We start from the raw sequence: 72,089 nt of genomic DNA, 5'->3' as shown, positions 1-72,089 counted from the left end.
GCTAGACCTTTGGTGACCAAATGCAGTGTTGATTCTAAACACATTGTTACAGCCCATCACCTCTCTTAGAAATGCAGAGAAAGAAGCAATATCTGAATTTAAACAACCAAATCAAGCCAATTGGCTTAGAATTATGATGGTTGGCTTTCTAATGCATATTCAGAGTGGTAGAAAAGAAAGTATGAAATTTAATTGTACCATAAAACTGTCAGGAGAAAATATATACTGAATATCAAGCAGCATTGTATTTCTTCAGTAGTGATAATCTGGAAAACTTTTTATTTAAGGAGCTGCTACATTTTTTAATGTTATATTTCTGGATGAGGGGCAGTTCTAAGAGTGTCGTCCCTATAAAAAAGTAAAAAAAACAAAATATAATGCATTTTGTACATTCTGTAGAGCAAGACACAGAACATTTCCATGTACACTCTGGGTTACTACTATCTGTTGGGTGCAAAAGACAAAACAGCCAAAGGGTAAAGTATCTCATGCTGCATTTTCTGTTTTTACAATACTATCACAAAACCTATAGCAGCCTGCTAGCCACAAAAACACAGAAGTGTCAACTGATATCTGCAAAGCCCTTTAGAGAATTTGTATTATTTACGTTCCAGAGAGCATAATCATAAAATTTACACTATCCTCCATTACATAACTTATCACAACTTCTATTACACTGCCACCAATTTGTTTTGTGTACACATATGAACTCATCCACAGAAACTACTTTTTACCTCCATACCGCCTTTAGAAAGGAAAAATAATGGCTGATGCATACACAATATGATTTCTGTATATACACCAAGACAAGTATAAACGAATATTTCCACCAAGATATCTCTGAGAAATGAGTTTTCATGTTTTAGTTAAATGTTTTTACATTCGTATAGGGAAATCCTGCATGGATCTGACTGAAAATTTCTGCAGACCAAGGAAATGATCCTGAGTGGATTCGGATGGGCTTTCAATGGAGTCTTGCCTGCTGCTGCTGATTTTACAAAGCTAAAGGCGTAAGTGAACCCATTAGAGAATCAGTAAGTTAAATTTACTGATCGTGCTTCTAGTCACATATATTTAAGTGCATAGCTAGTTACTGTAATCAACTATGATGACAACTAATGATCCAAAACCATTAAAGGGAAATAATAATGATATTGTGTCTTGTCACTGCACCAGCACTAAGTCTAAAGGAAAGAAAATATTGTACTCCTCACCACTCTCAATGGCATTTTTTTCAAAAGAGGCTCTATTGTCAGCATTTCTAGGATACCTGCATTTTTTTTTCTTAAGAGACAGGTGCCATTCATGTACCATTTATGTGGATGGAGATATTAAAACAGGTTCTTTCCAACCAGCTCCTTAATCTCAACAGCATGGGATTCAGTTTGAAAATCTGTCCATATTAATTCTGGTTGTAATTATGTGAAGCCTTTCTCCTTTTTCCTGTATGGAGGAGTGTCTGCAGAGGAGCTGTGTCCATTCTGTTCACATCTCCTTCTAGTGCTGATTGAAAGTGGGATGCGCAGGGGTACACGGAAGCAAATGGTATCCTGAGGTCCATCAGAAGAGGGGTGGCCAGCAGGGAGAGGGAAGTGATTGTCCTTCTCTACTCTGCCCTTGTGAGGCTCCATCTGGAGAACTGCGTCCAGGCCTGGGGCCCCCAGTACAAGAAAGACAGGGAGCTGTTGGAGAGGGTCCAGAGGAGGGCCACAAAGATGATCAGAGGGCTGGAGCACCTCCCCTACTAAGACAGGCTGAGAGAACTGGGCTTGTTTAGCCTAGAGAAGAGAAGGCTGCGGGGTGACCTCATTGCAGCCTTCCAGTACCTAAAGGGAGCCTACAAACAGGAGGGGAGTCAACTCTTCACAGGGGTACATAATGGCAGGACAACAGGAAATGGTTTTAAGTTGAAGGAGGGAAGATTTATGTTGGATATCAGGCGGAATTTCTTTACAGAGAGAGTGGTGAGATGCTGGAATGGACCCAGAGGCTGTGGATGCCCCATCCCTGGAGGTGTTCAAGGCCAGGTTGGATGGGGCCCTGGGCAGCCTGGTCTAGTATTAGATATGGAGGTTGGTGGCCCTGCCTGTGGCAGGGGGGTTGAAGCTTGATGATCCTTGAGGTCCCTCCCAACCCAAGCCATTCTATGATTCTGTGAAGCAGCCAGCCCATTGTGGTCACAAAGAAGAAAACCTCCCAGTGGAAGTCTTTGGTACTGGTGGTGCTGACTTGGTGTGGTTTTCCTCAGGTATAAAGAAAAGTCGCTTACAGAATGCCCAAATTTAGAGGAAGAGGCTTATGAGGCTCTCTGGGATCTGTGCCTAGCTGCTTATCTTCTAGCTGAGAAGTCTTCCCCATTGCCTGACAGTAATGTCATGGATGGCCCCTGTGATCTGTGGGAGATGTAGTGGATGTACCTGAAGAAGAAAAACCTGCTGTCAAAACCAGAATAATGTAGTCAGTGATGATGATCTGGAGCTCTGACAGAGATCGGTATTTTCAGAATAAGGGACGTACTAGGCTGCATAATTTTCTCCTTGTAAAGATTCGTATTATTTGGACTGGCTTACTAGCCATTCCCAAATCTTGGCTGCTTATGCTACTGTGGGATGTATTCAGGGGTTAAACTTATAGTGTGGTCTTTTGCTTTTTAGTATGCCAGAACAGTCTCCCTGTCAAATCAATGAGAAATCATACAGAAAGCTGGGATGCACAGGTGCTTCCACCCTCAGGCCACTGGTCCAAATCCGGCACAGCATCCTGTCCTGCTCTGCTCTGAAGGCTGTTACTAAGTGACAGGTGTCTGCTGCCCCAGGCTTATGAGTAAGTTGCATCATCCCTTTTGTACTGGAAAGGGGCAAATGTGGCTAATGTGGCTACCGACTGATGAAACCTTTCTCACAGCAGAAATATGGAGTGCTTAAACACATCCAGAGATTAAAATCCTGTTTTATACTCAAAGCAAGTCCTTTCATAGCATTTATTGATCTAACATTTTTACTGAAGGATAACAGGATTATCTACTAGGCTGTTCATGAGATCACTGAACATATTCGAAATAAAGTACTTACATTTTTCCAACACGTACTAAGAAAATAATATATTATTTTACTTGTTATATTTTTTATATATCTGATAAGCAGTCTCTGGGTTTTGGAAATGGCCATGTTTGTTTATTAACTCTTCTTGGTCCTCCAAGGAGGTGAGTGTCAGAGAGATGCAAAAGGCACCATGGGAGAGATGGAAGGACAGGAGAACTGGGTGAAATAATCAGGACATGTCGATCCATGTTCTGATAATAAATCCTGTTTCCTAATGTGCAAAAGTCTTAGAGTTTCATATTTTTTCTTTTTTAAAAAAACATAGATCATAAAAAAAATCCCTGTCCTTCATATGAGAGGTGAAGGCTGCAGCTGGGAAAAGAGGGGAAGAGGTAAACTTGCAAAAGGCTTCAGTTACATTATGTGAGATAAGAGCATACTGTGCATCTGTGCTGAGAGGACAGTTTGAGAACCTGCTTAGAACCTCCACAAAGACATCCATTATTGCAGGGCATCTACAGACTATCCTCCATTTCTCACCTCTGTGAGAGAGGACACACAAATACTGTTTTCTCCTCCCATGTTTGATAATCTGCCCCAAGAGTTTCAGCAGACTCAGTGCAGCATGGTACCCACATGAACTAGCACACTGGTGAGCTGAGAAAAGACTCCCCTTAACTTTTTTAAAAGCAAGACACAGATCCTTCGCAGCACAATAGAGATATGGAAACTGCTATGTTTATTAAAACTGTGGTAGCGTGCTTGATTACATTTACATTCATAGTTAACTCCCGGCACTGCTGAACATATGAAAAGATAATTGTGACAATGGTACTAGTTATTTTTAAATGGCTGTATGAATATACATTTTTTAAATGACAACATTAAGTGCATGTCTTTATCAAATGAAAAATGTATGTCTGATATTCATCCGTTAACACAAATTTGCATACAGAGTAAAACAGTTGGCTTTGGCTGAAAGAAATTTTGTCACACCTCTAAAGCAGAATGAAGGGGAGATGTTCTCTGAGTTTTTGCTGGCAGTGTGCTAAAACTGTGAGCAACACAGCCGAGAGTGCTGAGGACTCTGAAGGCTCCCATTGCCCACAACCCAGATGTTATTCGTGCCTCTGCTACTCCCATTAGCAGAAGCTAAACGTGTTTGTGTACGAAAAGGGCAAACAGATCACTCCAAATGTATTGAATTTTTTAAAAACTTATAACTGAAAATGTACATTGAGATCCAGTTCAAAGCATAATTCTTTTCAAAGCAAAGTTATGTTCTGAAACCCTCCAGTTAAGCTTCTGATCTCTTAATCTGCTGTCACAAAGATTACTGATCTTTCTATCAATGCAGTGCAAAGTTAGAAGGCTGAGTGATACAATTTCTGACCTCTTTGTCATAGATGAGGACACTTATTCAGAGGGAAAAAGCTTGAGGGTGTACTTAGCTTATGAGAACTTCACTGTCCAGCAAAAACCACTGAAGAAATCCCAGCATGCAGATATGCCAAAAGTGTAATTGAAATTTTTGTGATGCTCATGCTGGCAGGTAAATTGTCAAAAGAGAAAAGGTGAACTCTGTGTGTAGTATAGGGGAACACCATTCCGGCATGTGTGATGGGAAGGATCTCCAGCAGTGTGGTTGCTATTTGCAATACTAGTTTCTTATTCTGGAGTTTCTGAGAAGCAGCAACTTCATAAATGTTCCTCAAACATCTCTTCTGCCACTTACATTGAGCTGCTGTGGGGCAGAGAATGTTATAACATAGCTGCCTTCACATTCCAAATGCCAATGTGCTGGCACCATGGGCTAACAGCACACCTCAAACCTTCAAGAATGTGTTGATTTTAAGCAATTTCATGAAAAATCTTAATTTTTTTTGAGGGAGGGGAATTGTCAGTCAAAATCTTTTGTTCTGTGATCTTATCCCCTGGACACTCGTATGAATTACCTGATGTTGCAGCAAGACACTAGCCTTGGAAATGTAGATTTAATTGGAGAACTTCTGGAATGAACGTCTCCTACATGCTGTTATTGAGCCATCTTTGGAGCATTTTATTAATGTAGGACCACAACTATCCCTGGTAATTATATTCAAATCCCTTTGAAATCAGAGAGCGTTAATAGCACAGTGGTGGCAGAAGATGATGTCCCTTAAAATGGCAGCTGGCAAAACACTTCTGAAGCCATTTCTCTGTGTTTGGATGAAAGCTGAAGCCATTTCATGTTGGGTAAGAGTATAGACAGAACACATTTTCTTCTTCAGAAATTCTTCAGAATTCATTTCTTTATGGTATAATGTCTTTGTTTCAGCTGGGAAGGAATTGTTTTCTTCCGTGTCTGGTATGATGCTATGTTTTGATTCTAGGAGAAAAACAATGTTGATAATACACCAGTGCTTAAAGTTGCCTGCAAAGTTGTGCTGTATAGAGCCAAGGCCATTCGCAGCAAAGGGCCCAAGGAGCTGGGAGAGAACAGAATCAGGACTGCTGACTTAAACTGACCAAAGATATTCCATACCATATGACATCAAGCAGGAGTTTTGAAGTGCAATGGGAGTTCATCTCCCTCTCTTCTGCTGCTCGGGGGCCTAATGGGGCATTGGTAGGGGGAGAGGTAAGCAATTTCTTGTGCATCACTTGTTAAATACATTTATATATATAGATATAGTCAGAACTATTTTCCTTTTCCTTTTCTCTGTCTTAGTAAACAGTTTTATCTCAACCCACCAGTTCCATTTTGTTTTTTTCAATTCTCTCCCCCATTCCACTGGGAAGCAGCAGAGTACGTGAAGGACTGTGTGGTGCTGAGCCACCTGCTGGGTTAAATCACAACATATAATTAGAAAAATAATAATCTTCCAGTGTATTCCAACTTACAGGTCACTGGCAGTTTTGCTAGCAACATTCAGTGGCGACTGGATCAGCTTCACCGTGAGGGAAACGTTTATAAAAGCAGCTAAAGAAAATGAGAGGAACAAACCATTTTGGTCCATAAAGACTTTAAGTCCTCCAAACATTCGCTTTATCCTTGTTCTCTTTTGGGGACTGAGGGGAATTCATCCTTGTTCCTGGACTTGCAGTAGAGCTCAGCTGCTTGGGTGATTGCACAGGGGATTTGGAGATCAATCAGGATCCAGACTCAATGCTCCACTCCTCAGTTCCTCTCCACAGTAAGTGATTCTTTTGTACAGAAAGGCAGAAAGCTGTATTGTTGAAATCAGTGACGAAACTCCTGCTGCTCTCAGAGAGGCTGAATTTCATTCTAAAATGAGCAGGTATGTTTAATGCTGCTGAAACTAAGAGTTTCACTAGGAATCTCCTAGTAAACTGCATTTGGACTGATTCTGGACATCACCTCAAATAAAAACTAATTTCATTACTCTAATCGTGCAAAAAAATAAAAAAGAAAAAAAATAAATGAGCTTAAAAATTCTGGGAGCTATAAAACAAAAGAAATATCTGCTTTAGAAAAAGTCACCTTCTGGCACAAGAACTATTCAGATTCACTTAGTTAACCTGCTCAGAATTCCCCTCTCATCCCAGAGTGCTGTTAATGGGCTTATCCTACTACAGACATGAGAAATTCACTTTTGATCAGCTACTTGAAGGACTAAGATTGTAAAAGTAGTGACAAAATCATGATGGCTTGCAGGTCATGGGCCTACTGGTAAAACACTTAACACTCGCTTTCAGTCATGTCCCTGGGCACGGGAAGGGGGCTGGAGCTTTTCCTTTCTGTGCTCAGTGCTGATACTTGACTCTGGGGAGGGGAACTGTAAGGTAGGATGGGGGAACCTGAGGGGTGACTGGAAGGAAAGGCAAGGAAAATAGTGACTAGGCATGAGCTAGGACAAGTAGACAACAGCAGGGCAGTGACATGCTTGTGAGGGTCTAGGGAAGCATGGGCTGAAAGCAGCTTAGGGCCCAGGACCCTTCTCTGAATGTTACAGGAGAACAAACAGATGCCAAACCCAGTGGTTAAACCCAGCACAGGGGTGGTGGGTGAAGAGGGAAACAAGCAACAAGTACAAGTCTGGGCTGGAGGCTGCCCACTTGAACCCACCTGAAAGGCCAGAAATAAGGTTACTAACACTAGCTGCATTGCTCCTGTCAACATACCATGCACACATGTTGTTATTTGGTGTGGTTTTGCCTGGCACAGCAGCCAAACACTGGCACAACTGCTTGCTCATACCCCTCTCCCAGAAAGGCAGGAGAAAGAATAGGAAAAACAAAAGAAGAGAAGAAAACTCATGGGTCAAGATAAGGACAGATTAAGAAGTGAAGGAAAGATAAAAAACAAGTGATGTAGAGGCAGTCACTCATCATCTCCCAGCCAATGCTTTTGAGCAACAACCATCTTGGAAGCCAAACCCCTAAGCATGCTACTTCGTCTATCTCAGGTTTTATTGCTGAACATGAAGTTATATGGGATATCTCTTTGGGCAGTTGGAATCAGCTGTCTTAGCTGCGTGCCCTCTCAAATTCTAGCCCACCCCCAGCCTGCTAGCTGTCAGGAAGGTGGGAGGCAGAGTGGGGAAGAGAGCCAGCTTTGGCACTGTGTGAGCACTGCTCAGCAACGGGCACAGCAGCGGTGTATTACCAGCACCGCTGTAAGCACAAATCCAAAACATAGCACTACACAAAGGAAGTTAACTTCATCCTGGCCAGACCCATGACAGTATGACATGGTATTTAATAGCATGACACTGGGAGTAAGCAAAAGCCTCACCGAAGCCTTATTAATTCAGACTAGCTAGCAAATGGATCTTGTTCCTTTATGGAATGTAAAGAAGCAATATTGTATCTCAGTGCCCAATGCTACCTTCAAACCTGGCACTGATACTGAGCCAGGTGATCTCAGGTGATGTTTCTGTGGGATTTCATGGACTAATTCTGTGCACAGCTATTCTGACGCTTCCAGTTCACATCACACTTACTGTGAGTGCATGAGCCATCTGTGTATCACACATGTAGCCTGGGGCTGCCAGGTTTCTGGGTAGTCAGATGAAGCTACTGAGTAGGTGTTCCTACAAATTGGCACGTGTCTGGAAGACCCGTCAGTGCAGCATTCTCTTTCCTCCCACAAATTCTTCTCAATTAAAATTTCCAGAAAATTACCACACTTACTGCGGGCTGTCTGATCTATAGTAGCTGTGTTTTCAAAAGCATTTTCAGTTTTATGGTTTAATGTCTCAGGGATGTGGGTGTATGAGAGAAGAGGAAGCAACTCATTTGCTTTATACATAGAAACAGTGATTACTCCAGCACTTTTTAGTTGGTGTATCCACAATTTTCTCTAGAGAAAATTTTGTAGTAGACTTTTGTGAATGGGTGTGTACTTACAGTGGATGATTGAGAGGACAACATAAGGACAATATAGTGTGATGTGAGAACAGTATAGATTATTCATTGCAAAGATAATACTAAGAAGATGAGACCATCAGAGCAAATAGTCATCCTGTTGTGAAGAGCCTTCCAATTTTATCCATTGCTGCTTTGTGGGTACCCTGTGTCCATTCCTGTGAGTTCAGGTAGCACATAAAATACCCCTGGGGACTTCTGCCTGGACATGCAAGTGCACATCTACACTATAGCACATTTATTTATCTTTTTGATCACTGTGGAAGATTTACATCATCCAAATTCAGTGTGAAGGAGAGTGGAAGCACACAGTTGCACCATAAATTCTCACCATTCACTTTGCCAACCAAAGGATAGGACAGACAAACTCCTGGGAATTGCTTTCTCCCATGCACTGCTTTTCCTACTTGTGTTTTCTCATGCCTGCCTAAGTAACTCTGGGGACAGGGGGAAGACCAGATGGCTGTGAAGATGTTGTGTTCTTTCTGCTACCATGTGCTGTGATGGTGGCTCTCCCTGCTCAGAAAAAAAGGGGCACTGAGTTTGTCTCACTTCAAATCAAGTCTTTCTCTGCACAGAAAGTTTGCCAGTGGGTATAAGACTGTTGCAAGGACACCACACCCAGTGTAAGAAATCGTAGAATTATACAATAGAGTCATAGAATCCTTAGAGTTGGAAGGGACCTCTGAAGGCCATCTAGTCCAATTCCCCTGCAATGAGCAGGGACATCACAGCTAGATCAGGTTACCCAGAGCCTGAACCAGCCTTGCCTTCGAAGTCTCAAAAGACAGGGCATCTGCCACAAGAATAGGTATTAAAAAAAGAAAAGACAGTTATGAGCCAGCAAGTAAAACACTATGTGACCCTGCTATGAAATTTTGGGTGGTATTTTGGGGACTTTTTACATAGCAAAAAAGAAGATTGGAATAGGTGTTTGATCCTGTATATGTTCATAGAAACAGGAAAACTTGGGAATTTCTTTCTCCTAAAGAATCTCAGCTCACACAAACATCTGGTTTCCTCTTTAGCTTCTTCCACTTCTAACAGAAATAACCCACCAAGCCCTTGAAACATGGCAGCCTACTTGGGGTAACAATGACACAGTCAGAGGCATTTTTTTTCCCCCAGAGGACCCAGGGTTCATGCAGCGCAGAGAATAATAGTGAATCAAGGCAAGAACAAATAGACAGCTTCCCTAAAAAGGATGTAGTTCATTTGTTAGTCTGGGCATGCAAGGCATCCTGTGATGCAGGCATGATCCTCACCATCAGCTTCAGCACCTCATCTGCACTCACTGGGGGTAGGTTCATGAATTCCCTTCCTCTCGACTTCCAGAAGTTAGAGGGTTTTTGTAAAAATCTGTGTGCAGCCTTGCAACTGAAGCTTGTGTCATGAGGCACAGGCAGGAGAGAGGAGAAACTGAGGTTGCATAGCAGAATCTTTTATTTTGTAATTTTTGCGATAGTTTTATTATAATTTCTGTAGTGTTTTAACAATGTTTTAATTGAGGGGATGGCCAAGAAAGGGAGAAATGACAATCTAAGATCCAAATATTTGGAAGGCCAGTTAGAAAAAAACTCTTTTCCAAATAGTGTTTATTTAACATTGCTGGGAGTGGGCTGAAGGGCAGCAGGGGACAGCATTTTTCCTTGTGGGTGGAAGCCAATAAACAATGCTCATGCGGAAACCAGTGCTTTACCAGCTGTGCTGTACATTCATCTATGTTTTTTATACCGCTCATGAAAGTCCCATTTGAAAGTACTTCTCAAAAGGATTAAAGCCCATGGCCATGGATTACTACTGTTTCATACCCAAAGAGAAGAGGTTATTGATTCAGAAAAACAGAGCTTTTGATTTCATTGAATGTGAATATGTGTTTATTAATATTTATACACTCCTCTGGAGGTGCATGGTGCTGTGCAGACTACCGAGATGACAAAGTCTCTGCCCTAAGATGCTTACAAGACAGATAACACGATGAATTATGACACAGGCTAAGAAGGGTCAGAGAGGAGGTGAAAGAGGAAAGGAAATGACAGAAAGCAAAAGAAAGCAAATTTGTTTCATGAAAGATCCATTATTTACAAAGCACAGACATCAGGTAATTTGATTCCCTTTGGCTGTTATTTTGGATTTGTTTTTCACTTTGCTTTATTATGTTTAATAATTGGGCATGGGTGAGATAGCGCATAACACTAGAGCTGAGATTAACGATGAAAGGCTGAGAGAAAGCTGTGGCTCTCAAGGAGGGATTTGAGGAAGAAAAGCATTTGTTTTTTCACTCATTAGAAGGAGGGAAGCTCAGGCACAGAAGAGTTTCACACTTGTGCTAAACTTTAAATTAACCACATGTGTAAGTCTTTGTGGGAATAGGGGACTAATTGAGTAGATTAGAATACAATTAACTGTGAAGTCTGGCTAGCACTAGCTGACAGTGTTTGAAGAGTGGAAAAGATAATAAAATTCTGTGTAACTAAAAAAAAAAAAGGTTATAAAGATATTCTAGGAGAGAAGGGAAAGGATGCTTTATGGTTATCAGATGGATACTAACCACAGAAACACAGGTGAGTCTGGTGCTCTCTATTGTTGCTATAACCTTACTTCGCTATATTGATTTTTTACTCCAAGATCCATCTCAATAGTATCCTCTGAAATAAGCTCGTTGTTGACCCTAGAGACCTTCATCCTGGGACATCAGAAATAGAAAGACTCATAGTACTCTAAAACTGGAAAGCTGGATTGGCTACCAAATGCGTATTCCAAACATCAGCATGTCTCCTGAGAAGTCCTGCTTGCTTCTATCTAGTTTGGGAAATAACCATAGTAATCCAAGTGTTAGAGCTTTGCGTGAATGTTTGCTGAATGTTCAGCCATTTAATGAAAGATAACTTAAGAAATCATGCTAGAGCTTTCTAAAAGATACCAGATAGTTTTGTGTATTCATACATGAAATTGAGTAATTCTTTAGAAAGCAGTTGCTTTCCGAACTATGTGGCTTCCATCTTACAAAGACATAAAGAAACATCTTCTTTATATATTTGGAATTGTCTCAAATAGAGTTCTTAAAAGAATACTTGTCTTTCTTAAGATTATCCATCAGGGAATCTAATTTGTAAGTAGAGTTTTTCATGCCTGGTATATTCAGAAAGCTGGTCTTGCATATTAAGTCTTACACCCTTTGCAAAACAGATAATGATGAAAAGTCTCTAAACATTTTACCTTTTGGGGGAATGATATGGAAGAATTAGACTCCATATTTCAATCTGTTTGACCCTCATTTGCTAACTTCACTTGACATTATAGTGCGTTAAGCACTATGTGTCGCAAGATCTCTGAAGGAGAAATATTATGTGCTGAAATGTTTCCAAAGATGGAACTGCTTGGAATAAAAAAATTGTTAATTGAATGGTATTAAAATTTGGTGTTATGATAGAATAGTGTATGTTTAAACTACTTTGAGCAACTTATGTTAATTACAGTCTTTATTGTCTTGGAAATAAAAACAAAATAATGCATTTAAATGTCCAGACCAGTCAAACTCTTGCTCTTTACAGGCAAACAATTATGTCTAGCAATTATATTCTTCCTAAATGTGCATCCAGAAGAAAGTATGACCATTCAAATGTGTATTCACAGGTTATATGGACATATGATAGTCTTCAATTATGCCTAAATTTATATTCTATTCTTATGACTTTAAGTTAGAAAATAACTATCATGAATCAGAAGAGGACAATATTCATCTGAATAGAATATGAATAACGTAAAAACAGTAGTTGTAACATTCTTTAATAAAGCATAAATATCACATTAACTTAGTAAAAGAGTCAATAATAAGTAGGTCACTCAGAAAATAATGCCTCTTATTTTTTTCCATGGAGACTACAACAGATACAAAGAATAGAATAACGCTATTTGATAGAGCAAATTCTCAGCTATGAAACACTATTCTCTCAATGTTGTCACCACCGTTAGCTATACATTTTTTTCCAACGATGAATGAGAGCTGCATACCATACTCATAAAAATCTGCACCAGTGGATGTGACGCACTGTTTCACAGCTGCCATAATGGTGTTGTTGCTTGAATAATATTGCCCATACAATCCATCTTTCATCGGCCTGAACAGATGGAAATCTAAAGACATTAAATCTGATGGTGAGTGTGGTAGGACCATCCTGCCAAGACTGGATGCATGCTCCATGATCTTCAAACTGGCATAGGGCCTGGTGCCATTGCATTGCAAAAGAAAGGTTGTCTTCCTTTGTGCCCTGACTCTGGAAGTTGGAGCCTTCAACTTAGTTAGCCTTGTGATGTAGTGGTAAGAGTTGGCGGTTTGTCCAAGTACCAGGAAATCCAGAAGGATCATTCCTTTCCTATCCCAAAAGACAGTGCGCATCACTTTACTCACTGAGGACTGTGTCTTGAACTTTTACTCTGGTTGGTAATTCACGTGTCTCCACTCCATGGACTGCTGTTTTGACTCCAGCTCATAGTGGTGACACTATGTCTTGTCATCAGTAATGATGCAATCCAGGAAACTGCCACCTTCAGCCTCATATTTGTTCAGTAGGTCCTCAAAATATAATGAAATATTGGTGGGAATGTTCAACCTCTACTGCCAAACCACCAACATCCACCTCTGACGTTGTGGCCAACATAATAAAATAGGAGGCATTAATTTCAAGCAGTCCTCATGCTTATCTTTTTCCTCCCAGACCTGCCTATTCACTGAATAACTGATCCACCCCATTGGAAACTTCTGAAAAAGCAGATTTGAGAATTTGCTGCATACATTTCACAATAATCTTAAGATAAATTATTTGAAAATAAGGAGTTTTCATTGTTTTTGCAGAATATTCACAGATTGTTTAAGTATGTAAAGTTTTTGACAGGGTATTTGACATAGTTATCTTTGGTAGAAGTACCTGAGTGGAGCCCTGAGAGTTTTTTATTAATCGTACTCTATACATGACTTATAACATCTTGTCAGATGAAGGGACAATTTCAAGAACCCGCTAGTCCTGTCAAAGAATTAGGAGGTATCAATGAAATAAGGGTGTCTTCTGCATCAGTACAGACTTAGCAACACAGGTGAGGGCTCCAGTGCCTTTTCACAAAGACTAGTTAATAAAGTTTCCAGTAATGTGTGTTCTTCTCTTATTTTTAATGTATTATATGAACTTTATGATGGTTAAAATTGACTTCAAAAGAGTCACCTTGAATTTTTATTCACAAGATATGAAGAAACCCAGAAGCATGATGATGCTTGTATAACATAATTTAACATGTTCACGAGTGTTATGTCAATAAATGTAAGCTGCTATTGCAATGAATGATTTTTTTTTCTTTGTACTTGTGTTGGTGTGCATTATGTTCTCTTACTTCCATTTGTGCTTGCAAATCTCAGTCTTACGCTTTCCAAATTGAAGTAAATTCTCCCTTTACTAGAATTTCAGTTAACTGCTTTACATTAATCTCCTTCTTATTGTATTGCTTTTAATAATCGAATGCAAAAGATAAATCTGATATTACTTTGAATTATACTAATAGCAATGAAAAGCTTGAATGCAACCAATGTGTATGCTCTGGAATATAAATTCCTGTGGGCAGAATATTTCACAATTGGATTCAGCTACACTAGATGAAATCTTGATATATACAGCCTGGGTGTGTTTTCATTTTAAGCACAGCACTTCCATTGCTGTCAACAAAGAACAAGATTCACACAGCTAAAATAGCAGTAAAATTTCTATCCCCTGATTTTCCAGAGGTTTAAAATTGTACCAAAACACCTTTTTAAAGTACATTTTTTTCCACAATAAACATTAAATAAAATCCCACCCTCTGGTAGTCAAAAAGAGGACTTTTTTTTTGCTGACATTAACATCAGTTCATAATGTGGATTTCAGCATTTGGCTAATTTAAAATTTACTTCTAAACTGCTGAGAGGTTTATATTTGGAAACAGCTGCTGATTGTGGCCCTGTAGCTACCTTTAGCAATGTTTTATTATCTTGACTAAGCTCATAATGGTGATTCTCTGCTCTACCACTGACATCTTAATGGCTGCCTCACCAATACTCATGTTGTAGGAAGTATATGGGACTGACTTTTACATCTATAATGATATGGTAATGGGAGCCATTACAGTGTCAGTGGTGGTTTATTGGCATTATGGTTTAAGATTATGAGGGCATTACAATGCCATTGCAAACAAATACTGCTGTTTTTAAAATAAGAGGATGAAACACAGAAAGGTGACAAAATAGTTGTAATATTAAACTCACAACAGCAAGATATTGTTTGCTTAAGGCAACCACTTCCCTAAAATTCATCTGTTATCTGCATAATTCAGCAATACATACTGTGCAGTCGTCTTTTGGAGATTCCAAAGCACTGGGCAGAAATAGCGAATGACCTAGGGTAAATACACTTGCCCATTTTGTACTTTATAGAATTCAGCATAATTTTATACTGTATTAGTTGGAGGATCAGAGCTTGCAGTTAGAAACTGTCTGACACTGGAGAGAGAATCTCTGAATTTCCAAAGCCAATGAAGTATAAAGCAAAATGGTCTCATTTGTTATTTTTTTTTTTTTCCAAGAGGAGAATCATTAGAAGCAGAAATAGGAAACAACAGAATGCAGACAGCGTTGCCTGGTAAGAGCCTTGTAGATCAAAACTGTAGATCTGTGAACACGAAAGCAGGCTGGACTGTAAACTGACGTGTAATTCACATATGACCTTGAGGTTTCCAGAGGGGGGATTTTGAAAAGCATTTGAGAAAAGTCTGTTCCCATGGAGTTCCTGTTTACATACTGCATCAGGATTTCTTATCTACATTCCTCATAGGAAAGAATAAGATCAATCTTCAGTTGGCTTTATAGTAAGCACTTCGATTAGTACTTTGCTGGAAAGTCAGAGCAGGCATAGCAAAGAACTGCTGAGAAAAAGTTTTACATTGATTTCATGTTTTCTGATGGACGTGGTCAATTTTATCTCCTAAGAATTTAGCAGCTTCATCTACGTAAGCAAGTGCTGAAGCACAATAGGAATATATCTAGAAAATACATTTGTTGGTGCTGCAGACTCAGCATCCACACTATTCACGTTTAGTAGTTCTGCTGCAGAACATTTTGGATCAGGTTTTTCTGGTCTTGAGATCCTGAACACTGATTGATAGTTGGAGAACATGAGGTGCATTTCTGAAGTGTATCCACTGGTTTTGTTGTATCTAAGTTAAATCCTGCCTGTGCTTGTGTGTGATAAGTCTGCACAGAGTTAAGCATGCTTAAGTGGGGACAATTAGGAGATTAACTTCAAAAATATGCTCCTGATATGAGCTAAGTACTGATGGATGTTCACCAAACGACTTCCATGCTCCTGATCCAGTGCCACAAATGTTTCTTTTCTTTTTTTTCCAGTTCTGACTCTTCTCTCAATAGCTTCATAACTTGGGTGGTGTGGAGCTCTTAGGAGAAATCAGAGCTGATGAAACTATCATAGGAAGTTCCACACAAACATGCAGAAGAACCTTTTCATGGTAAGGGTGACAGAGCACTGGGACAGGTTGTCCAGAGATGTTGTGGAGTCTCCTATGGAGATATTCAAGACCTGTCTGGACACCCAGCTGTGCAACCTATTGTAGAGAACCTGCTTTAGCAGGGGGTTGGACTTGATGATCGCTTGAGGTCCCTTCCAACCTCTGCAATTCTGTGATTCTCAACCTTGAATTTGAGGAAAGGATTTGTTCTACTCAGTGCTTCAGGTACAACAGGAGTGAAAGCAGCAGGAGACAGCAATCATAAACATGTACTATGATGTATAGAACAAGGGGCAGAGGAGTCAGATGAGCATCTGTTGAGCATAATATCCTGTCATTACTGACCTTCCAAAGCTCTGACTAATCCTACTGTGGAGCTGATCATCGCATCTTAAAAATAGCTGAGATGTTTATTATTGCTGTTATTTTATTCAGAATTGGTACCAGAAATTCATTTTTCTAATGATTAGAAGCCTTTTAATTTCTGTGCTAAGGTTATTCTGGCCAGTATATACATACTTAGTCCTGAGTCAATCTTATGCCTATGCAAATAATTATTGTTTCTTTCAGGAGGATTTACAGAGAAATCATATAATCTCTCAGCATTTCAGTGGTGGATTGCCGTGACCAGGCTTCTTCACAACCTGTCTGAAGATGGGCTTTCAGTTCTTTAATCACATTTCTAGCTCTTTCCATACTGGTGAGCTCTCCAGGATGAATTTCCCTTCCTGGAGTTTGACCCTGATGGAAATATTGCTGTATCCTCAGATTCCTCTTTTTTTTTTTTTTTGGTCTTTTTATAGCTATAATATACCAGCACCTCACAGTAACCATAGTCTTACCTAGTGTATCCAGGTCAAACTTTTTCTCTCTTATTTCTAATAGGAGTGCTCCCAGCTTTTAACAAAAACTTCTTCTGTAATAGAATATCTTTATAGACATGACCTTTCTTGTTTATTATTACATTCCCTTTAATACACAAGTCTTCAAAGTTACACAATCCCTGCAGTATGGCACTGCACTCTGAATCTCTTCTGCAAAAGATGTGTCAGCAAATTTTAGCAGTGTCCTTGTTTTTCTCTGTGCCTTGCTCATGAATGAGATTCCCTCCAGCCCAGCAGTTCATCTTTCATCAAAAACTGCATCACCTCTCCTTTAGCTGGCTAGTTAGCTATGCAGTATAGAATTCTGATATTAATGTCCATCTTTGCATCTTTAATAAATACTTTCCCATTTGACAATTAGCTTTTTCATTTCTGAAGACTCGTACTATTTCTACCGTGTTTAATCTCTCTGGAAAGTAACATATAGTATCTAAGAGTTTACCATGTAAACTGCTAAGCAGATGATATTAGCAAGTTTAACTATTTTCAGTATATGTATTTTATTTCTAAATTCAAGTGCTGTATGGAAACATGAGGCCAATGCACAGATCACCAGTTCTTGTTATATAGCTGTTAGGAAAACATATTATCTTTCAGTTAATCACAGACAGTAGTGGATGTTTTACCACTGAAATGAAAATCCAGACTTTGGGTAATCAGAAAACTTGAAGAATCTGGATGCCCCCAAAATTAGAAGTACTTTGTTGTTAACCTTGTCTGAGGATGAAGGAGATGGTGAAGAAACTTTTCACATCATTCCACTTTCCTATCAACGTCATTTCAAGTTCTTATTTGTAATATTATATATTCTTTTCCCAGTTTTTGATTTTTTGATATTGAAGATGTTTCTAAATAACTTTTTACCATGAAAGGAGCAACAACAACAAAAGGCGGGAATACATAACTTTTTATTAATCTCACCTTGGTTACATTAAAGGTGTTCTTCCAAGGTCCAAAGTTGCTCTCTGGCAATAACTGCAGAATCCAGAGAGTTCTGAAAAACAGAATAGGTCAGCAGCTCTTTTTTGATTGCTAAGCACTGAACTGTTGACTATTTGATGACAGCAGTCTTCACAGATAGTTTGCCACCAGTAGAAAAGTTTTGTTAGTGACCAAGAAAGCAGTATTTAGTGCAGGCTTTGTCCAAACGAAGAGCTGTGTGTATTTAGTGAGTCATGGTAGAGATGACTGACTCATGTTAAAGGATGTTTACCTGTAATGACCCTTAAAAGTTGTTGGATCTGAGAAGATGTTAATAAGCCCCTGAAGTGTTTTCTTTCAAACTGGAAATTGAATGAATGGTAGATGAAGAACTTGTACTGCACGAGGAACATGATTGTAAATGCAGGTGTCTGCCTACCTAAAATATGAGATCTTTTCTTCATGGCTTGAGAAAGGTCTGAGGATAGTGGCTACAGGATGACTCTGGAGATTTTCTTCTCATCTCTTTGCACTGTTATTTTAAAAGGTATTAAATCCTAGATGGGAATTTGTGAGATGGCATTGAGTGATTAATTTTCATTACAAAATCCTGGATGGACTATGATATGATTGAAAATTAATCCTCAACACTAGAAGTACTGAAAATCACCCTTCCCTTGCCTGTCATGTTTTCCCCTTTGCATCTTGCAGTGGTTTTCTATTCTTCAGAGGTGCAGGCTCAGTAAAGGTGTGGATCTTTGTAGACATTTCGCATATTCAGCTCTTACTACAGCATATAGAAATTAGCTTTTCTTTGTCACCTCTTGAAAAGTCTTCAGAAGCTGTCCACAAACTCCTAGGGATCTTCAAGCCACTGACTGAGCTAACTGTGATTAGTAAAGTGGGTTATTTTATGCTCAGGGATCTTGTGTGGATGGACACCAGTTGCATCATGGGCTGACTGTTTCTGTAGTTCAAATAAAGACAGTCTTGGTAGGAAAGGGCGACGTTCATTTATACTTCTCTAGAGGAAAGCAAAATTCAGACCTTTGAGGCCAGTGGAGCTGAACTGATGCCTGGTTTCTGAGGATGGCACAACCTTTTTTCAGACTGCTGGTGGCAGAAGTACCACTACAGTTAACATGAATCTGAGGAGGAAAAGTTCAGAACAACAATAAATTCTGAAAAGTGGCAATGGGAGTTACTGGGAGAGATTTACAAAAGGAGCTGTGTAGAGATGAGCCAAAGGAGTATGTGCACTGTTGTTCAGCAGCATCCAGGGATCTCCTTTCTGGACAAGAGGAGGAAAACATTTCAGCAAAGTGTCTGTTGAACCTTTGCAGTGTTGAACTAGCAATCGTTGCACTTCTAACAACACATTTGTAGAAACAGCCGCTCTGAAAAGAGACATTTATGCAGCAAGCTTCTGGGAGTGTAAAAGGCAAGATGTATGGAAAAGACAAAGGGGGATGCCAGCAAAACCGAAAAGAGAGGCTCAGAGGCAGGAGCAGGAAACCTACTGAGTGGCATAATGTACTTGGTGTGGAGATGCATATGTATAGCTCCCATCAGACCTGTCCCTCTTCCTCCATCTCAGTGAGGGGCAGCTAGTTATCTCACCCACTGACCTGTGTCTGCCAGCAGGCTGTTCGGCATAGGCGTCCAGGAAGCTAATACTCTGCTGCAATGGGAGAGCTGGAAATGCTATGAGGGCCTGCGTGACACAATCAAATAAAATGCACGAGCAGAGGTAAGAGTCTGCCTGCAATGCCTGGAAAAAGCTTCACTGGTTTCTTAAGTGCTTGCATCCAGCTGAGAGCAAACAGCCCAAGCTCTGTCAGCTCAGCTGGAGGGAGGTGATAACAGAAACTGCCAAATGAAGGGCAAGGGACACACAGGGGTATACTGGTGTCTCTGATGTGGTGTGTGCTTCTGGGGTGCCAGTGGGAACCCTGACAGCTTATTTGTGCCTCAGTGAAGCAACTTGGGAGCTCACAACCCCCTTTTAAAGCCCCAAGTCCCTTTGTTTGGCCACTAGCACGCAGCCAGGTTTTTACAAGCATGACTTAAATTTGGAAGTGCTGCTAAAAGTTGTTCTGCAAACCCAACTACAGGATGCAGCAGCTAGATTTTTCAAGAAGATTAAATTTTCCAGTAAGAGACAGCCAGTAGGTCTCTTCTTCCAGACTGAGCTGGAAAGGGAGAAAATCACTCATTTCAAACCTCTCGCTTTTTAGCAGGTCTGCTCAGATTGCCAATGGCAAAGATGCTCCCAGGGCTCCAGGAGGCTCACCAGCATGATCTAGCCCAGGAAGCCATCAGCTCATTTCACATATCAGCAGGCCATAGTAAAGCTATTAGACACTAACAGTTTTCAGTAGCTACTAGATTGGATTATATTCCAGCTAGTGACCTAAAGGTGAAAGGCCTTAGCACTCCTCAAGAGGACCTGTGGTTTTGTTACTCTAACGGAGACTGTGCAAGTAAGCATATTCTCACATGGGTAAGCATGCACAAATAAATCAAGATATGAAAATAAACATTCAGCATCCTGCTTCCTCCATGGGAGGCAGGATGACCCGAGTTAGCCCACCGGTGTGGCAGAGAAAGCCAGAGATAGGTCTCCAGTATCTGTGGAGCTCAAATAGAGTCTGCTATTGCTGCAGAAAGAAAAAGTGTCTGCTGGGGTTTGGTAACTTCGAATAAAGGATTATCCCAACAACGCAAAATAGTTTTGTTTAGAAATATTCTATCAATGGAAACAAAAAGTCCAACAAATTCAGCAAGTTATGGAGAACCTCAGAATGAATATGAAGTGTAGTTTTTATGGTTTAGAAAACCATGATTTTAGCAAAGCAGAACTAAAGGTGGCACTTTCCAACATGCCTGAATGATTATGCTGGGGTTTTTCTGAAAAATCCCAATCAGAAGGCATAACGTAGGACAGGAAAGAAACAAAGTTCTTGCAGCAATCCTATCTGCTTGTTCTGAGAGATGGGCTCAGGCAGAAATGCAGAGAAACCACAACATTTCTGAAGAGAAACAGGAGCTAGAAACAAAGCTGTACTCACACATCTGACTGGGGTATGTTAGGATGACCTGGGCAGTTAGCAAAGCCTTAGGAAGAACAGGCTCTGCTGGCCGGGGTGGTCAGGCCCTCCTGGACCAAAGGAGGGACACAAAGGTCAAGCTGTGATGGTAGGTGCTCTACCTAGGCATAGCAACTACCTTTCTACACTGATTAAAATTAGAGATAAGAATTTCTAATATGGGACTTTCAAAATCTTCCAGAGGTTATGTTGCCTAATTCCACATAATTTTGATATGAATTGACTTTCCAAATCCCTCAAGATTAGTAGCGTTACTAATCTTCAAAGGAAAATCCCCTTACATTTGACTTCTGAAAGTCTTTAAGGATTGCGAGGTGGAGTTGTCATTAAATTAATGGTGTTCAGAAAAAAAAGCTCAATTAGTCTGAGATAGGCGGCATTTTATCTTGCCTGAATTTTGCATGCTCTTCTACTCACCAACCACAGTGTAATTCATAGGATGGTTAGGGATTTTCATTTGGGACTTTGGGTTTTGCTCGTATCTGTGATCTTTCATGTACCTGTAGCGCATTCAGACACCTTTGGTCTTTTAGTTTTTAGATTGCTTCAGAATGTTGAGAAGTACTTTGTTGTCACCGGTGCTGGGTGAGCCAGATGCTACAGGATCAGCAGACCTGGAAGGACCCAAACTTTTTGTAGTCCAAGAACGTTTCTGGCAATCTAAGTGTTATTCCGTATTGCCTGTGATTGCTGGGGACTTGGCAATCCATGTGGTCTTTTGCAGAACTGCATTCACAGAAATACATAATGCTTTTAAACATCTGCTTCATGCCTAACATGGCAAGTGCTTCCTGTCTGTATCGTCTGAACTTATTAATTATGAGTTTATCAAATATACCACTTCCATAAGTCAAATGACTGGAAATCCAAGTTCTATATTTCAGTAATAATATTAACTGTGAAGCTGGCAGTTGGTCTGGATAATGGCTGGCTAGTGAGAGTGTTAAATAGCTGTAGCAAATCCTGTTAGCTATAAACACCCTGAGAAAAGATACAAGACTGCTGATAATGACTACTCTGTCAAGAATTACTGATAAAAGGATTTTTAAGGAATAAGAAAATCACTCAAGTGAAGGAAGAGGGCTTTTTTCCCCTCGTCAGAGCTTTCAGAATCATTGGAGACGATACTGAAAACTTGTATGAAGTGAGAAGCTGACACTGGGAATTGTTTAGTGTTGGAATTCTTGGTAGAGCAGCTGCTGTGTGATCTGGCTGGGAGGTGGTCTGTGCTGTGTCAGAACAGGAACGACACAATCTGCATCCCCTCTTCCTGCTGTATTTTAGGAGAAAAATAAGTAGAGCAAATGCTTGGAATTCAAAGTTTAGATATTAGCTGCACTGAATTTCTTGGAGGGTTATGCTTCTCTTCATTGCAGCTACGTATAAGGAGAGGCCGTGTTACTGCAGAGCATCCACACTGACACTTAGGTAAGCACAGTTGCTGATGGACAGCAGTGGTTTTGCTCCCTGGCAGTTTATGGAAGAACAATTAACACAGAAAGGCTCAGAGTATAAGGGCTGTGTCTTGACTACAACTACAGGGAGCAGAACAGGCAGCAGACACAGATCTATGCCTTTCAGAAGTTTTCCAGCAATTTCTATGTAATTTACTCTTATAGACAGCTGAGATTAGGTGACTTTTACACAGAAACAGGTAAGAGGCTGTCATGAACCACCTTGTGTCCTGCTATGTAGATGAATCCTTTATCTCTCAAGCTGGAAATGGTGGGGGTTTTTGATAGATACCTACAGAAGAGAGAAGAAGAGAGGAGCAAAGCTACTCTGTTTGGAAGATACTTGCAGCACTTCGTGGGCAGTTCCGTGGCCCAGCACATCAGATGGGAAATGGAAGAGTGTGCCAGTGTGTGTTTTCCAAGAAGTCAGAGAAGAATGCTTCTTTTGCTTGAGCTCTGCATTTATTCTACTCTGTTAAGTTTTTACAGTGGTTCAGATTGTGTTATAGAAAAAAACAGAATACATTACCAAAACCAAGGCTGACTAAATCCACAGTTACGATTTGTATTCAGGTGAAATCAGTAAAGCTTGTTTAAATCTAGTGAAGGCCTGAGAAATGAAGTTTTCCAGCTTCTAGTCACCATGGCAAGTTCTTGCCATTTGAGAAATGAAGTTTGCATTCCTAATTTTATTTCTTCTTTGATAAGACACTCTAACTGATTGGAGAGCAATACCAGTGCAGATGCTTCTGTCAAGTCATTTGTTCCAGGCCTGGCAGCTGTAACAAACAAGTCCAGTGATTGAATGGGGCAGAGGAGCTGTGTTAAATGGTTAAATCTCTCCCATGGCCGACTGACATTTGGCAAACACAGCCACGTTCTCTTATTGATGTGCTTACTAACTTCCTTGAATGTTATTGGAAAAGATACATGCTCATTGAGGAATAAAAAAAAGTCATAGCTCATTTAAAGCAGATCTCTCATTCTGGTTGCACGTGTTCTAGCACATTTCTTCTCACAGCTGAGAGTCACAGGCCTGCTTGTCTTCTGTACTCATCATCTGTGACTGAGTTTCTTGAGAAATGTGTTGCTTAAAATTGTATCTTAATGTTTTCCTTTGCTTTTTCTGTGCTGTGGTTTCAGCATTATAACTTTTATTTCCAGAAAAATGGTTTCAGTACAATTTTCATAAGGGAGGGCAGAGATTTCTGTGTAATATTCTCTTGCAATATGTATGAGCTTGGGCTGGCTGTGTATAACAGAGAGATTGGAAGGGAACTGCAGAGGATTTTTTTATTTTCAAAATTTTTAATTGTCACTGTAAGCTTTTACATTTACTTTGATTTTACAGTTAATGGTTTGCACTGCTGAAGCAGCAGGCTGCATTATAAAACGACAATTGTTTAAATGCCACCAGTTTAATTGGGTATTCTTTTTCATATATCAAAAGAATTCAGTGACTCTTTGCAGTATATTCTGGTAAGGAGCAGCATTCTTGGAGACTAAAAAAACCCACAAATGACTGCATGTTGCCAATGCTAGGTTTTCTGTTTCATCTCTATTTCCTCAGTGAGAGAAAGAATTTTGGGGTTTGAGGGGTGGAGAGTGGGTATTCTGGTGTTTATGGCAGGATAAATCTAGTCTTGGAGAAGTAAAGTAAAACAGGAGAGAGAAGACTCTTCTACAACAACAGATACTCCTGTCCAGCAGAACACCTCAGAAGGGTAAGATTACCTCAGGACTTAGGAGAGAAGAGGTCACCTGAGAACATGCTGATGGTGTGGCACTAGGGTGATAGGCATGCTAGGAAAGCCTATCACGATCAGTGGAGCTCTTGAAATGTGAGTAAAAATGTTCTTTCCTTGAGAAAAGGAAACCTAGACTATCTACAGAGATGGCTGACCTACCAAGCCTGCCGCTCATTCACATGTGGCCCACCCTTGCCCACCGTCACACAGCCCCTCCCTCCTGTGTAGAGACTGCCTATGGTTGTTCTCCCACTCTTGAACGTGGTGAAGCAGCTATGGCCATAGATACCTCAGTTTGTGATTACTGAATTTGTGAGCCCAGTAGGCCCAGTACAATCCCAGTAGGATGTGAAATGAGCCTCTCCCTGGCAGCTTTGGTGCCTGTGGTCTACTGCAGCTGGCAGGCAGGAGAAGAGCATCCACAGCTTCCACTCCAGTCCTCCGCCCACATCTCCTGGGGCAATGGGGGATGTGAGGACTGCTATGCTTTGCTGCTGGTACCACACAGACAGGAGAGTGGTGGGGGAGAAGTGTGAGAGCAAGCTGATGCCAGACTGGAGGTCACCATGCCCCAGGCAGGGTAGCTCTGGGAACACAGACTTGCTCCAAGCTGTACAGAGATCTCATTCCATCACTGGGAGGTCACGGGAAAGGTCCAAACTCCAGCCTCAAAATGCAGATTTTCAAGCTAGAAATGGGCTCAGATGACGTCGGTAGAAATAGTCACAACATACACACAGGTAAGACACAGTGTGAGACCTTTGTTGAGAGTCTGTACTCCCACAGAGTTAACTCTGATATCAAAGGTCCCAAATCCTGTCTGAATATTGACTTATTCATTAATAGTTTGTATGTATGAATAATTCACCATCTACATACTATATCTCTACTTTAAATGCATTACAAAGCATATATTAGACAGAGATTGACCTCTACTGTGGTTAACATCAAGATTTATTGTTCCAGGAAGCTCCAGATATATTGACTTGAATCAAAGCCTGGAGGTTCAATTAAAGTTGATACTGTATTAACAAAAGGCCACAAGTCACGTTTCTTCTGTACTGTGCTTTGCGAAGGATTTTAGTTCTCTTTCTTCATTTTTTTTTCCCACTGAGGCTGGAGTGTAGCTGTAATCATAAGCAGTTTGCCTAGCTCAGCCTGGCCTTCTTGTTTTATTTAGCTGCCTCTGGGATCCTTGCTAAATCATTATTAATGGGATGCCTTGCTCTAGCTTGAAAATAACATTTGTGTTTTCATCTGTTCTAATACATGTATTTCTTTCTAAATCCATTATTTCAGTGTAATGTGGCAGATTCTTTGCCTTCTTCCATTTAACCTAAGAGCAGATCTCATTTGGAAAAAAAATAATAATGTTGTACTAAAATGGAATGGGATGCTAACAATAAGGCATGAGTGGGGACAAAGCACTTCGAATTTACCCGCTCTTCTTTCCTGCAGTGTTGAAATTAAGGAAGGAAAATTTCACAGACAGGCTCGGGGGCTATGACCTCCTCTCCTGCTGCTGCATCTCAGAACGTTCCCTTTTCGCGAGTGATCATTAGTGTGACCTTCTTATTCCTTTTCTTTTTTTCTTTAAAAAACTAGAGGCTGTGGTATCTTAGCACTATCACTACGTGCCGCGCATTTCATTGCTAAGCAACACTCAGCAGCGCACAGCCTGAGCACCGCGTACCTACTGCTCACTTCCATCCCTAACGCAGAACTTTTGCTCGGCGTGCCTGGGGCTGACGCTCCAAGGACATGAGTGCTCTGGCTCCTGACTGTGCTCTTTAGCAGTGGTCGTCCATCAGGCTCACCCACTGACATCTGCACACTGGGCTGGAAGGGCCAGAGGCATGCTCAAAGAACCACAGTTATCCTGATCTAATGATGAGAACTGATATGGAAAGGATAATTATGAAAGCCAAGGAAGGAAAATAAAGGTTATTCAATTTCTTTCAGGCCAAAGCTATCCTGAATATGCTCACCTGGAGTGCTTGAGACCACCCTGTACTTCTAGCAGCACGCAGCTAAAACGAGGGAAAACAAGGCATGTTCAGTGGGAAATGCTCTGAGCCTTAAATCTGAATCACGGTAAATATCAGGCAGTTTACTAGGAAATTTATAGTTGCTAAGGAAAGCAGCTGTTTCTTAGTACACAAATATAGATCTCTTCAGAGGAATCCTAACCACAGAATACACAAAACCAGAGGTAAGGAGTAGTATTTTCATGGCAAGTAGATGTTCTTCCTGAAGAAACAATAAAAAGCCCCAAACTACAGGTCACTCAGTGCTTTGAACCTTCCCTGCTTTAGACCTAGTAGGATAATATTTCTTCTGATTTGAATTCTGAATCTTTACATTTACTACAACACGGAGAGGTCACAGAGAAAATAAATCAAACTGTCTCTCCAGAGAAATTGCCGCCACCTCACACTCTGCCTCCTGACATCAACCAAAGACTCGCTGCTGAGGGGACATGAGTGCGATGTGGGAGACCCAAAGCCAAGGAAACACTGTTCAAATCAAATATCTCTGCAGCCACTCTGGTGGCTTCTTACACTGGTTTATCAGTCCAAAGATATGCTCTTGACAATATTGCAGAGGTAAAAGGAAACCAGAAGTTGGTATTGGCTAATACAAGTGGGTGATTTGCTGTAAGCAGTAGCTAATTATCCCCATGAGGTCACTCACGGTCACACTTAGCTGGAGTGCCTGAACCTATTAATAAATCTTACTCAAAGTTCAGATCCTGGTCTCTCAGCATATGTTTATGACTCTCAGTGGGAAGTGGTGTAAGATTCTTTGTATGGGACTACAGGGAAAAATTCAGCTTTCTGCCCAATATGAAGCAAGCGGGAGAAATTCCAGAACCTGCAGGACAGATTCCTGATAATGAAGGATGTCTGATAGATTGTTTGCAGTAATGGATGGCTCCAAGCAAAGTGTTTGCAGGCTGCTTTTAAGGATCTGTTTTAATTGCTTCATCTTGCACTCAGCTTGTGGTATATGTGGCATTCCCTGATTGTAAAGAACTAGGAGTAGATAGCTACAAACCACAGGCCATTAGCTGTAGTTTTTCTTCACAATGAGGCTCTGCTGGGCAGATTGGGACTTTCAAAGCCATTCCCCCTCTTCTGGCCATGATGAGTCCACAGGGAGCATGTTCTTGCCCTGGCTCAGCTAGGGTTTATGGTATGCTATTTCTCCTGCTAACAACAGCTAACTAACATGTTCTTAAAATTGCCCCTGAGAAGGAAAGGTCCCTTAACACATGTGAAACTGGTGCACAGCTCTTGCTAATGGAGAGGCTGCGCAGCAACTGTCCCCATCCTCTCTTCCTCTTGAAAAATGTGAACATTTGAGTATTTGGCTCACTCTTTAAAATATGATTCCTATAACTTAATGTACCAATAATTTAGATCTGATGACAAATATCTCTGAAAGCATGGATTTTGAGTGGCATGATGCTGTATCTACAAGAGCAGCATATCTGGTTTTACTTCAGAGGCAAGAGAGTCCATTTTACAAACGCCATCTCAGTAGAACTACTGTAACATTTCTATCCCTTGTAACAATTTGGGTCAACATTTTAGGGGAAAGCAGGTAGGTAAGTGGTAATATCCTGATTAGTTCCTTTAAACACTCTGGTGCATCAGCAACTTCAAGTCATCATAGATCTGTGTGGCTGAGCTACAGTGTGAGGCTCCTCTTCGTCCAAGTTGTGGCTGAAAATAACGAATTAGTCCAGTTTAAATCGAGACACAGGTACAGTCTCAGGCACCTGTTACATTTGGTGCAGTCAGCATGCTGACCCCAGAGCAGGGTCTGGCATTCTGTGGTAGCCCCACAGCCATGCTGGCTCATGTGGGGCATGCTGATTTTGTTCTAGGCAGCCAAGGACATTAATATTCAATCATTCATGGCTGGACGTGCTTGCCATGGCATTGTACAATTGTAGTTTAAAATGCGGTTGATAGGGAGGTAGCTTGCTGACCTGTGAAGGCAAAATAATGCTCGTCTTGCAGGACGTGTCTAGCAGGTATATTAACCTTTGGTAGTCCCTCTGCAGAAAGTGTGTGCTGTAACCTGCTCTAAACATGCTGCTGTTCTTCATGATTCCTGCCTAAGAAGAGAACCCCAAGGGCAGAAACCACAGCGATGCCTCAGCTGTGCTTGGGTCAAACCCACAGATAAAACACCACACGCTACCTCCAGAACTGCCTGCAGACCGAACGCTTAGAAAAACAATATTGCAGGCTACTTTTTTTCCAAGCTCTGGAAAAATTGGGGTTGGAAGATCTCTGAACCAAAATTGTCTGATAGCGTTTGTCATCAGGTTTTCTATACATATATATATATTTTGCAATTCTTTACTGAGACTTCTGAAACAAACAAGCTATTAGAGCCTTAACTTCTTTGTTTATAATGGAAATGCTCACTGACCCCTGACTATAGAGGTGCTCTTGCACTCTTGTAATAAATGCCAGGCACATCTAACATATGCGTGATCCAGGAATCCACTGGCTCCTTGCCAGCATGCTGCTTTATGCCTGGTATCTAATTCTGCTGTGGAGAAAACATTTGGGGAATTAGATATATTGTGAGCAGCTTTTCTTTTAAGCACCTGTGTATGCATCTAAAACGGTACATCTCTTTACATTTTAATTGTTCCAAAGAGCTGAGAGTAACGTGTTTACTTATCTCTCTCTCTTTTTCTTCTTTCTAAAGCATTTTTATTTTCTTCGGTTCTCCTCCAGAAACTAGCAGAAAGTCTTCTGCAAGATGCTGCAGAGAATGTCTGTGAGTTGCTGTCTCCACTGAAATTTGTGGGAATTTTACTACTGTCTTTCATGGGGCCAGACATATCTGTGGGAATTCTCTGCTTTAATGAATAAGCTTTTAAATAACTGTAGCTTACTACTTCTTTCTGGCTGTGGGATATCGAGTATCAATTAGGATGAACCAGTTTAAATGACTGGTGTCCCAATACCTACCTGTATTCTCCCACTGATACCCTCATGCAGTAAAATCAAAACTAAAAGTAAACCAAACCAAACAGAAACAAACAAACCACAAATACAGAGATAAGAAGAGATACAGCTCCCCATCCCTCCAGTTTTTTGCCAGGGCTCCTCGAGTTGTCAGGGAGTGCAGAGCAGTGGAAGTGGGAGACAGAGGAAAAGCAAGTGGGGGAGCTGAGAGGCTCTCCGAGATGCATGAGACTCTTACGGAGCTCCATTGCCACAGGAACCAGCACCTTTAGATACTTTCAGTGGATCAAGGCATTTTCACATCCCTTCAGTGAAGGGTATCTGGATGCCCTAACCTATGTGTCCTTTTTACCGCCCCAGGCATTCCCGTGGAGATGCCCCATGGCCTTTCTCCTCCCAACTCCTCTCAGGTCTCCTCTAACTGGACAGCCTGTGAGTGGTACACCCTGAGCTGGCATTGCTGCAGCCCCTCAGGGGTGCACCAAGTCTTCACCCCTGCTCAGAGCTGTGCACGGCCAGAAATACACAGCATGTGTAAACCAGATGTTTGTGCAGAGATCAACAGGAGACTGGCACATTAAATACCATCAGGGTGTTTAAATGCCATCAGCTGGACTTCAGCAGAAGTCAGACATTGGGTCTGGATGAATTTGGATGAATTTCACCCCTTCTACTGTCTATATCCAACTCACCCTTCTTCCCCTGCCATCTATCTGGGCCCTTTCATACCAGGGGGCAGGCTGGTTTGATTCTGATGTCTAGAACTTCCTGATAGCCTTAGTGCTTTTTCACAAATGCTGAAAATATTTTCAGCTTGGCTGGGAATTCTCTGACATGTTGATACTTGCAGTCCACTACGATGAAGAATGGTTGGAGGCTGTCACCAGCATCTAGATCTCTGTAGTCTCGTGTTCTATCTGTAGCTATGATCTACAATAGTACAAATGAAAAAGTGTTAAATCAACATATATAAATACACCTTCCCTCCAGAATTCATAACTGTCCTTATGACCTCAGCCTTGGACCTTTCCTGAAGTTTAATGGCCAGTGGGAGTTAATGGACCAAAGTTCCACTTCAGGCTATTAACACTCTCAGGCAGTCATTAATTCACACAGAATGCTCAGGATCTTTATTGCTGTTGCTTAAGTGATGTTCAAATGCCTGTGAATATTTACACCCCTGCTGTGGATGCAGCACAGTGTTTCAGATGTCTTACTGTTCAAAAAGGTCTCAGTACCTGACAGTAATCACTTCCACATCTGAGGTTCAAGATACTACTCTGAGTAGTTATCTAAAACTATGGTTAGTTACATAGGTGTGTATATAGTTTTTAATAAAAATAAACGTAGAGGCAGATTCCGTGCCCTGAGGAGCGTGCAGCCTGAAGTCCTAACAGAATAAACCTTTAAAACATATGTTTAAGTTCATCCTTATTTAGAATAGTTGCAAGTGGCAACAGGCATGTGTTTGTTTTGTAGATGCTTCTAAACAGAAGTCAGTGTTTCTTCTTGTCCTTTCCTACAAAGACATCATAGCAGTGACCAGTAGGTTACCTAAGCAGTCAGTTTTTGAAAAGACAATGTTTTTTAATTACTAGGTATTTAAGAAGGAACATAGAACCAGGATTGGTGTTGTGGGGCACTGAGTGAATTTTCCGTTCTCTTGAACAGAAGATATTTAACATCAACGTTAGATGTTAGTTAATGAACTGACAAGACTCATCTTAGAGTCTGGAGGAGTTTCATCCCGGTGATGTTCTCAACAGTTGTTTCTGAACTTCACTGCTCTGGGGATGATTGAAGTGCGAATGTATTCATGGTCACTTCAGGCCTATTTATACTTGTGACAGTATTGGCTTTTAGACTGAATAGCTCTTCATTTCCCTGGCACACACTTACTGGATGTATTTACAGAGGGACATGATATCCTTGCTCAGCTTTTATTTTCCCAGGCTTATCAGACAAACTCTTGACTGTCCATTCCCCTGATTATGGTCTGCACCTGCTCCTGTCTGAGAGCCATGAAAAGTCATACAATGGGCTGGAGAGGGCTTTCCAGTGCTCTGGGCAGTGAAACGCTATGTTCACTCTACTAACGTACTCGTCTTCTCTTATCTGGAATTGCAAATCCTTTCCTGACAATGTCAGCTCTTGCTCATTCTCTAATAAACTTGCAGTTCTGCATTGCTCCTGGCTTGTATGTTCATACAATTACCATAGTTCTTATTATTTTCCATTATATGAACCATCTTGACCTTCATGCTACGCAGCATCTTCCCATTTGCATTGCCCTGTAAGGTTGTTCAGTTCTCAGGTGAAAATTGTGTACTGCTTGCTGCAGGTAGGATGGGAGCTACTGATCAACCAACAGATGAAAATCTCCTCATTTGTAACTGGCACCTGTCTAGGCCAGTGCCTTGCTCCTGGTGTTATCTTGTTAACTTTGCTGTGTTGAACCTCATTAGGTTCATCCGGGCCCACCTTTTGAGTCTGTTAAGATCCCGCTGAATGACATCCCTTCCTTCCACTGTGTCAGCTGCATCACTCAGCTTGGTGTCATCAGCAAACTTACTGAGGGTGCACTCAATTCCATCATTGATGTCGTTGATAACGATGTTAAAGAGCACCAGTCCCAAGACAGTCCCCTGAGGGACACCACTCTTTACCGGCCTCCACCTGGGCATAGAACCATTGATCACCACCCTTTGTCTGCAGCCTTTCAACCAATTCCTTATCCTTTGATAACCAATTTGATAATTCGATTTGATAACCACCCATCAAATCCACATCAGTCTAATTTGGAGATAAGGATGTGGTGGGGGACCATGTCAAAGGCCTTGCACAAGTCCAGGTAAATGACATCGGTCACCTTGCCTTTGTCCACCAATGCCGTCACTCCATCAGAGTGCTTTCCAATATTAAATTTGTACTCTTTCACGAATTTTCTGTATTAAGTCATGTTTCGTCTCCTGCCTGTGTCCTTAGACCATCCTGACTACAGCAAAATACCTGTAATGTAAGTGAAAAATATATTTAATACAGGAAATATGGAGACTCATACCAAGAAGCAAAGAGAATTCAGAAATTGTACTCTATTTTTGTTTGAGACAAAGGCCTTGTAAAAAAGTGTTTTGTGATGTTAATTTTTTGGATAAGGCATTCTGGTTGCCTAAATAGATCCAGATCCCAAGGTGATGACCAAATATAAAAAATAGAATGGAGAGAAAGGAAAATAAAAGTTTTAATGAAAAATCAGATAAAGTTTCAAGGAAAACTAACAAATGAAAAAAAAAGTCTCAATTAAAAATATAATAATAGAAATACCAGTGGTAATTTACTGAGCTGAACATTACAGGAGGCAACCCTCCTGGGAGGAAGAGTCTTTTCTAGGGAGTGGTTCCCTCTGAGTCCTTGGACTGTGACTTTCCTAGTACAAAGGCTGCTACAATCAAAAGGAAGAACTTCAAACTGGAATACTAAACTGGAATGAGATGCATAGGAGAAAAAGGGAAACTGGTGAGATAGTTCTACTACCATCACCTTCTTTTGATACAAAGAAAGCAAAATCAAGTCTGTGAGGTTATACCAAAGATTAAGAAATATCACATAGAAGGAATCACATGAGCAAAAACACACTCAAACCCGAATAACTAGGTACATAATGAAACAGTGCAAATACTGTACTTAACCTAGCTAGGAAACCAGGTGAAGTGAGGCAGAAAAACATATACAAAAAAGCAACTTGCACATGAAGGTGGAAGAGTTAGGCTTATTGGAGCATGACATGAAACAAAATATTCGAGAGATAACAGAAACATGATAGAATACCAATTCCAGATGGTGTACTGGTACTGCAGGGTGCACACTGTTAAGCGGAAGCAGGAATTATTAAGATGTTTATGTAGCTTTATGTATTAAAAATATAGCTGATAGAAAAGAAATCTTAATTCGCAACATGAAGAGGATCAATGCATCAAAATGTGTTAGGAAAGAATTCTGAAAGAGGCTACAGAGGGAAAGGCACTGGGCTCTACAGGAAACATCATACCTGAGATTACGTTAGTATCATGAGAGAGATAAGCTACTAAGGGATCGTATAATTATGGGAGACTTGAAATTTCACAGTCAGAAATTGATGAAGAGATGCTACAATCATGGTAGAATCCAGTAATTTTTGAAAGTAGAAGTTGAACACAAAAGAGATTATAGTATTTTAAGTTGGTGATGGACAAGTAGCAAAGATATTATAGGAAAACTAGTAGAGAAAATAATATACTCTGAAGGGATGACAGTACTGACCAAATTTCACTTTCAATATATAGCAGTATATAGGAAGATGTGACAATAGCTAAAGCTTTATTTTGTCTGTAAAAGGGCAGGTTATAACATAGTGAAGCAATCTGAAGAGCAAAGACACTGAAATGAGGTGGTGTGCTGGTTTGTGGTTCATGTTCCCAGGCAAGAGGACATCAGATCTCCCTGAAGAAATAATTCTATTAAATAGGCTGCAGAAATTTGTCAAAGAACCCTCAAGAATCAAAAAGGATTTCCTCAAAAAAAGAAACCAGAATTTGGAGGATGGAATGTGAAATATATGAATATGAACTGTGAACACAGACCAATTTAGACCTTGAGAAATGAGAAGAAAGGGTTAAAGATTCTCTAGCTATAAAGGATTGGGAAAAAAAAATAGGGATACTATTTAAAGCTGTTTTTGTGAATGCCCCCAAAACAATTAATACTTTTTGTCTACCTCTGAAGGTGAATACGTAGAACAGAGATGCAATAACAGGACTGATATGGGAAATACTACTGCAGAAAGTGGAAATAGCCCCACAGAGTTTGGAGCAGAACTCATCAGGAGGGTCTGCCCACCTGAATGGAGCAAGTGTAACAATTTCAGTTAAAAGAGCGTGCTCAGAGGTAAGTCTTGAAACCACAGATCAGCCGTTCTGAAATGCAGGATTTTAGGGAAAATGAAAGACACGAGCAGTAATAAAGGATGTCTTAAAATGTAATGTTGATTTACCAAGAGAACCAAGTTTCAGTCTACCCCAATAACAAATCTATTTTGCCAACGGAAGCACAGTAACACAGTATCTGTACACTACCCACTCTTCAAAAAAAATTTTCATGTAATTGCTAGGTATTCTGTGAGATGAGAATTAGTGCAAGGAACTGTCCAAAGGTCAGACAGTGATGGATTACTCTGCACCAGTACTCTGGAGTGAGATTCCAAATGAAGTGCCTTGGATACTGTCATTAATGACCAGGAACTGGATCTGCACTAATTAAGTTTGCTGAAGGCACATGATTGGGAAGCACCCACCCATATCAACAGGGCAAATTCAGTAGGACTGAAATTAACATGAAGATTGCAGTAAAAGAGTGGGATTGGCTGAACTAGGACAAAGTCCAAGGTGAAACATCTAAGAACTAATAACAAGAATGGTTACTACCCAAGGAAAATAGGAAGTAAAAATGAGAAGAAGATGGATTTGCATTTGTCAGTCACAGGATGTCTTTGAGCCGTTGGTGAGATATGATGTATCTTAGAAGAAGAGATTCTAGGCAATAGCAAGAGAGGTAATTCCAGCACAGAGATGAAAGCACTGATGCACTGCAATATGTCACCTGGAACCACAATGCATGTTTTTGGTTGCCTACGTTCAAGAAAGAAAAACTCAAACAAAGAGGTGCAGGAAAGTGTGCCACAACAATAAGACAGGAAAAGAGAGCTTATCATACAGGACTAAGGGTATTTTGTTGGGTTTTGCTATTCAGTCAAAAAACAGAGGGGATAGGATTCCTGCCCATGAATGTACTGAGGAGCTAAAACAAAGGAGGAGAAAGCAGTTTGTTTGAAAAGGTAAGATCAGCACATACACATAAAAGCTCAGGAATGAATTTACTGTAGAAATTATAAAGAAGTTACCATTTACCTGTGCAGTTTGCTGTGGACAAAATCCTGTGTACTTTTAAGATGCACCTTGATAAATGGTGAAGGAGATTTTGCAGGTTGCCAGATGTATCAAAGGACTGGATATATGACCCAAAAAGTTCCTCTCAGCTTATCTGTGACTTTTTACATTTCTAAGATGAGAAAATGCTGCGCTTGGAAAGTGGTTATTGGACCTGGAAAAAAGAATTTGCAGCTCTGTATAGCTGGTACTAGTTTAAGCAACAATATTTACACACAAGAATGAGACTTGCTTGTGCTGTTTTGGGGAAGCCATACACTGCAGTTTCTCTGTACAGCTTTAAAATCAGAAGAATTACTCCATTAGAAACTGCACTTTCTGGCTTCTCATCCCCTCGTGTGTGGATCGAGTGCAGAGCACTGTTTCCTAGCAACTACTAGGGACCACTGGCTTTATAAATCAATCTCTGCCAGAATATCACAGAAACCACTATAAACGGGAAACATTTAGTAGTCAGAAGGCTTTCTACTTCCTCCAATTTCTGGTCTGCACAGAAGACTCTTTTCAAGGAGTAGATAATATCAGCATTTCTTCATAAGTGAATTGAATTTAAAACCTGGTTCAGGTAGCTTTTTTTCTAGCTCTCCTGGGGTGTATGTCCAGATGTCCATGAGAAGTCTCTCTTTACAATGCCGGTTACGAGGCAAAGACAAAATTATCTGAAGCTTCATTTGAAAAGAACAACAACAAAAGAAGGCATAACAATGAAATACAGATAAAGAAGGAATGAATAGCACTGGATAAAACTCCAAAGAGCTTTAAGAAGAGTGATAACAGTCAGTCAAATCTATGGATGTGTCTCTACCCTTCTATGCAGTAAATCAGCTTCCAGTGTTATGTTCATTTACAACATTTAAATAACATCTGATTGACAGAAACATTCAGTTCTTTTGATTTTTTTTCACTTTTAAGAATTTTGACTCATTTCTCTGTTCATTTATCCTCCTTACTTTGCAAGATTGCAGCTTCTGCTGATGTAGCTATTGGGCTGAACCTGGATCTTCCATGTTGTTAGTGCACTGGAAAATCCCATTTTCCTTTTGTGTAAAGCACAAAATATTTTAGGTTAGGTTAGGGTTTTATTTCAGAAATACAACAGATGTTTTGTCACTCTGTGTAACACTGATATGTAAGAGGAGAAAAAGGCTCCACTGCTGCATTTAACAATAAATGTTATTGAAAGTTTTATTGAATAAAAATATGCATTCACCTATACTGAGATTGTTACATATTTCAACAGCCTGATGGGACAATGTAGCTTCCAACCTTGGGAATAGTATTAATTACTTAATTTCTCACACAGAATGATGACTGTTGTAAAATCACAACATCATTTGAAGAATGCTCTGTGTGTCATTTTTTTCATCAACACTGTTGGCACAGGAGCAGTAGGTGAGTTAAGGGTGAATTTGAAGAAAGGAGTATTCAGTAAACTCTGACTGATGGCAGTATTTGACATACCTGACGCTTAGATTGTATGCTCTTTAAGGTGGGAAATTGCTTGTATATCACAGCAAAGAAGCCATACAGATTTGTGGTACCATATAAATAGTAGGTAGTCATTCTGCTTCAGCGCTGGAAGTAAAATTAGGAAGGACTCATGTTTTGCTTTTCAAAATTTTCCTCTCTTTTTAGAAAAAAATTAGGAGATATAATTTTTCACAAAACCAATTCTATTTTGTTATAATTAGTAATGCATTGCTGTAGGCTCAGGAGTTATTTCCTCTTTTACTTGTACTGTTAATAACCAGCTGATTCATTCTATTCAGAGATGAGATTGTGTTACACTGGCATCTCAAATTATTCTTCACCTTTTTTGTTGTCGAGCTCTTTTGAAGAAGATGTGTTTATAGCCCCATTGTTCAATCAACAAAGTATGCAATTAGAAATCTTTGGTCTTCTGGTGTACTTAGCAGATCTTTTCAGCGTACAATTTACCACCTGTGGCTTTTCTTCATCTCTGAAAATTGCTGTTATCTTAAATGGCCTATTTCTAATTGCGGTGGGTTTAATTGCTTGGATACACAAGGGTCTGTGTTGGCTATGGTTGTTTTCCGGACATGTTCAGAAAAAATGGGCATCTGTGTACAGACGTTTCTAGAAGGGGCAGGAATTTTACTGCGCATTTCTCCTTAATGGCAATGGCTGTCAGCAGGTTTACGATAACATTCGTGGAATTATATCCCTCCTGAGAAGAATTTCCATTCCAGACCATCTCCATGGGAGATCTCCATAAAGATGCTGCCCTGCCATATCTCTCCTGCTTGGTACCCCATTTGAAATGTATAGTGTCACCGGATATCTTGAGCCAAGTGTACTTCTGTTAGTTTCAGAAAAATGTAGGACAGTGGTAGATATGACAATATTTTTTTATTTTAAGAAGAAAGATGAAAAAAATGACTCAAAAGGAAGGAGGTCTTGTAAACAGGAAGAACTTAGATGCGTGCTCAGCTTGACATTGTATCTATACACTCTAACTAACATTTGGAAAACTGACAAATGTTTGTGTGAGTATTTATGAGTCCTCAGAGTTTCACCATTTTTAGCACCGGTGATCATTTGACCAAAAAATTCCTCTAGGAAATGTACTACTTGTAGTTAGTTCATCATCCATCTTCCTATTGCTTAAAAATTTTGTCATGCATTTAGGGAACAAACTAAGTAGTCCGTGATGCAGGACACAGAGCAGCTCTTGCAGTGGACAGCTGAAAAGAGTAGCTTCAAACAACTCCTGTGCAGAAAACTCTAAGCAACTAAACAAATATTTAACAGCTGCAAGTCCTCAGGGCACATTTTTTTAATTCTTTTTTATTTTTTTCCATATTTATTCATCACTGACTAGAATGGGACTGCAAACCCTGTAGAAGTCTTCCAACATTAGTATAATAAAAAAATACCGTAACAGAGAATAACAAAAGTAATCTAAGAAGTCTTTATTGAATAGTAGACATATCAGAAATAAAGTTACATTAGAAACAGATTTCATACAAGTAGATTTTTGTCAGAGTAATGAATTACCAAATCCTTCTTGATTGACTCATGAGTACTCAAGCTAGAAAAAGAGATTTTACTGAGACAGATTATAAGATTTCACTCTATAGACTGGGAATTTATGCTTAAACAAAACCAGAACATAATCTACAGAACTGTGAGCTGTGTGAAATGAGCTCCAGGAAGTATTTTAATGATCATGGAAAAAAGACAATATTTCAGAACATAGACTAAACCTTTGAAATGCACATATTTTTTAAAAAAATATGCCTTAATTCTAAGTTTTGATTTTAGTCCAGCCATGATGTTCAATGATGATAAAGTTACAGTGTAGTACATACATATTTAGTAATATTTTTCTTAACATATCAGGGGGGAGCTAGGAAGGCTGCTGCATAATTTGAGTTTACATTGTAATTACTCATATACTATATATCGACCTCTGGAAATTGTGTACATATGTATGTTACATCCTGCAGTTGCAAATGTTAATAGCTAGCAATACCTAATGAATTAGGCTAAAGAGTTGTCACAGTTCTGTTAGACTTATTCACAAGTCTTTGCATCAAGATAAAATTAATTTCATTTTACTGTTTTCTTATAAGCTTCTGAGCCCTTGTTACAACAGGTTGATTTGAAACTGGGGAAACATTCTAATCAGAGATGACGAGAGTAATCAGACTTGTACAAATCTTCCAGAGAGATAAAACCTTCCCAAAAAGACATGTAAATATAATTTTAAAGATGATTAACTTCAAACTTTGCCCTTACAACCCCTCACTCTTCGAAAGGAACCTATGGTAATGTTAGTCTTGTCCTAATTTTTTCTGCGGAGCAAATGGTTGGGGATCATTTTTTCCCCTCTGTCAGATGCTTGACTGGAAGACAGATAGCACCTGTGGCAGAGAGTACTAAGGTCAAGATCTTGAGGTCTCCTGGGTCTGAAAGCCGTCTGGTTTTCAGGCTTTCTCCACTCCATCCAACTGTGAGGTGGAGTCCAAAGGGATTTTATTGTGTTAGTTTTTGTAAACATGCTAAGCTTGTGCTCTTAATAGTGCCGCCCCTCCAAAGATAACATTAGCTGTGCAAGGGTCTTTTGTGGTGCATGACCAAGACCAATACTGAATCAAACTCCTATTCGGTTGCCTAATCACATATATCTGTTTAAGATACCCTTGGGACATCTGCACAGGATGGCATTGATGATATTGGTCCTGTCTCCTCTGGAGACTAGGTGAGTCATCTCAGAGTCCTGGTCACAAGGAATCCTAACCCTAACCTAGCCCTTAACCTTTTTTTTTCTTACATGTTCTTGGGTTGAGTTTCCTTTATATGGCCATTGAACCAAGCCTTAGGTGGCTGCGTTGGGCAGACTGAATTGGTTTGTTGGCTCTGAGGCTCTCCAGACTACACAGGTGGCAGGTGAGCTAAAGCTTACCTAACCAGGGCACACTCAAACTGCTCTGGCTCTCCCTGCACGTTTCCCCAAAACTTGCTTTTTCCTTACTTCATAGTTTCTAGGGTACTTTTTTGGAGACAATCAAGAAGGGCGCAGTGTTCTGTCTCCAGCATATCTTCAGAAAATTATTTCTGTATTCCACTTAGGTCCAAAAATCAGGCCATCAGTATCTAGCTTTGGGTGTCTTATAAGGTAATTTGTTCCATTTTGTGTCTTCAGTTCTCCCACACGTAGTCCAGTGTGTCAGCAACATAAACCATTCTTACTAGCATCAGCATCAGCAGTAACCTTACTAGCACCTGAATTGATAAATCCTCTTCTCATCCCTGTCCCAGGGCCCCAGAAGAGGGAGTCTGTCTTAAAATTGAGGGCAGTGCTACTCTGGAGGCTGAAGGAACACACTGGATACTAGGAACACACACATGGAACATGCAGGTTCTTCACACAATAATGCTATTTTTTAACTAAGAGAAAAGAGTGTCAGGGCTGTGGCCAGGCGTCACATCGATTGCATCCTTGGCAATGCTGATCTAGCTGCTCTTCATGCTGTCAAGAGGTGCACATCAGCTGTGAAAGATACTGCGTTTCTCCCAGAATAGCTGCTGCTTCTCTACAGCCTAGGGGAAAATGTCACTTTCTCACTAGCTTCCTCACACTTCAACATACAGAGCCAGCAAGAGTTATTTTTGTAGGAGATTCTAAATTCTACTTTGGTTTCACTCTGCCAGACTGAGTGGGACGCATTCCCATCTTACACACTTCTCAGCAGCTTCGGTGACATCTTTCTTAGTGCATACCACTTGTTTTTTTCAGAAGTGGTAAAACTCAGATTTCTTTGTCATGTTTTATGTTGCTTTGTTGTTGTTACTGTTGTTTTGTTTTGCTTTTTTGAGGGCAAGGAGTGAAAAATGAAGAAAAGATCAGTTTGGAGTGTACTTCACTTGGATGTTGCACAGATGGTGATAGGAAAAGATGTAGGGTTTTTTTATATCTTCAGTTCAATGCAGTCCTGGTAACACTAATGGAAATCTGACTGGCTTCAAGACCTGTTGAATGTGAGCATACCAAAGAGCAATTAAAACTAAACATATTTTACAGAAATGGTCCTGATTCAAAGCCAAGCAAACAAGCTGAACACAGGCTAATAAATCCTCTCCTGGATAATGTCGTCCCTCTTCTTATCAGCCCTTTAGATATTCTGTTTATCAGCACCAGGTTGCTGCTGGACTCTCTAGATTCTGGCTGTTACTGTGTGATCGGGTACTGCCTTTGTCCAGTTTTAATTACCCAGGAAATCTGAACAAGCAGAAATAATGGACACAATTTCTTCCATTGTTTTAAAATAGGGTTATATAATTTTACAAGAGACGAAATCACGATTACTTCTTTACTATCAAATATGAGAAATGCAACCAGGTTTAGCCATAAAAATAGATCTCTTTTCACCTTTATTTTATGCTTTTTTTCTTACTGCTGCAGCTTCTGTTTTTAACAATCTCCTGGTGGGGCAGATAAGCTGCTAATTCTATTAATGTTGTTATCAAAATCTGTTAGGTTACTGAAGCTTCTAATTTTGTGATTTATTATCCTGTGCAAAGGAGGCAGAGTGTCTTCCATGTTCCAAAATCAACACTACAAGAGCACTGGACATGTAAAGAAGAAACTTCCTGCTAACCATTTCTACCTGCATAAAATTCTTGATAAAATAAATGAAGTCTTTTTCTTTGACTGAGGTAACTTTTAAATAATTAAGACTACAAATAAGAAATGTAAATAAGCATGAGCTCCACTAACGTCTTCTTGCATTGGTACAGAAGCCCCTGCGTTTCAGAGAGGTCAGAAATATGAAAGATCCAGAAAATGCTGCTAACTCTCAAAAATGGATCACAAGACATCACTAGTTCTCAAGCTTCCAGAAGGGACATTAGCAGAACCAAATCCAAACTTCCTTTGTACATGCTTTTCAATCCTGTCACATCAAGCAGTAGGTAATTAAACTCCACTGATTTTACAAAGGTACACCAATATTGCAGTAGGAAATCAGGGAGCACGTATCACCAACAGCTCCTCTGGGCACACTGTGATGGCACTAACTCCAGGTGCTTTACAAATCTTTGAATGTCAGTTATATGGAGAAAAAGGTCTAAAGATTCAGTTATGCATGGATAGGCATGTGATCAGGTCGGAACGACTTCAGTACAGGCATGTGGAGATTAGTCAGATACAACTGTTATTTGTAGAGAATATACGGTGCCTGCCAGATTGCAGGAAACAAACACGAATGGCAATTGCTTAAGTCATAAATTGCATGTTATCTGTGCTTGGTATTTCCTGTGGGATTGGGGAAAAGTTCAGGACTATTTGTTGAGATCCTAGTGCAATTGCAAGTATAATCACTGTCATCCCCCCTTGAAATTGATTAGCTGAAAAATCCCCTTTTTCTGCTTTTCTTGTATGATGAAACTGAAAAACTTGTGCTGGTACTCTCAGCAAATGTTCCTACGTGTATTAGTTGACAATGGAGTTGCTTAAAATACAGAAGGGATCACTAAATATTTGTTTGTCAGCAAGGAATAGATTAAAAAGTTGGATTTAGTAGGGTTAATTCTCTGGATAGAAGGATGCTATTGACTGATCTTATTTATGTCTAGAATTCATGCAGGGGATGCTTCAAACAATATTCTGTACCTACATAAATCCAATTTATAACAACTGGAAGAGGTGTAAAATATGATCCCCACTGTCTGTAGTCACTGAAGAACCACTTTTTATAAATTTGCTGATGTTCATCCTTGGATTTGTAAGTGGCCTGTCTTAACATTACCTTTCATAATCAAAATTTTCTAAATTAATACCCAACACTTTCCTTAAAAAAAACTCCGTGGCAGTGTTTTGCTAACATGCAAACACAGCTGTATTTTAATGGTGGTGAAATGATTCCCATATGCAAACCACCTTGGGATGCGTCAGATGGGAATTGTAGTGATAACAGAAGGCAGTATTTTTAGTACTGATACAGTTGTTTAGGGGGTGATATTTCCTCCTCAGAAAGTTCTGATTTTTGGCATGTGGTGCGACTACCTTCTGCTGGTATGTTGTATTAAATAAAAAGCACTTCCAGATCTGTGGCACATACTCTTCTTAATGTGATCCTCATCAAAATAGGAAATGAACACTGTAAGGATTGAGAGGATATAACAGTACAGAGGAAATTGTTCTCATAATTCTTAAGGCATTTTTTTCTGAGTTCAGCAAGATGAACGCAAGGATGAGATTATCTTTTACAGTCAACATTACTTAGAATCGTGAGGTCTGTGCTGTATTTATCCCACTGTACCAGCAATATACTATGATTTAGATGTTTGTTTTGGCTTTTAATCTTTGCTCATATATATATACCTCCAAAATAAAAAACAGTGGAGTATGCACATTCATAAATCTATCTGGACTTCCACTCTTCTGAGATATTTCAGAAAAGACTTGATGCTTGTAATCAGAACTAGGTGTGGATGCTGCCTTCAATTCATTCAGTAACTCCCCTCCCACCCCCACACCATTCTCTTTCTTTGGTTCATTTTTAAGCCTGAAGATGGCAAGGAGAGGAGAACTCTGGACATGAGCCAGCAGTGTGTGCTGGCAGCCCGGAGGGCTGTTCTGGGCTATGAACTATGTTCTGGGCTGCATTAAAAGAGGAGTGGTCAGCAGGGAGAGGGAGGGGGTGGTCCCCCTCTACTCAGCTCTTGTGAGGCCCCATCTGGAGTACTGTGTCCAGGCCTGGGGCCCCCAGCACAAGAAGGACGTGGAGCTCTTGGAACGAGTGCAGAGGAGGGCAACCAAGATGATCAGAGGGCTGGAGCACCTCTCCTATGAGCAAAGGTTGAGGGAACTGGGCTTGTTCAGTTTGGAGAAGAGAAGGCTCTGGGGAGACCTCATTGTGGCCTTCCAATACTTGAAGGGAGCGTATAAACAGGAGGGGGATTGATTGTTTGTGGGGGTGGATAGCGATAGGACAAGGGGGAATGGCTTTAAGCTGAGACAGGGGAGATTTAGGTTAGATATTAGGAGGAAGTTTTTCACTGAGAGGGTGGTGACGCACTGGAACAGGTTGCCCAGGGAGGTTGTGGATGCCCCGTCCCTGGAGGCATTCAAGGCCAGGCTGGACGTGGCTCTGGGCAGCCTGGTCTAGTGGTTGGCGACCCTGCACTTGGCAGGGGGGTTGAGACTCGATGATCTTTGAGGTCCTTTTCAACCGAAGCCATTCTATGATTCTATGATTCTATGAACTCATTTGAAGCTGCTTGAGTAAGAAGACAAGCAGTAATAGGACCTTCACTGTTAGTCTAAGCATCATTTATTTTCCTAGGGAAGCTCCCACTTCTTTCTTGAATACAAGAGTCATGTAGGAATCTTTAAATTGTATACATTTTAATGAAGAAGTACTCAATATTTTTTGGAAAATAATAGCTATACTGTAAGAGACTAACATGCTAACCTTTGCTTCAGTCAGTTTTTGAACTCCTTTGGCTACATATGAATTACTGCAAAGTACATACTGTTGTATTGCCTGTTTAGTCACTGCATTTGTGACTAATGTTGAAGCACTTCAGATTATCATGAGTACAAAATGTACTTGTGGTAAATATAATATGCAAATCCTATTCTGTTCCAGAATACCAATTTAGTCAATACTATTCAATATAAATTAATTACATTGATGCTGCTAGCAGAGCTTCTGGGCACTAATGCAATGTACATATTTTATGAGAAATAAGAATAAGAAAGAATAACATTTCCATGTTGATCTTTATTTCAATAGGGAGAAAAAGATAATCTTATGAAAGTGAAACTTGTTTCAGTGGAGATGCATAGTGGAATATTCTAAAAAAATGTGCTGTGGCAGCTCAGTAACCAATGTCTTATCTACGTGAAATATTTTTTCTTTCCATATAGTCTGAGACAAGAGCCCAAGGTGATGTTGTGTTGTTAGAACAAATTATCCCCTACCTCTTCTGGACACGCTGGCAAACAGCAGGTTTCTATGTTTACTTTTTGGGAGGGGGTTGAATCTTCTGCAATGGTAAGAGGTGTTGAATTAAGAAAGCTTTTTTCATATAATCATGAAATTAAAATGGAGGACATAGACGAGTACATCCCCTTCCAGATCTAGTTAATGTGGGAAAGAGCTCCACTATCACATCTCTTCACCACCCACCAGAAAGAAGTCACTGCTTCCTCATATGCATTAGGTAGCACATATCTGACCAGGAGCAACCAGTAAGACCAGCTGAAACCACCAGCCTACCATATTAACACAGCCACATTAGAATCAGATGAGGAAGCCTCAGCTGAGCTGTGGAAGTTATTGAAACAGCCCAAAGAGTGGTTACAAGATAGGAGGGATGCTGCTGTCTCTAACTGGCATAACAGTTTGCAAACATCAGTCATCCTGAGATTGAACACAATGAATATGGAACTAAAGTTATCTCAGTGTGACTTCTTTTAGTACTGAATTCCCCTGCAGAGAATCCTGGCTTATGAATTTGAAGTACCAACATAGCATATCATCATATGCTGGCCAGATTACACTTTGATCATAGTGGAGTAACACTTTCCTCTACAGTGGAAGCTCCTGAAACATATGCTGTGTATAAATCTGCACTTGCTTTAGGAAAGGACTGGATTTAAAATGGTGTTACTGCTCAGTCTCTGACTCTTATGTAGCAGGTTTAGTTAGAAGTCATACAGGAGTCCAGAGCTGGGGAGTGGATAGAGAATTTGGGGATTTTTTTCCCACATTTCTGGATGCTATGCCCCATCACACTCTGGATTTCCAGAACAGCCATTTGATTTACAAGACTGAAACTGTCCTGGCTTGTTAATCTTGAAGGGCCACTGTCTTCTGAGCACTCCCTGACACAAGTGTGTGTGGAGGAGTGACTGTAGCTTCCGAACTGGTACCATCTTCTGAAGTTTAAGCCCAAACACGGTCAGATTTAGAGGAGGAAAACACGGTGCATGATTTTAAGGCAGAGGGAGATGAACACCTAAGCCTGCTCCCTAGTTGTACCCCTTGGAAACACTTTGCAGCCTGACTGGCCCAGCTCAGGAGGGGCAAGAGAAGAGCTGTTGCGATGGGGGCACAACACAACAGGGTGGCTGCTACCAGCTCCCCATCACACAAACAATCCCTCTGCAATGGGTGGTGCAGTGAAGGCTGCACTGCCAGAGGCAAATAAATTGTCTTGGAGACAGACACTTTCTCACCGGCACTTCTGTTCCTGTGTTCCTGTGTTGACACACATGAAAAAATCATTTGCAGTGACAGTACCCTGGTTTCATTAACCCTGACAGTTATAGCAGATGAGTATTCATTTTTCCAAAGAGAGTTTGGAGTAGTGCTGTATTTCTGATTCCTAAAAATTAACTTGTGTTTGTAATGGGGTTGATTATCTGGCCTGCTGGTCATAACACTGGCCCTGTGAAAGAAAGCCTGCTTGTCTCATTGCTACTCCTCTGAGCAGGTTCAATAAATCCTTGCTTGCCTTTGGCTAATGTGTCAGCTTGAGGAGCTCACCCCCACCACAGTGAGGATGTGTACTCTCAGCCTCTGGGAACAGCTATTGCACATGGCACATGCCACTCAAAGTGAGGAGATAAATTGAAGCCTCTAAACCTTGCCTCATCACAATTTATTCCTCGCTCCTAATAGACACAATCTGGAAATTCACTCCACATCATTATCTGTAAAAAGAAAGAAAATTTTAAAACTTAACTTTGTGGTCTGTTGTGGACCAACACCTGAGGGAGAAGACAAGCAAAATGGGTAACCACTGCCAAAAGCCTCCTTTCCAAAGATGCCCAAGCCTAAACTGGACACATTACCAGGCAACTTGCTGTAATTTCAGTCAGAGAAATAATCTTTTATGAGAAAACTGGCCCTATAAGAAAATCAGAAAGGAGTCATTCAACTCACCCCTGCTTTGACATGACAGCCAGGAAGGTGGAATTAAATTGGAAGGCACTTTAATAAATTTGTGGCCATATCAGTGTGATAAACAGAAGAAGAATGTGGGAGTGGTGCAGGGGAGGCAGGGATGGGAGAGGAAGCAAAGAAATTAATCTGTCTCCCATGAAAGGGAGCATGTCTAATTAGTTCTGTACTGGTGCCACACTCAGAAAAGAGTTGAGCCTTGGCTTATGTCTTTGTTTCAGCTGGGATGGAATTGTTTTCTTCAGAGTGTCTGGTATGATGCAATACTTCGTTTTTAGGAGAAAATCAATGTTGATAACACACTGATGTTTACAGTTGCTGTTAAGTAGTGCTGCTTAGAGCCAAAGCCATTCACAGCAAAAGGCCCAAGGAGCTGGGAGGAAACAGAATCAGGACAGCTGAGTTAAACCAGCCAAAGGGATATTCCATACTGTATGACACCAAGCAGAAGGAGTTTTGAAGGCAGTGGGAGTTCATCCCTCCCTATTTTGCTGCCTGGGGGGCTAGCAGGGCATCAGCTAGGGCATCGGTGTTGAGCAATTACTTGTGCATCACTTGTTAAATATATATATATGTAGTCATAACTATTTTCCTTTTCCTTTTCTCTATCTTAGCAAATAGTTTTACCTCAAACCACCAGTTCTACTTCTTTTTTTTTCCAGATTCTCTCCCCCATGTCCCACTGGGAAGGGGAGGAGTGAGCAAATGACTGTGTAGTGCTGAGACACCCACCGGGTTAAGCCACAACAGCTTAGAAAAGCCATCGTGCATGCAGGACCACCGTCAGGGATGGAGAGAGGGGAGAATGGAAAGCAGTCTGCTTTGCAGGCTATCAAAAGCAGATCCTGCCTGGATCATTTGTTCTGTGCATTGGATGGCAAATCTCTTTTTTTAAATTCTTCTTGCAGGCAGGGCTAATCTGATATAGATATAGATTATATAGATGATAAAAACATAGACATGCCATCAACCAGGGTACCATTCTGAGAGCAATAAAAGAAAAATAAAGCAAAAACAGTTTAAGTACCATAAATAAATTGGGGTTGGGCCTGTATCAGGAGGGGAGAGAACGAACAAACAACAGCAGAACAGAGAGAGACAGGAAAAGACAGGAGCTGTGCCCTCAGCTTATCCCTCCCATAGCTTTGCTCCCAAGTTTTCACCTTCTGTTTTCCTTTTTAGCTCTGTAATAGTAGGATTTTGCATTCTGCAATAAAATGGCTGATTGCAGAAATGCCTTAGGAGGCCACTCCTGCTTTTTGTCATAAACACACAAGTTTGACTGCAGCCCTTTCTGTTGTCAACCTTGTGATCTTTCTGCAGTGACTTTATATCTCTTTTTCTCTCCTGTACTATCTGCTTCTTGGAAAAGATTTACTGGCACTTAAACATTTCATTACAAATACATTTGAAAAATTAAATGATCATCAGTGTCAAAGGTTAGGAGCTCTTCTTTTAATATTAAATGGATTCACATGTGGTTAGAAATAGATAAAGAGATAGCAGGACTCTTTAGCATTGCATGCAAGTAGCACCATAGCTGACTCTTACTGTTTTCTTTTATCATGCTCACTGTGATTCCCCTCCAAACACATACACGCAGGAGACAGAACAGATTGCAAAGTCTGTTTTTGGGGAGAAAACAGCCTAGTTAGAGGCCCCATGGCCTTCACTGGGATTTAGGGACTTACATTCACACAGAAGCCCCTCAGCCTATTGCATCTAACGACAGCAGCATCACGATGGCTCTCCAAAGTCCCACTTGTGGCATCCCTTCAGGCCTGCTCATTCACAGCTGCCTCTGCCACTGCATGCTGCCAGCATCACTCTCCCACCTCCCTTGCTGCAATCGGGCTGCTCAGGGCTACCAGAACTAATTTAGAATCAGATTTTACCTCTCCCTTCCAACAGTGGAACTTAGCAGATTTTCATTTATGTAGAAATACGTATAAAGTTTCTAGATCCTCGTCTGAATGGAGTCTCATGTTAGGGAACCCTTTCTCTTCCCACTCCTTCATTGATGGTGAGAAACTTTAACTGGAAACATGGGACCGGCTGGTATGTAACTCCCTTGCAGGGATGGAGAGGCATGTTCTCAATTTCCTCCTGCCAATTTCACCTAAAAGTAAGCGACACACATTGGTAAGTCTTACCTGAAAGAAGATCAGAGATTGGCTCCAGCATCAGGTACAATGGCAAAAGTCTATGCCCCTCTCCCACACAAAGGTCTTGCCTTTCTCATCCCTCCAGAATTTAATTTCCTGCACACTGATGTACAGTCAGTACTGGCTAAATGTGAAGACATTGGTTTGAAGCCTTGTCCATCCAGAATCACAGATGAAGGCTCTGAGCTCATTATATGTAGTCGACTTCTTACAGTTTATCCAGGTTCTTCATGTCCACTCAGTAGTGATATATGACTGGATACATGCTCTTTGGCCACTTTGCTTGCAAAGTAAAATGCACTAGCTTAAAATCATCACAAAATAAAATGGGAAAGGCAAACCTTTTCAGTTCAAAATTTTCCCATTAGAAAGAAAAAAAAAAAGAAGTGCTCAAAATGGATGTGTTGTCACAGAGTGTTTGAGTGGAAATGAAACTGGTCTCTGACAGAAGACTGTTCATCAAAATGTTTTTGGTCAGTTCTGTCAAAACAGGCTTTGACAGAAAATGTTCTGTGTTTTCTTACCCAAAGGCAAATGAAAGAGATAAATCTATGGCTCTCTGACACCAGTGTCTGCTGGATAACTTCTAATGATTTGTTTGCTCCATCTGGCAAGAACTTCAAAGGCTTATTGTGTGAGCACAAATAACATCTACTGATATTCCTAAGCTGTCATTTAAAATCAGGCCATTAGAGCTGTTCCTACTGCTGTATGACCAAATACAAAGAAAAATACCAGATACAGAATAAGCAGCGGGGAAAAAAAAAAAAAAAAAAAGAGGTGGCAAGAAAATTACAAAAGCACAAAACAGGAAGAAATATCTGAATACTGAGTTATTTAATGAGAGCTTCAAAACTTCCTAAATTAGAAAAGACAGCATCTGTGGTTACTTTTTACCTTTACCTTTCCAAAAGTGATAAGATGTCATTTCAGAAGAAGAAAATACTTCTCAATAAGCAACAACTTTTATTTTTCAATACTGGAAATAGTAACAGTGTGTTTATTTTTCTAAAGAACATGAACCAATGAAATTTCTCTGCTGAACAAAAAAAGCGCTATATCTGGGAAAAACCTCAAAAGGGCTTAACAATCAAAATGATACCAAAATGGTCTTGGAAAAATCTAATAATCTGGCATCTTCTAGTGATAAATAACACATCCAGCAAACACAAATTTAAAGGGAAAAAGTCTTCAGTCATAGCAATAGTTCTCCTGCTGCACAATATACCAAATTACCTTTTCCTTTTCAAAGCAATGTATTTATCCAATCCCATTTCTTCCTGTAGCCTCTGGGCCAGGTTCTGGTCTCAGATACATTGTTCAGATCCAAAGTAACTAAGCTGAGAACATTCCTTTCAAGCGTGACATCTTCTCTGGGTTAAACTGGAATTATTGATTATACAGAGGCAATTTTTGCGTTCCAAAACATGAATGTTTTACGCTGAATGCACCCTACATAACACTGACTTAATTGATTTAGTTTCCTGGAGAGTAGGTGATCAAAGCAGAGGGGCCCCTGGGTTGCTGGGTCAGGCTGCATCCCACAGCTTCCTCTGTGTGTGGAGTGGGACAGATGTCCTCCCTGGAGAGCATGAGGGCCCACTTGCAAGTTCTTCCCTACACAAACACTGCAGGGTCATTTTCCCTTCCTAAAACTAACCTTTCTAGCCCTGCAGATTTTGGAGAACCCAGAGACATAAGATATTCTAAATATAACTGGGAACTAAAAGTAACACAGCTCTTACCACATCACAATGATAAGATCACTGCATAAGGCAGAGTAGCCCAGCTAGCACAAACAACATCAACAACCACTCACTCTCACTGGCATCTGTTCTCCTCCTCACCTTAAGCAGGCAGCAATAATCCAGGATCTCCAGCAGACTGAGAACCAAGAACCAGCCAACGCTGCAGCAATGCACCGTGAGCTTTCCTGGGTTTGATAGGAAAATAAAATCACCTGCCAGTCCTGCTCCCTGCACCCACAGTAACTTTAATGACAGTGTTAACAACAGAATTAATCAAAGCCTGCTGACAGTGACAGTGGGAACTTTACTGGTTCCCACTCTTCCACTACCTTTCCAGCTTCACAAGATTCAGAAAAAAATCAAGCTCTTTAGATCCTTGCATCCCAGCTCTATCCTTAGCAACATAATCCAACAAGGATTGTCTACCCCAGACACTGAAAATGTTGACCTTTGTTGGCACCAGTCAACAGTTTAGGATTTCACTGATAGCTGGAGGACAAGGACAATTTGAGGACTCTCTGAGAGCTGCATGACTAAAATGCCAGTAGGAACGTCAGACCTACATTCAGTTCAATAGTCAGGAGCTGTTCACTGATTATAACTAGGGTTCTGTTTAGGTCTGGGGATGAAAACATCTGTTTATTGTATGATCCTGCAGTCCTGTCAGATATAGAGCCACTGACGTTTTAGCTGGAAGCATTCTCATGGTGGGTTACAGTGGGTTATGTCAACACTTGCTTAAGTCAACCACAACTTTGCCTTACCTGGTCCTGTAAACCTCCCGAGACAGAAATTTCAGAGCCCCTCTGGATAACAGGTTTAGTGCTGTACTGTATTCCTGATGAAGAAGTTCTCTGCCTTCAATAATGCCTTCATTAACAATGCCCTCATAAATATTCTTTAACTTTGATGGTTGGACTAGATGATCTTAGAGGTCTTTTCCAACCTTAATGGTTCTGTGGTTCTATGGTTCAATGTCCTGACTGAACCTCATGAGCTGTAATTTGTCACCACTGCTCCATATTATATCATAGCTATTTCATCAGGAATGTTTGCATCTGTTATATTTGAAACTGACTTTAAGTGTTTACTGGCAGTTGTTAGATTGCCTGCAGGCTCAAAGGCTCCCCAGGGCAGAGCTAAGAAGGCACATGAGATGGCAGCAGCTGAAAAGATGGGGAAAGAATCTCTTGCAGGGTTTGGAGAAGGGAAATTCTGAGGAGTGTAAAATGTGTAATGTTCACTACAGCGCAAGTGTATTAAGTGTATTTCATCCGTGTGCTTTTGGTTTAGAGAAAAATCAGTTATTTTTCTACAGAATCCTGTACTTCTGACAAGGCTGCAGAAATGACATTTCTCCAAAGTCTTATCTCATTTACATGACATCACTAAATCCATATCTATTTTTTAGAAGGAAAATCACTTACATAAAAAGCAAACAAGTTGTGCATTTTTCTCCAGTATAATTGTTGATGCATTCGTATACTTTCTGTTATGCAGGTGAGCATGGCAGAAAAACTGTTGCTCCTCAGGGAAACATTATGGACCCTTTTGAGAACACCTTTTTTGACCTGAACTTTATCTCTGTGATCCTGTGTCTGTCTTAATGCCCATACTCTTAACACATGAAAGGATCTATTCAGAAACACGACATTTCCACAAAAATATGTTGCATCAAGCAGTCCAGGGTTGTAAAGTTTCTAAAAGTTGACAACAATTCATGCAGAAAGGGAGGAAGAGAAGAAAGAAGAGGGAAAGATGGGTGGAGAAGGCAGAAGGAACCTTCTGAAAAGCCCAGGTTCCCCTGAAATCTTGTTTCCTGCTTCAAACAATTCTGTCAGCTTAAGCTAGATCAAAGTAGCCTTTTTTTTTTTTGGGGGGGGGGGGGGGGGGGGGGGGAAGAACACAAGTTTTTTGTTTCCCTCATATCTAGAAGCTGATAATATTTAAATATCTAAAATGAGATGAATTTGAAACGAACGTAAATCCTCTTCTTTCTGCCTACTCATGGATTTATAAATAAAAAAGCAAACAAATAACAGAGTACAACATTACACTATGACCCACACTGGTCTGAGAAGCAGTACATTGCCTCATGAATCATTTGACTTATGTAAATATTAACCACCTTTATTCTGTATGTAAAGGAAGACTGATATCAAAGACTGTGCATTATGCAAACACTGCACTATACTTGATCACTTTTAAACCCCATTAAAACAAACTGTGTTTTTCCTGTATGTAGAATAACTCTCCCGGAAGACTCTATTTTATCCATTGCATTTGGCAGTCAGAGCCACATAGTAAATGATCACATCATATGCAGCATCCTAAAGTTGTGCAGAATGTAAATGCTGAGGAAGATAATGAATAGGGCAATTGGAGAACAAAATTAAATTTCTTACTCACGGATCTGATCAGCCCTAGTTAGCATGTTCATAAGTAAAGAGTTAGTTATGGGAAGAAGTCTGGTGATTACATGAGAGAAGAAACAAATTTGTTTCAGCCATCAGAGGGCTGGTAAACAGATGGTTGTGTTAGCAGTCCCCCTGGGTGGGATGCACAGGTGAATGCCATGTAGAAAATGGGCGGGCTTTTTGTGGAGTGTACTGAATAGATGTAGTTCTCTGAAAGGTCTCTTCTGTTGCCAGAGCAGTTTCTGCATGCTATTCAAGATCTTTTTGCCTCTACAGCTCCAACAGAATTTGAAACTTCAACTTGACCTCCAAGGAAATTTGCTGTAAGAGCCTTCCTTTGATAATATTTCTTTGAGATATTTAACATCAGACGTAATGTGGAGAATCAAGAAATGTCAGTTCTATTCAGGAAGAGAAAACGAAACCAAATTTATACAATTTTTATATTTGTATCTCCAAATGACTCTCCCATTTGTGAATAAGAAATTTCTAATGACTTTCATCTGCAGTGCCTTTTTTGGACTTTTACTAAGTATTATTGTATATTATGTTATATTATCTCATATTATACTTCAGTACATACTCTTTCCAAATTCTTCCACACTTCTGAATTCTCCACCTTCATGTTTTTTGGCCAAGAACCAGCAATGAATGGCTCGGCTACAAGGTAAAGCTTCAAAAGTGTAAAGAGGCATAATTCATGAGCCACCTTCATGCCCTTATCAAGAGGTTGCATATTGTCTCAGACATGAAGGACTTTGGGTAACGGGAAGGGAAGTGAAAAAAAAAAAATGAAGAGTAGATAGCACTGGTTTTTGTCCCAAAACCAGAAACCAGTTGGCCGTGGCATTGCAATGAGTGTAACAGAAGCTTTTTAGCACATACTAATGTCCTGCAAAAATTTGTTCCTGAAATGTATGTTATAGACATAAGTAACACTGGAGTAGCAACACTTAATGTGCACCATTCATATGGAAAAAATTTGTCCTTAGCCACCCTCTGGAACTGCACTGATGATGTGGAGACTAAACCTCAGCTCCATGACAATGGGTTTTCTGAGAGTTCTAGAGTACTATGTGGGAAGAGCTAGACAAGTACATCTGAATAAACTGAAAATATTGGTTAAGATGAGTTTGTTAAACCACATTAACCCCCATTACAGACATTCTTAACAGACATGAAAACAGACCCAATTATATTTAGCTGAATTCATTCTGTCAGTGGAGAAAAGAGAACTGACTTGCCCTGCTTGAGTGCCCAGCACCTGCTGAATTCAGGCACTGCGCAGATCTCTCACACCATTCATGCACAGATCTCAATACTGTGGGCTAAATATCCCTTAAATCTGCTTGGGCCATTCCTGTATTTGTCATATCTAAAAAAGATTTTACCTGAGAAGGCTTTTGATGAATGCCTGTTTACATCAGAGAAGAATAATTTTCCTAGACCCATAGATCATGAGCACCACATCTGGGTGGTAATACTGCTCTTCTTCATGTTCTTGTATAGGAAAATGAGCTCCTTTGGCTGGAGTAAATAACCCCAGGAAATTAGGCGTGATCCGATTTCAGCCTCTTATCCCCAGTAACGGAGAGCAGAAAAATCTAAGTAGCAGAGTTCCTACTATCTGAACGGCTGCTGGTATAGATTAGAGACAAAGACAGCAAGACTAAGAGAAGTGAAGTGGGATAGGCTAATATAATATAATATAATATAGAAAATAATGTATAAAGGAACAGATAATTAATAATTTTGATATTACAATGATGCTGATGTCTATTTCTTGGGATTATGGAGGTTTAGAAAGCTGCTACCATGGAAATGCTATATAACTCCAAAAATTAAAATCTCTTATTTCTGAAATAAATAACTGAACATAATAAATCCAGGTCCAATAAGCATGAAAAGGTGATGTATTTTCAACTAAAACTAACAGCTCTGAAACAAGTTGCTTTTACTGATAAATTAGTAGCCATTAATATAAAAATTCTTACAATCTCCAACCCTTTCTATATTTTGTAACAATAATTGCACTGCAGATGGCAGCTAATGCTAAGATGTTAACCACTTCTTCCTTCTTCTGATTTGTGTAAATTAAATTAGGGATATAGACTTAGATTAATATTTCTGCAGAATTCTTTCCTCTGCCTAAAATGCAGAGACTATACTCATTTTTATTGCTGAGATCTGACAGCTGTCCCTTTCATAGTGGCTTTGGATTGATGTTTTGTAGAGACAAATATATTCTTCTCAATGAGTCTAGGGTGCTACTTTGAGACTGTCCACATTAATAGAAAATGCATTCGCAGTTCAACAATGAGCATTCTATATCATCATAATTTGTCAGCTAGCAAATAGAAAACAGGATATAATCTAATGACTGCAAAAAAAAATTGCACATTTCATACAACATTCCCTTAACAAAATGTAAGAAACTTAAACATTAAGGTCCTGATCTTGCCTCCAGCAAAATTAATGTAGAATTCTTGATGATTTTGAATGAAAATTCATTCAGAACCCAAATTTTTGCTGCATCTCTTCTTTCTCTCTGAGACACATGGAGATTTGAGAACTCACTTAACTATAGTTAAGCTATCTCTAATTGGAAAGAGACACTGTCAGACATTGAAACCTTCTGAGTCTGAAACAACTCTTTTCAGACTGAGTCCTGTCAGAACATCTGAAAAACACTCTAAGTTTCCCCCTTAAATTTCCTCATTAGACTTTCAATCATTACAGTGACAAGGACAAGAAAACTATTAATCCTACTATTCTTATATTTCTCTGTCTTTGCAAACATAACATTGTCCCATTTTCCAAGAAATTTTAAGTGAATGTGTATGTTTTCTCTTTTAGTTTCTAAGCTAAGCTGATGGAATAAACAATCCTGGGAACAATTTCCTAATATGTGAGAGATAAGGAGGTGAATGGAAATAAGCAACATGAATTTAGGAAGAGGAAATCATGTCTGACCAACATGATAGGCTTCTCCAGTGAGGTGACTGGCTTGGTGAATGAGGTGAGAGTAGTAGTTGTTGCTTATCTTGAGTGTAGTAAGGCTTTCAACACTGTCTCCCATAATATTTTTATAGACTAACTAATAAAGTATGCACAAGTAAAGTGGACAATGAGGCCTGAAAACTAGTGATGAGTTGCATGCATCCACTTGAGGCCGGTCACCAGCTGTGAACACCTAGGACTGATACCAGGACCAGTATTGTTTCACATCTGTATTAATCACCTGGACGATGGAGCAAAGAACATCTTCAGCATGGTTGCAGATAATTCAAAACTTAGAGGAGGGGTTGATAGACCAGGTGGTTGAGCTGTCATTCAGTGGGAACTCCAGGCTGCAGAAGTGGATTGGTAGAAATCACCTGAAGTTCAACGAGGAGAAGTGCAAAGTACTGCAACTGGGCAGGAATAACCCCAGGTGTCGTTACAGGCTGGGGGCACACTAGCTAGAAAGCAGCGTGGAAAAGAATTATCTGGGGTGTCCAGTGGGCATCAGGTTGAACACAGGACACCAGTGTGCTTTTGCAGCAAGGGAATAATATTCTTGGGCTCTAATTGGAAGAGCATTTTCAATACGTTGAGAAAGGTGATACTTCATATCTACTCAGCAGCGGTGAGGCCACATCTAGTGTATTGTGTCCAGTTCTAGGCCCCCCAGTAAAAGACAAACATGGAGGTACTAAAAAGCCACAACGTAAGAAAAAACATGAGAAAAAACATATGAAAAAAGTTTTTCTACAGTAGGGGTGGATAAACACTGGAACAGATGGCCCAGAGAGGTTATGGGGTGTTCATATTAAGAGATATACAAAGCCTGCCTCAAGATGTCCTTGAGCAGCCTGTTTTAGCTGACTCTGCTTTGAGAAGAGGGTTTGGACTAGATAATCTACAGAGATTCCTTCCAACCTCAGTTATTCTGTGATTATGTGATTCCGTAATGATGGAAATTTCTTCATCTTCAGTGTATTTCACATTAAGAAAAATCTCCTGTCAAATTTCTATGCTGCCAAGGCCTGAAAATCCTAAGTTGCCAATGATAATCATACAGAAATATGTATTTTGTAAAAGACAGCAGTATAATCACCATTGTCTAGTAATTCAACATATGATGAATTATTTTGAATAAAACAGTGACTGGATGAACATCTGAATCATGGTATCAAATACTTAATTTACATCATGATAAACATGATAAAGCTTTATTTGCCAGTACTGCATGAGCCTCTGATAGTATGCAGAAAATTATACAGAAATATGAGCTGAATATTAGGTATGTTTGTGATGACCTGACTGTAAAAGACAACAGTATATTTGCCAGTGTTATCCCATTTTAAGCAAGTACTGCCACATATCTGAAGTCGTCCTTTGCTGCATCTCCTGTAATATCCTATGGTAGCTTGGAGGAAGGACTGTTTTGCATCTCTTGTTTGACTTATCAAAAGTTACTCTTCCTGATCAGGGAGGTCTGAAAACGGATGACAGTAGCTTGCTCCACTGAGCCAAGTTACAGTACTATTAAGATCTGAATGATTATTTGTGGGGGACTCCCAAAGATGAATTGGAGAGAAGCTGCTGTGTTGGAGCTGACTAAGCTGATACCCAAGAAGGAAGTAAGGCTGAATAAATAACCATCAATAAAAGTCCTTCTCACTATGCTAGCGGAATGAATTACTTTTGTCAATTTACTTGTCTGCTGGTTGCTGTTCTGATCCAGTTAAACTCTTTTCCTGAATTAAAAAGACAAAATCACCTTATTGAATTGTGGGAAACATTGTATTACTTGAGTTATTAATAATAGTTTATAATATTAAACCTGGGAGAAATTCTGTATGTTAATTCACTGTCACCATGGGTGTAGCAATTCATCATTTTTAACAGTAAATTAAACCAACTCATTTTTCCTGAGCCTGAATCTCTCTTGAACTGCCCTTTTGAGCCTAATACATTTTAGATAGGTATCAGGGAAAAAAATCTATTGTTCTAAATGAGATTTGGGCCATGACTTCAGGACTGTTTGAGAGAAAACATAGCTGCAGGATTAGGCTCTTTCTGATTTGCACCGCAGTTTCTTTAGCAAATACTGAAGTATACCTTAATGCTACTATTTGCCAGCAATTTATTTCTATCTCCAAGTAACTGAGAACATGTTTCATAAAAAAAAGTCATTCCTCAAACTAAATTTCCAGAAGTAATTTTCTCTGTTTATGTCACTTTTGCTGTGTTTTCAATAACTCCTTTTTCCTTTTTTTCCAAGCTACTCTTTCATTATCCTTCATCTCAGTTTGATTTTAAAGCACAACACAAGTAATTAAAAAAAAAAATGTTTGAAATGTATATGAGCTTGAGGTTGTTTGAGGAAAATCTGAAATTAAAATAAAAGGAAGTTTAAAGCATATCCCCAGTAATCTAGGCATTAATTTAACAGGAAAAACAGCAGTCCTTCATGAAGAATTTGGTTCTTTTGTTTCCAAGCTAAACCAGAGATCTAACTAGCTGAAAGGTGAAGATATATGATGATTAATTGTAATATGCAAAGTCAGTCCCAGGCGTCCAGACCTCATAAAGCCAAAAATGACATGAGTGGATTATTAGCTCCCATCATAACAATAAAATGAGCCAAGTTGTGATCTAATTATCAAATATTTTATATATGTGATTACAATGAGTGTTCCAGCAGTAGGTAAATATGGAATTTAGGTATTCATATTTTTATCTGTATCTATTTATTTTGATTTGAAAATGTAATGCTTCATTTGCTAGCAAATCTAGAAAATATGGTTCCAGGCTCTGTATGATTTTTACTGTACTACACATCCACTGCCGTGGATGTCCCTGGGAAGGTATTTATTCCTCTCCTCCTTGTCAATAATGAATGACCCTACATAGCAGAAAGCTTATTAGAGTCTATGTTTAATGATTGCCCTAGTGATATGAGTGGCCTGATAACAAATTGAAATGTCAGACACTCCATGACCCTCAAATAATATTGAAATCTGCCAGCCCCTATTAAAATGCCTTCAAACTATATTATCCTATGGTAATAGATCAGTTACTTACCTCGACTAATAACGTTATCACGAGAGACACTGGAGCATGATCCTTTTAATCAAAGGAGTCAAAAAAGCAGTGGAACAGTGGGTAAAAATGAGGCATTGTCATACCAAGTCATGATGAACCCTCTTTATTAAGGCAGAAACTTACACAGGAAGAAGGAAGTCTGTGATGGATATTCACTCTGGTGTGCCATATTGTAAAGAGAATGAAGTAACTTCCAGATTTGAATGAACAAGATTTTCACTCTCTTCCTTTCTCCTTGCCTTTCCCAGTTTTGAAGGACTATTTTATTGCGTAAGCCATAAGCTAATTTAATAGGTCAAAGTGCCATCCAATGTGTGACCATTGTTGTAAGGAAAAAAAACGCCCAAGAAACAGAAAGTATTTTTTATCATTATTTCCAAAAGCTCCCCTGACGCTTTTATTGGGAGAGCATGGCGGTAATTTTTTTCTGTTTACAAATATACACAATAAGAAGAATCAATAAAAAAGTAACAATAATAATCATCATTATAATAAGAAAAGCAAAAATAACAGCAATTGCAATAATCGTAAAACCACTATTACATTCTTCCTCCTAAGGACTTGCTCCTTGCTGAATCATGTTAACGTATAGAGGTCGTATTTACATATAATTGCATATAAATTAGTGCACTGTCCATAGGTTTACCCATAAGATTAGAATAACAAACAAAGAAAACTCCTGGTAATCTCAGTCTTTCTCAAAGCACTTGATCCTGTTGGAGATGGTGGGAACCTGTCTTTCTGCTGTGGAGGATTCTTGTGGAATACTTGTACTTGCTTGTGGGATTCCTCCTCCCACTGTTTACAATGGAAATGAAGATGGTTTTAGATAGAATGTTCACCACGTTATAAGGAATTTTTAAAGGGAAGACAAGGAAATTGTGACCTTCTGAGCCAGAGTGTAGGTCTGAGCTAGCATTTAGTATTTTTAAATCTATATACTGAGAATACTAAGGCCAAATTTCAAATCTGGGGATTTTCCAGCTGAAGAAACTCTGGGATTGACTCAACAGCTACTCTGTTGAAACACTCAGGAGTATCTAAAGTATAATAGGATCATAGAATCACAGAATTCCTCAGGTTGGAAAAGACCTTCAAGATCATCAAGTCCAACCTCAAGGTTGGATGCACTTTATAAAGGACACACTTTATACAATACCCAAGGGCACACTTACTTCTCAAGTGCACGCATCTGGGTACCATGTGCCTTTCTCCTCCCTGCTTCCCCTGGGGGAAGTGCATCATGTATATTGTATCATCCCCTTGGGTAAAGCATTTGTGACTGACATCAGGCAAAGCAAACAGTCCAGCATCTTTCCTAGAGGAGCCCTGACATCATGGACAGAGTAAGGGTGATGTGTATGAGTTCTGCACTGAACCTGAGTCCAGGCTTGCATGCAGATGAATATGAGAATCCTCTGGGCTTCAGTACTGTAAGATCAGAATTTAAAGTTCCTATGCTATAGATCCCTAGATCCCCAAAATCAGATAGTATTCTCTACCTACTTGGGTTATGCACATGACCATACATCCCTTGTGTGGAGGGGAACATCAATCTTCTTCTATTCCTTCTTCCCTTCCCCATAAAATCTCCTTCAGCAGCCTTCTCCTGTGAGCTCCCACCCTACATCAGTACCTCACTGTGTACAACCTCAAAGCAAAAGTTTTGGATGACCCTCCGATCAAACTACTGAATCATAACTCCCAGTTGTCTTCTCACAACTAAGACACTTCAAATTACATCCCAGAACAGAGAGTAGTGGGCTCTTTAAAGCTCACACGGACTTTATTGACCCTGACTCATAGCTATGACCAAGAAGATCAAAGTTATGATCCAGCTGCATAAGGAACACCTGCAGGAGCTGAAAACCATTAGAAGATTTTGGAGGAAGCGGTGGGTTTCGTATGAGATATAGCTCCATTTAACTCTATTCTGAAAATCTTTGTAGAAATAGCTCAATGTTACTGTCTTTTTATCAAGTAGATCTAGCTTGCAAGAAAGATGGATATTATAGCTGCCATTCCTGAAAACTTACTGTGGGCTCTTACTGTCAGCCCTGGATCCCCTTCATTTCACCTGTTGGCAGCAGCAATAGAGACCTGCATTCCAATGAGGTCCCTTGAGATGACTGTAAGATGCTGGTTTCAGTCCATGCCCTCAGTGACACCTCCGCAATGTCCTTAACATTGCTGGTTTTCAATAGATAAAGACAGCTGAGCTTAGAGAATATTTCACTGATGATGTTCAAGAGGTATCAGGCCCTGTTATAACCTCATCATCATATGTTGTATTCAAATTAGATGAATTCTAGAGAAATTCCTTCCACAGTTTAATGAACTGGAGTTGCTTTTGACTGTCTGGAAAACAGATAACAGGTTGACTTTTTTTCCCCCAGGGCGGGCTTTTGGTGGTGAGCTGCATTTGGAAGGGTTCTATCCTACAGGGAAATCTGCCTGAAGATAGACTGAGCCAGTCCAACCTCACTGCCAGGTTGGAGCCTTCCTTGTTCCAGCAGGAATGAATTTCTCAGCCTTCACGCACTGCTGATAGCTCTGATGAGTTGCTTTTGGAGCTGAAGGTGGTGGGATGACTTGTAGGGTATGTATTTAAAGATTATATTATATTATAAGAATAATATTATAAGAATAATTTAAAGATTATATTATATTATAAGAATAATGCAGAATCAGCCCTGGGGTTCCCATATGTATGGGAGTCTAGAAGTGCTAATGGTTTGGATTTCCAAATTAAATATTCAAATCTATAAGCCAAGAATATTTGAGAAAAAAAATGTTTCAGGCAGAATTTTCCAGCTGAGATTTGCTTGTGGATTTTTTCCTGTAATGCAGCAAGTCAGGCATGGCATAAATAGCCTCAGACAAATCAGAACAACATTTGTCCATATATTATTTTTTTCCTCACTATTTGTCCAGCTTCACTGCAGATCTTGACATTAGTGAACTTGAAAGTCCAGGAGAAATATGTCTCCCTATCTTATTTTTCTTATTTTCATGTACCTGATTAACTTTGTGAGAGACCAAAGGATGTTCACAAACATTCTTGGCTACTTTTGCATTTAACATTCAGTATTAACCCACTTTCTTGACCTGAACATTTGTTAAGTATCCGTTAGATTTTTTCACACAGTTCTTCAGATAGAGTAAATTACACTTTTCAAACATCCTCCTATTTTGGCAATTTTCCTTTCATCCCTGGTGGCCCTTTTCACTCTTGCTGTATCTATTGTGAGGTGGCATACATAACCTTTGGGCACATAGAATATGAATTCATCTTACATCATATTCCCCTACGTATCCTTCCCCTCAGCTTTCTGATTTTCCTCCAAAAACTCTGAAGCAATTCAAGATCTTCACTTTTCATTCTTGTAATCAGTTCAATTTAGTTTTAGTTATCAACACCTGATCTATTAATTTTGTTGACGTTTGTTTCTCACTTTGTTGCTGTGTTTGAATATTGATCCTTTAGAAATTTCCTCTTTCACTGCCTTTTCCTTTTATTTCCCTGAATCACCATCTGCTTCAGAGAAGTAGATACCAGAGAATACGTCTGTGAAAGTGGTCCTATGATCTTAGTATAAGAGTTATCAAAGGAGGAAAAGGCTTTTTGCGTCATCACCTTCTTGTCAGTGCAGTATTTCTCTTGAGTGATTTCGCTGGCCATCCTTACTCAAAAAAGACCCACAAGTAAGATCTTCCACTCCTTAAGAGGCTACAAATATTCCACTGTTGTTAATGATTTTTTTTTCTTGTGCCTTAATCAGTACAACAGTGAGACTATCCATGATTCCCTTTGCAGAATGTGGTTGCTACATTTCCAGGCACATGTAGGCCCTTCCCTCCCTGTTACACACCATTAACTTGTGTGATTGTGCTGTCTTTGTCACTCTGTACCACTTTTGAATTACTGTGGTTCTTCTCAAGCTCACTCCACCTTGCCAGTCCTCAGATCCTGCATCCTGCACACCAGAGACGATTTATACACCACAGGCTATCTGCAGAAATTTCATCTCATGAATACATCTGAGTGCATGTCACATGTATTTGTCTTGAAGCTAAATTGCTATCCTGAGTAAAACCCCATAGCCTGAATCTCTCTGTCCATTTTCTTTCTGTTCCATGAGCCTCCGCCTATGTAGCCCACAATTGTGTTACCCTTTTGCACCCATCCTTCAGGGAATGCTCATGTGTAATTTGTTGCCCACTGTCGCCTTGAGGTTTTTCCCTTCTGTTGAATTTGTGGCTTCCCCCAGCCCAAGTTATTCTTCCCCTGTGGCATGCATTAGCTTGCATTTTTACAAGCTGAATCTCATTTGGCTATTCTCAGCCTATATTTCTCTGAACTGCTTTATATTACACTTCTTGATCCTGACTTGTATAATATCTCCCAATTTAGGATCATCTGCAAGTTTAATGATTGTGGTTTTACTCTGTTATCTTCATGATTGTTAATAAAGGCAATAAGTAAACATTGGTCCTACAATAGTGCTCTGTGGCTCTGCATATCTCCCTTCCAGTTGGTGCCCCCTTCCCCTGCACTCCAAGCCCTCTGCATTGCACCGTCTGCACTGTCTGGCAGTGCTCTTCCCTTTCAGCCACTCTATCGCTCTACTTCTGTGTTTAGTTTACTTCTACATAAATCTAGTCTGAATGCTCACGCACTATGTTGTTGAGGATTTACAGGTTTTGCTAACATGGCAGAACATCTGGCTGAAAAATGACCTCACTAAGCAGCACAGAATCCTATCATGCATGGATCTTTACTGACAGAAAAAGCTTTTTTTTTTTTTTTTATATTTTTTCTAATATAATTATGCTATTGCAGAACATTTTTTCCTTATTTTTTTTCTGCACAAGGTGTATATTTTCCAAGAAGTCTTTATGCAAGGTTAATAGGTACTTAGCAACCTTTTATTCTCTCAGCAAACGTGCCACCACATATTTAGACCACTAACTGACAGAAGGAAAAGAGATGAAGTAATAAAAATACGGGGTTTTGCTTCTGCTCTAGTTCAGCATCAGGATCCAATAATTTCAAAGTTGTGGAAGCTGCATAATAAGGTGGGAAGGTGGGATGGGAGCAAAGAAGATCTGGTGGGGTGGGTCATTAGTTACATCTTCATCAGAATGCATCCAGTTTTCTGTTAAGACCTGGGCTACTCCCATGTCCTCAGCAAACTGCATAATCTCTTTGTAAAATGGGTCTATATAATCAAATGAGTAGAGTATTCTGAGGTGTGCAAAAGGTAGCATGGACAGACGGTCATTTTAACTGAAAGTTTTCCTCTAGCTCTTGCTATTTAGACATAGCTCATGTTTCTAACAAGTAATCTCTTCCCTTTTTAAGTAATGTTTATACAAAGGCAGTGTAGTTACACATTACATTGATATCATGTACAAACAGATGGCTCTCTAGTTGCCACCTCCAAAATGTACAATCCCACACTCCAGCTACAGTGCTCTGTTATTCCATTGTCAAAAAATAGATTAAAAAAAAAAAAAAAAGAGTATATTTCAGTATCACAGGCATTTTTGTGCCGGGTTATTTTTAATGCATCTTTTTCTTGCATTCTTCCCCAATTTTTTTTCCTCATTGATATATTTATAACTGTGCTTCTCTTTTCAGCTATACCTGCAGCTGGCATTTACTCTTACTTTTTCCTTTCCTAGCTGTGGCTGAATATTCTTGTTTCATTGCCTCCTTCTTTTTTCATTTCTAGTTGACAGCATCATTGTAAAGGTGAACTAAAAAGAAAATTGGAAATTCTGTTTACTTCGCCACAGTGCAATGAAGTCCCCACCTATGGAGTCTAACAGAGACACTCATAATGAGAATATGCTGCACCAACAGAGGTGTCTTTTCTCTGCAGATCTCAACACATCTTGCAGGGATATTCAGCACTGCTGTTGTGGTGCTGCACAGAGGTATCCTTGAAGAGATTGATATCACAAGACAAGATTCACCGTTGTTACTATATCATGTATATATTTTAAGTCTTAGTTCTTATTTATACCTACTTACCGCCCTTTTTATTCTTGAGGTAAGTCCTGATCCTTTCTAGTCAAATATGTAATTCTTCTTCTGACTAAACTTAATGTATATATTGAGGTGAAAAAGACTACCTGAGGCTAGACTTAGAATGGGTTGCCAGTGTCTGCTATAAAATTATTTCCTGTTTCCAGGGATCTTTGCATGGGAGGAAACAAAAGTGAGCATGTGTCTGACAGAATGCTGTGTAAATCACCATGAAAATAATCACCTCTTTTAAGTCCTACATGCTTTGGGGGTATTTCTGGAAGATGTGTCCCAAACAGGGGTAAGAAATAGAGGGAATTCCTTCATTTTCTTCCTGATCTATAAGAGCTGCATCTTTCTGAGCAGTGAGTTATTTTTAGTGAGTTTCACCCACAGGTTCTTGGCAGCCATGGCAACTAAGATCCTCTTTTATCCAGTAAAAAGAGAATGAACAGAAGCGAGACTTCACCGTTACCCTGGCCTCTCTCTGTCCATTTCTGTTTCTCTACTCCACCACCTCTAGGTATTTATTATACAGTCACTTCCTGATTATTCCTTATATGTTACTACAGTTAACTCAAAGGAATGAACTTCAGCAATGAGATTCCTTGATCCAATCCTCCTGATTGTTTTGTTATGTTTGCTGAAATTGCCCATCAATATTTACTCTTTATGATGATGGGTCAGTAACACACATGAGACCCTGGAGTGAAACCATGGGCTGTCCTCTGTGAAATGCAAAATCCCTGGGAATAACTCCAAGCTCATATCTCCTTCTCAGCAATTAAATTTCTTGGCCTGAAAGCAAAGTCTTTCTTCAAAAAAAAAAAAATGGTTTATCTTATGAAGCAGAAGAACTTACGCACAGGAATGTGATGAGTTTTGGTATCTGCCCAGAGTTGTGGATGCCCCAAGGCCAGGCTTGAAGGGTTCCTGGGAAATCTGATCTGGTGGCTGGCAACCCTGCCCATGGCAGGGCAGTTGGAACTACATGATTTTTGAGGTCCCTTCCAACTCAAGCCATTCTATGATTCTATGATTTCCTAGCAGAAGAGCAAAGAATTAAGAAATTCTTCCGTGCTTTCTCCCTCCTTCTAAAAATCTGAAAGTCTATTATTGACTTTGTCCACCAGCACTTTACCACATGCCACCATCTTGTCCAAAGAGGACAAGGTAATGCCCTTCAGTTGCTACTAAGTTGGCAGAACTGCAACTAATAATCTAGAAGTGAAATTTCTTGTCTAATTAGCAGTGTCTTAAATCACCCATTTCCTCACTGTAATAATTACTGGGTAGCTATACTGATTGCTATCTGTTAATTTATAAATCTCTCATACATCATCTGTTATCTGCGAATTTGCTGATTTGTTTCTGTATGAAAACGTAGCTATTGTCCTTGCAAAAAAAAAAAACCTCAATAAGTTAATAAAGGACAGTTGGAGAAGGAGTCAGACAGAGACAGACAGTGTTGTGAAAAAGGAACAAATGGGGAGACAGCTGGGAACAGACCTCTCTCACAGGTTCTGGGTGAGTGCTTTATCTTTAGGAAGAAGCGAAGCACTGAAGACTGGGCGCCGTGAATAAAGTTGTGAATTTGCTGCCTGACATTGATATTATCTGGACTTTTGAAGAAGTGTATAAAGGGCCAGTACGTATACATGCATGTTTCCTGTTCAATGTCCTTTTAATTTTAAAAGATCCAATATACTAGGTAATAGTTGGAAACCACATTCAAAATGTACACAAGCAGTGTGTAGAAGGACAGCTTATGCCAAATTTTTCTATACACAGCGTCTGTGAAAGAGACCACAGGCCTTCTGTCTGGCAGGGGGAAATACGGAATGAGGAAGGTGACACTGCATCCCATTTTTGTGTGAAATCATCCGCTCTGAGCTGCTGAAGTGACCAAGATTACTCGGCTGACTCCTCAGCAGCCTCACCCACTGTGCTGCTGGGTTGTGTTTGGCAGCAATTCCACCTTCAGAAACTGTCAGACAAAGCACAAGAGACATCTTGTACTGAAATGTTGTGAGATGGGGCCTTAGTATTAAACCTGCCCACCAGAAGACTTAGTGAAACAGTTATTATCACAGTAATTATCACATCTGAATGGCAGCATTGTTATATGCCTCTGGAAATGGAAGACTGTTATAAAGAGTTCTGTAAATATATTTGGGAAAATGATCATTTAAAGAGACAGAACATAATTTAATGAAGGAAAGGAGGAAAATACTAATGAATCTGGTACCAAGTTTGCCTTGATGCTATCAGCCTACTTCTAGTTCTACTTTCTGGACAACATTGGTCCCAGTTCCTCTAGCCTACTCGTAAAAGTAATGAGGCCAGGATTTTGTCCGATGCCTTTTTATATTTTTGTGAGTAAAATAAAGGATTGTGTGCTTTAAAAGATAGATTTCCAGTAGGGACTTAGAGATGGGGATCCTGGAGTGCCACAAAAGAGATACTACTGCTTTTCTGACCAGCCTGATAGGATCAAAGTTAGGAAATACTGTGTCTCCTGAGGGAAAGTGATCTCTGCTTTCCAGAGAGGTAAGATGCTCTTTATGTCTTATCTTTCTTATCTGTCTTTCCTATCTTTAGCTATATTCATGTGAATGTGATACAGACCTGGGACTACTCTCATGAAATATACATTTCTGTGTCAACTTATTTCTCCTGAGTTGTATGATTTAACCTTGTTGAGGGAGATATCTATAAAATAAATTCCTGCATTTTAACAGATATAGAGAGAATGAGTCTAAATATTAAGCTTACTCTGTGTACAGGCACAAAAATAATATTGCCTGGCCTAAACTATATCTCTGCCCCTCAAAGGCTCATCTGAGAGTAATTGTACCTACCTCGCTAAATCAAAACGGAGTGAGAGCTTGTTGCAAGAGATGCTGTTAGAGGCTACGACAGATGTGTCTCAGGTTTCCTTGATCAAGGCAAGCTATAGCGTAGTCATCAGAAAAGAAAGAAGGCAGATAAGAGCAGCCATGACTAAGAATCAATATCACAAATATAATAATACAGGCAGGGGAGACCTTTTGCCATACTCCACGTGAACAAATTCTATTCAAGTTGTGTTGTGCACTTGCAGCAAAGCTTGTATTTCGATGTGAACAGAAACACTTCTTCATGCAGAGACATTTCAAGGGAACAAAATTAAAAACTGACCATCCTTTTCTGAAGGTTTAAAATAATAAAAAATAGTTTATTCTAGCAATAACCCCTGTAGAATTTGTTATTATCACTACTAATGATCTTCTAGTTAAAATAGTAATGGCTCATAACCAAAATCTGCTCGTAATGACAAGTTTCAAAAGGTATTATTGCTTAATTAATGACATTTCACATATCTGCAGTCATCTTTGTAGGTACCGTTTTACTGTCTATTTCTGGATACTAAAACCAGTTGTTAAATGTGAAGGAAACATCACAATGAGAAGTAGAGGAGATGCTTATTTTCTGGTTGTTTTGCATTTTGTGGCCTGTCAGCTAACTTGCATCTGAATTTACGTGTCTTCTATTAAAATATAGTTTCTTATTAGGGATTATATGTGCAGTGAAATTGCGTGCAGAAACTCTATCTTGAAAAGTAATGCTGTTTGATGGAAACTTGAAATATATATTTTCAATCATTATTTTATAGATCACTTCTACCTATTTGATCTGAATGACAATTCCTTTCACAATATCCCATTTTCATGTGTCGGTTGTCATGTGCGGTTAAGGAGCCTTTTCTAATGTGGTGATATCATGAGGGGGTCTGGAGCACAGGCCTTATGAGGAGCGGCTGAGGGAGCTGGGATTGTTCAGTCTGGAGAAGAGGAGGCTCAGGGGAGATCTTATTGCTCTCTATAACTACCTGAAGGGAGGTTGTGGTGAGCTGGGGGTCAGCCTCTTCTCTCTTGTAACTAGTGACAGGACGAGGGGGAATGGCTTCGAGTTGCGCCAGGGGAGATTTAGGCTGGACATTAGGAAATACTACTTTTCTGAAAGAGTGGTCAGGCGCTGGAACGGGCTGCCCAGGGAGGTGGTGGAGTCACCCTCCCTGGAGGTGTTCAAGAAACATTTAGATATAGTGTTGGGAGACATAGTTTAGTGGGGTTGGTGGTGGTAGGTGGATGGTTAGACTAGATGATCTTGTAGGTCTTTTCCAACCTAGCTCATTCTATGATTCTATGATTCTATGATGATGCTTGTTTGCAATTTACTAATGATGTTGATTACAAAGGGTGTTTTGCAAATGCAGCTCGTGACATGCAGTAAGCTGAAATGCTGGGTCACAGAATGACTACAAGCTATGAAGGAACTGATAATGTTTTCATAAACTTACTAAAAGTCTCAAAATTGATTTCCTATGGGTTGTTGAAGTGTCCACACTTCTCTCTGCCCGTAAGCGTTATGCTCAGGAGTAGGGCATAATGCAAATCCTTGGTAAGAAGTACATCAGAAATCTAATTTCTGTTTGACTCTGCACTCTCTCATACCTTGAACAACAAAACCAAGATAATACTTTCATGCAAAAACTATCAGCATGTGCAAAACCATCCATCAACATTTTATGGTTTTGACATCTTCAATCCTGGAGCACTCCTTCTATGAAGAAAAGCTGAAGGAGCTGGGCTTGTTAAGCCTGAGAGACCAGCTTTTTCTAGTCTGATAGCGACAGGACAAGGGGAAATGGTTTTTAACTGAAAGAAGGAAGATTTAGGCTAGATACTGGGAGGAGATTTTTTTTTACTCAGAAGCTGGTGAGGCATGGGCACACGCTGCCCAAAGAAGTGGTGGATGCCCCATCGCTGGAGGTGTTCAAGGCCAGGCTGGATGGGTCTCTGGCCAGCCTGATCTGGTGTCTGGCAACCCTGCCCATGACAGGGGAACTGGAACTAGATGGATTTCCCGGTCCCTTCAAACCTAAGCCATTCTATAGTATGATTCTATGACTATAGCCTCTCAGGAGCTAGTCTTACAAACCCTCACAAGAATAATCTTATTCATTCAAATGTTTCCAGTTCCTCTGCATTGGGGGACAGTAAATATTATTCCTTTGACTGTAAATATGACTGTGAGCCCAAGATTTTAAGCAATAATTTCTGTGTTGAGAGATACACATTTTTTTTTTAAATTGTAACATCTCATGGAATTACTGACAGAGTACCCTAGTGTATTTCTAGTATTCATTCTTCTTCAGTGAAATACTTCAGAAAATGCAAAACTTGAGCGTACACAACTTCACACTGAATAGCCCTTTATCTTTCCAGTTATTAAAATTTCTCTTTAAAATAAATTTTGCTCTGTTCTGCTGAACATCTCTCCAGCGCGTCTTATCTCTGGACCTCTCAGCTGAGAGACTAAGAGCTTCACAAAGAGCACAGGGAGGAATTTAGCACACACAGATGGTAAAACCTCAGACAAAATTAAAATTTAAAAAATATTTAAATTAAAGATAATCTTTCATTGTTTAAGAAAATAGGGGAACCGTACAACAATGCAGTTGTTCCTTGCACTCCTGTGGGCATTATTGCTTTCATTTAAACAAATTTTGGGCTACCAAAAGATGATAATTTTAATTTGAGATGAAGGTCTACCATCTGTGTACATAGTGGACTCCTCTCCCTCATGTATTATCTTCGCAAATAACACCCATTTTGTTGTGTGGGGAATGCAATGAAGATAATAAAAGTGAATAGAACCAGGTGTTGATCAAACAGATGTTATTTGAGTTTGACTTCCTCTACTTGGCTCATCAGTGTACTTCAATACCGACATACATCACTCTCAATATTCTAAGCCTGAGCTAACCATACTGGCTCGCATTGTGATTTACTCAGTGAACACAAAGGACTAAATAGAAGTTGTCGAGCTCCAGGGTTTTTTTTGTTGTTGCAGATATATGAAAGTGAAAAATTATGCACAGCTCCAATGATCACTCACATCAAATGATCTTCCAAAAATCTCAGCCTTTAGTTTTTTGTCTATACTGACATTTTCAAGTGAATGAGGTGAGGGCACACAGATGCTGTGGAACATTTACACAAGCAACTTTGCTCTACAAGATCCAACAATGCTGCATAATCTATATCTGAACTTCTTCAGATACAGTGTAAATTATCTCAGTATAACCCATGTGGAATGGAGGCTAAAGTTGATTTTAATGCTAAACTAAATGTATTTTGAATCCATTTCAGTGAGATGGTTTAATTAACTAGGCCACTTCTCCCAGCCCAATGTACTCAATGCAAATTAATGGCACTCAGAATACACATTCTCTCAGTGTCTTCCTGCTGTTTGCTGTCTGTGAATCCTATCTCCCATCCCACACCTTGCACATGCACAAATGATTAACTGCCTCCAGAACTCATTTCCTCCTAAGTGGCTTCACAGGAAAGAAAAATATACTAGGTGAGCCAGCACAAAACCATTGTCAAAGGTTTCAGTACCTTCGTGCCAGTCATTGTTACTGATGGTTTATGTTATAATATAGAATATTAAAGAAATGTTATATTACCTGTTTACTTCATATTCTATCACCCAAGGGCAAAGAAGGGCATCTATTTCATATTAAAAATGTACTGCTATCTTTGTTTGGAGTTTTAGGCAGACTCAGAAATGAATACAGCAGCTTGTTTAATATAGCAGCTGTGCAAAGGCAGTCTAAGACACAGTGCAGCATTCTTGCAGGGATGGGGAACAGCCCCTCTTCTAAGTGTGAACGAAGTGGAGGCCATGATATAGACCACTCACTAAGATACTCGTGTGGCCTTTGTGACAAAAGGAAGTGCAGCATAAGAGCAGAATTTTCTGCTTCACAAGATTCTCACATGTAAACTATTTCTTTTCTTGCCAGAAGGGAATAAGAAGCAAGACTGTTAAAAATGCTTTCAAGTTAAATTCTGACAAAATTCAACCTTCTCAGTTCTTACCCAAAGAGTACTGCCAAAACGTCAAGTTGAGATGAAACCCTGACAGGTCACTTAGGTGTGGGATGTAGAGAGAGACCTTTGAAAAACTGTCTTTGTTTCAGTGCACGCATCAGACACGAAATCCTATTGAGCTTGGCTCTAAAGCTCCTAGCAGCTGATAGTAGCTCTTCGGCTGTAATCCCAGAGGTCTCTAGCAGACAGCACAACTCTG

At 39.9% G+C, this 72,089-nt stretch overlaps 2 long non-coding RNA genes across 2 annotated transcripts; one reads left to right on the top strand and one right to left on the bottom strand.

Moving 5' to 3' along the window:
- Positions 10,865-17,183, top strand: LOC110392530. Its single transcript, XR_002434454.1, has 4 exons — positions 10,865-10,975; positions 15,018-15,073; positions 15,838-15,956; positions 16,527-17,183. It is a non-coding gene; the product is annotated as an uncharacterized LOC110392530 (long non-coding RNA).
- LOC110392438 lies at positions 38,060-50,588 on the bottom strand. Its single transcript, XR_002434368.1, has 3 exons — positions 50,502-50,588; positions 48,385-48,608; positions 38,060-40,544 (listed from the first exon to the last, which is right to left on the bottom strand). It is a non-coding gene; the product is annotated as an uncharacterized LOC110392438 (long non-coding RNA).

Source organism: Numida meleagris, chromosome 1, assembly GCF_002078875.1.
Source record: "Numida meleagris isolate 19003 breed g44 Domestic line chromosome 1, NumMel1.0, whole genome shotgun sequence".
Lineage (NCBI taxonomy): Eukaryota > Metazoa > Chordata > Aves > Galliformes > Numididae > Numida > Numida meleagris.
This window is presented reverse-complemented; position numbering and strand designations above follow the sequence as displayed.